We start from the raw sequence: 72,089 nt of genomic DNA, 5'->3' as shown, positions 1-72,089 counted from the left end.
TCTCTGACTCCTCCCTCTCTCTCTTTCCACTCCCTCTCTCCCCCTTTCTCCCCCCTCCCTCTCTCTCTCCCCTCCCCTCTTCTCCTCCCTCTCTCCCCCTCCTCTCTCCCCTCCCCCTCTCCTCTCCCCCCTCTTTCTCCCCTCCCTCTCCTCTCTCTCCCTCCCTCTCTCTCTCACCTCCCCCTCTTTCTCCTCCCTCTCTCCCTCCCCTCCCCCTCTCTCTCCCCCTCCTTTCCTCCTCCTCCCTCTCTCCCCTCCCCCTCTCTCCCCTCCCCTCTCTCTCTCCCTCCTTTCTCCTCCCTCCCTCTCTCCCTCCCTCTCTCTCTCCCCTCCCCTCTCTCTCTCCCTCCTCTCTCCCTCCCCCCCTCTCTCTCTCTTTCAGGAGGACATGCGGCTACTGATAATCAGCAGGTGCAGCATCAGGAGAAAGAGAGAGAAAAGGAACGAGAGAGAGAGAGAGAGAGGAAGGCGGGGCTGCAGAGAAGCCGGTCCATGAGAGTCAGAGGAGAGAGAGGGAAGGGAGGATTCTTCTCTTTCTCTTTAAAGGGGAGGAATAGAAAGATGGAAGGATAGAGAAATGGGGGAGAGAGGGAAAGAGAGGACAGGTGTTTGATGTAAATATTGAAATATAGATCACATGGTTAAACATGAACATATTTAGTTTATACTGTAATGTTTTACACATTCGAAAGTCTCTCAGCCCAGCAGATGAGTTGCTGTATGTGAGGATGCTGGGGTATGCTGAGGGAGAGGTTTTGGTGAGGCGGGTCTGTGCTGGGGTGCACTGTCTGTGTTCATCCAAATAAATTACAACTTGATTATTTTATGGGAAATCAGTGTCCTAGACTGTTTATTTTGTTTTTTGTTAGATTTTTTTTTTATATATATTTTTATATAAACTCCCCTTTATTACTTTCAACCCCGCCATCCTTTCCCTACTTGGAGTAAATTAGTGAACAACAATGCCCAGGCCTCTACTTCCGGTCTATACTTACTATCTACACCTTATGGACAGAGTTAATTTTACAATAATTCTATTATATATTTTTTTATTTTTTTATTTTTTGCTCCTGAACTACTTCTACTCTCAACCTCTCCGATCATTTTCATGGTGTCCATCCGGTTTGCTTCTATATGCCATATCTTTCTAACTGTGCTCCTTCCCAAAAGCTCCCAACATACAACCTATATACTTATTATGGACACAGTATGCCTACATTATTAGTTATCTTGTTATTATTTGTTGTTATTTGTTATTAGTCCCATCCTTCAACTCCATTCAACACCTCCCATCTATCTCTTAACACCATCCATATAGGATTTCTATTTGCCATATATTTTTGAACTGTACTGTGATGTTTTACAAAAGTTCTGAACCTTTCTATTCTCATTGCTTCTACAGATTGTGAATTAAAAATAAACATTTTTGCTAAAAGTATTATTATATTATTGATTGATTGACTATGACTTTGCAGATCACCCAGTAATGCTATCTGCAAGGTTAGCTCCAGGTAAATATTGCAATCCTTTAGCCATTCCTGGACCTGGGTCCAAAAACAAGCTACAAATGGACAGAACCAAAACAAATGATCTAATGATTCTGTCTCTTCACAGCAAAACCTGCAGAGCTGGGAAGATTGTATCCCCCATATAAATAACATTCTATTGGTAGCAAGAATCTTATATAATAATTTAAATTGATTGATTCTAATTTTTGAATCCGGTGTCGTTTTGCATGTCAGTTCATAAACACTATGCCATGGGATCGGTACGTCAAAGATCTCTTCCCAACTATTTTGCAATCTATATGGGACGGCTGTCAATCCTTTGGTCCTTAAGTGAAACTGATATACTTTTTTATTTATCACAGTTTTCCTTAACCAATTATGTTCTTTAATGCAAGGCCGACAGACAAGTTCCTTACTTTCTCCCCCTTCCACTTTCCGCTTCCACTTTTGCGGTAAGGCTGCAATTATTTGGTTGTAATTTTGGGTAGAGCAGACATTTCCATATGTTTTTGTTAGCTGCATGTGCGACATAACTCCACCAGTCCTACCGATGATATCATTTACGAAGATTATACCTTTTTTAAACATTCTGTCAAAAAATAAAGGTTTTTTGTCAATTAGTATATTTGAATTTGACCACAATATTTGTTGCATTATTTGTTCTGTCGTTTCTGGAGGATTAAATTGAAATTGCAACCAACTTTCTATGGCTTGTTTTAGAAATAGTGATATTTGGGAGATGATTTCCTTTTCAAATAACTGCAAATTAGTTGTTGTAATCTGAATAAAGGGAAAAAGGCCTTTCTTGAACATTGGGTGAGACAATCTTACTAATTTGCTTGAGAACCAGTTCGGATTGAAGTATAACTTTTGTATGACTGAAGCTTTTAGTGAATGCTTTAATATTTAATAATTTCTGTCCTCTGAATTCATATTCATTATATAAATATGCCCTTTTAATTTTGTCTGGCTTGCCGTTCCAAATAAAATTGAATATTTTTTTCTCATATAATTTAAAAAACTGTTCGCTAGGCGTAGGCAAGACCATAAGCAAATAGGTAAACTGGGATAATACTAAAGAGTTAATCAGGGTGATTTTTCCACAAATTGACAGGTATTTTCCTTTCCATGGTAGCAAGATCTTATCTATTTTTGCTAACTTTCTATTAAAATGTATTGAAGTGAGATCATTTATTTCCTTTGGGATATGTATTCCGAGTATATCCACATCACCATCAGACCATTTTATTGGTAAACTACATGGTAATGTAAAATTTATATTTTTTAGTGATCCAATACGTAATATAGTACATTTGTCATAATTTGGTTGTAATCCAGAGAGGTTAGAAAATGTATCTAGATCCTCTATGAGGCTGTGGAGGGATTCTAGTTGTGTATTTAAAAGAAAACATGAATCATACATTTTACATTTTACATTTTAGTCATTTAGCAGACACTCTTATCCAGAGCGACTTACATTATTATTTTTATTTTATATACTGCCCCCCCCCCCCCCCCGTGGGAATCGAACCCACAACCCTGGCGTTGCAAACGCCATGCTCTACATCCCTGCCGGCCATCATCAGCGTACAATGACACCTTTGTTTTTAAGCCCTGGATTTCTAATCCTCTGATATTATTATTGGATCTGATTTTAATAGCTAACATCTCGATGACCACAATAAATAGATATGCCGATAGTGGACAACCTTGTTTCACTCCTCTTGACAGTTTAAAACTTTCTGAGAAATAGCCATTATTTACTATTTTACACCTAGGGTTACTATATATGATTTTGACCTATTTTATAAGAGATTCTCCAAAATTGAAATGCTCCAGGCATTTACATATAAACCCCAGTCGAACTTTATCAAATGCCTTTTTGAAGTCTGCTATGAATAGCAGACCTGGTTTCCCATATTTTCCATAGTGTTCTATTGTTTCCAGTACTTGCCTTATATTATCTCCAATGTATCTTCCATGTAAAAAACCTGTCTGATTAGAATGAATAATATCCGACAATACCTTTTTAATTCTATGCGCTATACATTTTGCTAGGATTTTTGCATCACAACATTGAAGTGTAAGGGGCCTCCAATTTTTAAATGGACTGGATCTTTATATTTTCCACTTGTATGCTGTTTCAGTAATAATGAGATCAGACCTTCTTCTTGAGTGTCTGATAATCTACCACTTACATAGGAGTGGTTAAAACATGCTAATAACGGTCCTCTGAGTATATCAAAAAAGGTTTGGTATACCTCGACTGGTATGCCATCCAACCCTGGAGTTTTCCCGGACTTAAAGTCTTTAATTGCATCCAGAAGTTCCTCCTCTGTAATTTCACCTTCACATGAGTCTTTCTGTGTGGCTGTTAATTTGACATTATCAATAGAAAAAAAATCTCTACAATTAGCTTCAGTTAGAGGAGATGGAGGCGACTGAAAAGAAAACATATGCTTAAAGTACTTTGTTTCCTCCTTCAAAATATCATTTGGTGAATTATGGGTGACTCCGTCAATTGTAACCAGTTTCATTAAGTTCTTTTTGGTAACATTCCTATGTTGAAGATTTAAAAAATAAAAAAAAGACGCTAGTCAACAAACTACGTGCGCGTTTTGGTGGCCTTACAGGCTCGTTACAATACTATACCGCTCCCTGGTAATGTTCTACTTTGTATATTTATAATGTTCTACTTTGTATATTTATAATGTTCTACTGTTTATATACAGTGCCTTGCAAAAGTATTCAGACCTATTGGATTTCTTCACATATTATTGTTACAAAGTGGGATTAAAATAGATTTAATTGGAATTTTTTTGTCAACAATCTACACAAAATACTCTGAAGTGTCAAATTGGAAGATGTAATAATTAAAATATAGTCGTTGCATAAGTATTCAGCTCCCTGAGTCATTACATGTTAGATCACCTTTAGCAGCGATTACAGCTGTGAGTCTTTCTGGGTAAATCTCTACACCTGGATTACAGCTGTGAGTCTTTCTGGGTAAATCTCTACACCTGGATTACAGCTGTGAGTCTTTCTGGGTAAATCTCTACACCTGGATTACAGCTGTGAGTCTTTCTGGGTAAGTCTCTAAGAGATTTGCACACCTGGATTGCGCAATATTTATTATTTTCAAAATGCTTCAAGCTCTGTAAAGATGTTGTGGATCATGGCTACACAGCAATTATCAAAACTTGCCATACATTTTAAGCAGATTTAAGTCAAAACTGTAACTTGAACATTCACTATCTTTTTGGTAAGCAACTCCAGTGTATATTTGGCCTTGTGTTGCAGGTTATTGTCCTGCTGAAAGGTGAATTCCTCTCCCAGTGTCTGGTGGAAAGCAGACTGAAGCAGGCTTTCCTCTAAGGTCTTGCCTGTACTTAGCTCAATCACATTTCTTTTTATCCTGAAACAACTCCCCAGTATTTGCCGATACCAAAGCATACCCATACCATGATGCAGCCACCACCATGCTTGAAAATACTTTTTTTGCAGTATTCATTTAGCGCCTTGTTCAATACAAAATGCATGTTTTGGAATAATTGTATTCTGAATATTTGTATTCTTCCTTTCACTATTATTGTGAAGTCACTACAATGTTGTTGATCCATTCTCAGTTTTCGGCCGTCACAGCCATTGTACTCTGTCGCTGTTTTTAAATCACCATGGTGACATCCCTGAGCAGTTTCATTCCTCTCCTGCAGCTCAGTTCAGAAGGACGACTGTATCTTTGACGTGTCTGGCTGGTTTAATACAACATCCACAGGATAATTATTAACTTGACCATGCTTAAAGAGATATTCAATGTCTGATTTGTTATTGTTAACCAGCTACCAATAACTGCCCTTCTTTATGAGGCTTTCGAAAAGCTCCCTGGTCTTTGTAGTTGAATCTGTGCTTGAAATTCAATACTTGACTGAGGGACCTAACAGATGTTGTATGTATGGGGGACAGAGAAAGGTGTAGTCATTCAAAAATCATTTCAACCCCTATAATTTCACACAGAGTGAGTCCATGTAACTCCATGTACATTTTACTGCAGGACAGGAATGATTGGTGCCGGAGAAGATGGCTGCCGTTTTACAGCCCTCTAACCAATTGTACTATTATGTGTGTTTTTTCGTGTTATTTGTAATTGATTCTGTACATAATGTTTCTGCCACCATCTCTTATGACCAAAAAGAGCTTCTGGATATCAGGACAGTGATTATTCACCTCGTATTGGACTAAGATTTTTTCTTCAACGAGTCGGGCACAAAGGATATTCTACAGACACCCGACAAGGCCCAAATCCCCGTCATTCACATAAGAAAGAGAGATATCGTGGACGTAGGTCAGGGTGCCTTGTAAGGATCCGATGTCGAGCGAGTAAACTGCCTCTTCCATCAATCCTATTAGCCAATGTTCAATCATTTGAAAATAAATTGGATGACCTAAGATTAAGGTTTGTGTCTCAGGTGAAGAGGGTGGATCTGATCTCCATCACCTAGGACTTGACATAGATTAATCAAATCTCACATTGTTGTCAATTTATGCTCAATCTTGCATACTTTCTCAAAGAGCTGAACTGTATATGCATTCGTAAATCAGGTCCTTTCTTGAGTTGGGCTCTGGGATGTAACAACCGTTGAGCATCTGATCTTATTGTTGATTGTGGAGGAAAGGAGTTGAGTGTGTTAGAGTATGTGTGTGTGTGTTTATCCCACATCTGTTTTAAGGGGGTAAGGATGTTAGGGAGAATATAGGATGAACCACAATAATTGTTTGCTAAAATAATAATTGCTTGTCAAAAATGTAATGTAATAGAATGGCAATCCGGGTTATAGGTAACAATCCTACGCATGAACTGCCAACATTAGTATGCATATTAATTGATAATTATGGAAAATAAGATATGTAAGATATTTGAATAGATATATATTTTTAAATAACTGTATATATATATTGAGGTGAGAGCATTGGAAATGCTTTTGGCGGTTGACCTGCTTCTGTTTTGTGGGTGGCACTGTGTGCTGTTTTCGATGGACGGGTCCTGGCCTCTCAGGGGCCTAGGGATCCGGGGGGACGGGGGTGGTCCGATTACTGGGATGACGGCCCAACTTGGGATGGGGAGGGGCTTTAGCGGGGGGATTAGTGGAGAACAATTGGAGGGTTACTTAGTAGCAATGCAAATATCATGGTACAGCTATATGGACACTCAATCTCTAAGGTATTTTTTATTGGTAAATTTGCAAACATTTATAATGATAAATAGATTTGAAACTTGTATCTCATTATGGTGTGTGGTGAAATAAGTATAGCCAGTTATAATTGTAATGGCTTAGCTGATAATAACAAAAGAAGAACAATATTTACATGGCTCAAAGAGAAGGAATACATTACAGTGGGGAAAAAAAGTATTTAGTCAGCCACCAATTGTGCAAGTTCTCCCACTTAAAAAGATGAGAGAGGCCTGTAATTTTCATCATAGGTACACGTCAACTATGACAGACAAATTGAGAAAATAAAATCCAGAAAATCACATTGTAGGATTTTTTATGAATTTATTTGCAAATGATGGTGGAAAATAAGTATTTGGTCACCTACAAACAAGCAAGATTTCTGGCTCTCACAGACCTGTAACTTCTTCTTTAAGAGGCTCCTCTGTCCTCCACTCGTTACCTGTATTAATGGCAACTGTTTGAACTTGTTATCAGTATAAAAGACACCTGTCCACAACCTCAAACAGTCACACTCAAAACTCCACTAGGGCCAAGACCAAAGACCTGTCATAGGACACCAGAAACAAAATTGTAGACCTGCACCAGGCTGGGAAGACTGAATCTGCAATAGGTAAGCAGCTTGGTTTGAAGAAATCAACTGTGGGAGCAATTATTAGGAAATGGAAAACATACAAGACCACTGATAATCTCCCTCGATCTGGGGCTCCACGCAAGATCTCACCCCGTGGGGTCAAAATGATCACAAGAACGGTGAGCAAAAATCCCAGAACCACACGGGGGGACCTAGTGAATGACCTGCAGAGAGCCGGGACCAAAGTAACAAAGCCTACCATCAGTTACACACTACGCCGCCAGGGACTCAAATCCTGCAGTGCAAGACGTGTCCCCCTGCTTAAGCCAGTACATGTCCAGGCCTGTCTGAAGTTTGCTAGAGTGCATTTGGATGATCCAGAAGAGGATTGGGAGAATGTCATATGGTCAGATGAAACCAAAATAGAACCTTTTGGTAAAAACTCAACTTGTCGTGTTTGGAGGACAAAGAATGCTGAGTTGCATCCAAAGAACACCATACCTATTGTGAAGCATGGGGGTGGAAACATCATGCTTTGGGGCTGTTTTTCTGCAAAGGGACCAGGACGACTGATCCGTGTAAAGGAAAGAATGAATGGGGCCATGTATCGTGAGATTTTGAGTGAAAACCTCCTTCCATCAGCAAGGGCATTGAAGATGAAACGTGGCTGGGTCTTTCAGCATGACAATGATCCCAAACACACCGCCCGGGCAACGAAGGAGTGGCTTCGTAAGAAGCATTTCAAGGTCCTGGAGTGGCCTAGCCAGTCTCCAGATCTCAACCCCATAGAAAATCTTTGGAGGGAGTTGAAAGTCCGTGTTGCCCAGCGACAGCCCCAAAACATCACTGCTCTAGAGGAGATCTGCATGGAGGAATGGGTCAAAATACCAGCAACAGTCACGGATTCTGCCGAGGCTGCACCTCCTCCTTGCTCGGGCAGGCTTCGGCGTTCGTCGTCCCCGGAGTACTAGCTGCTGCCGATCGATGTTTTCGGTGTCTGTCTAGTTTTGTCTGTATTGTTTACACCTGTTCCCCATTATGTTTGATTGTTGCCCTATAATTACCCCTGTCTCTCATCGGGATCTTGTGTGTGATTGTTTCCCTTCACGTATGTCATTTGTGAGCGGGTATTTCCCTCCCTGTGTGGAGTTATTCTGTGTTCGTATCCGATTAAAGTATGTTTCCGAGAGTACTGTGTCCTGCGCCTGACTTCTTCAACCGCATCTCACTGACAGTCGTGACAGAATCACACACCATCAACATGGAGTCAGCAGGAACCGACCGGATCACTGGAGGAGCGCGTTTTACAACAGGCAGCTATGCTTCAGGATCTTGGTGCCGCCATGGAAGGGGTGATGAACACCTTGAGACGATGGGAGAGAGGAGGTTTGCCCACACCTCCTCCAACGATACCACCACCATCGGCCACTCCTATCGTTTCACATCTGGAGTCCAGTGGGATTCGGCTCTCGCTCCCGAGGGCTTATGATGGCACCACAGCCGGGTGCCAGGGTTTCCTGCTCCAAGTGGAACTTTACCTGGCAACCATCCACCCGGCACCCTCGGGATACGAGAGTGTGTCCGCCCTCATCTCCTGTCTGTCCGGCAAGGCGCTGGAGTGGGCCAACGCCGAGTGGGGAGGAATAGACGCCGCTACTGTGAACTATGCGGAGTTCACCCGCCGCTTCAGGGCGGTGTTCGATCATCCCCCGGAGGGGAAGCGGCGGGTGAGCGTCTATTCCACCTCAGACAGGGGAAGAGGAGCGCGCAGGAATTCGCACTGGACTTCCGGACTCTGGCTGCCAATTCGGGAGGGAATGAGAGGGCCCTCATCGATCACTACAGGTTCAGCTTAAGAGAGGACGTTCGTCGAGAGTTTGCCTGCAGGGACACCAACCTAAGCTTCGATCAGCTGGTGGACATGTCGATTCGCCTGGATACCCTGTTGGCTACCCGCGGACGTCCGGAGTTGGGGCCGTCCATTCCATCCCCCAGCACTTCCGAGCCGAGCCCTATGGAGCTCGGGGGTGCTGGTAGTAGGGAGGCCAGGAGAGGGGCTGTCCCCTGCACCAACTGTGGCCGCCGAGGACACACGGCGGTTCGGTGCTGGGGAGGGTCTCCTCGGAATCGAGGCAGCAGGCAACGCACTGATGAGTCATTTCAGGTGAGTAAGGCCCCAACTCACCCAGAGCTCTCTGTTGTTCATATGTGTATTCAAGTTGTGTTTCCAGAGGTTTCTTCTTACACCCAGCATAAGGCGCTAGTCGATTCAGGCGCAGCTGGGAATTTTATCGATCGCCATTTCTCTTATAAGTTAGGAATCCCAATATTACCAGTCGATGTGCCCTTCCCTATCCATGCCCTAGATAGCCGGCCTTTTGGGTCGGGATTGATTAGGGAGGTCACAGCGCCACTGAAGATGAAGACGCAGAAGGGTCATGAGGAGACTATACAATTGTATTTAATTGACTCTCCTGCGTTTCCTGTGGTGTTGGGGCTTCCCTGGTTAATATCTCATGACCCCAACATTTCATGGCAACAGAGGGCTCTCAAGGGATGGTCTGATCAGTGTGTGGGGGGGTGTGTAGGTGTTTCCGTAGGGGCAACGACGGTGGAAAGTCCGAACCAAATGCCCACAATGCACATTCCTCCTGAGTATGCCGATTTGGCACGCGCCTTCTGTAAGAAGAAGGCGACTCAATTACCACCTCATCGACAGGGGGATTGTGCGATAGACCTCCAGGTTGGCGGTGCGCTCCCTCGTAGCCATGTGTATCCTCTGTCTCAGGAGGAGACGGCTGCTATGGAGACATACGTCACCGAATCCTTGAGACAGGGATACATACAGCCGTCCACTTCCCCTGCGTCCTCGAGTTTCTTTTTTGTGATGGGGGTTTACGCCCGTGTATTGATTACCGTGGTCTCAATCAGATTACTATTAAATACAGCTATCCTCTCCCTCTGATTGCTAGTATGACGGAGTCATTACACGGGGCGCGATTCTTCACAAAATTGGATCTCAGGAGCGCTTACAACCTGGTGCGCATTCGGGAAGGAGATGAGTGGAAGACAGCATTCAGTACCACCTCGGTTCACTATGAGTACCTCGTCATGCCATACGGTTTAATGAATGCTCCTTCAGTCTTCCAATCATTTGTGGACAAGATTTGCATGGACCGGGTAGTGGTGTATATTGATGACATTCTAATATACTCCGCTACACGTACCGAGCATGTGTCCCTGGTACGTCGGGTGCTGGGTAGACTGTTGGAGCATGACCTGTATGTGAAGGCGGAGAAATGTCTGTTTTTCCAGGAGTCCATCTCCTTCCTGGGACACCGGTTGTCTGCGTCAGGGGTGGAGATGGAGATTGACCGCGTTTCAGCCGTGCGTAATTGGCAGACTCCCACTATGGTTAAGGAGGTGCAGCGTTTTTTGGGTTTTGCCAATTACTACCGGAGGTTTATCCGGGGTTTTGGACAGGTAGCAGCTCCCATCACCTCCTTGCTAAAGGGGGGCCGGTGCGTTTGCAGTGGTCGGCTGAGGCGGACAGGGCGTTTAGTCAGTTGAAGGACCTGTTCACCTCGGCTCCGGTGCTGGCACATCCGGATCCCTCTTTGGCGTTCCAAGTTGAGGTGGATGCGTCCGAGGCCGGGATCGGTGCTATACTGTCTCAGCGCTCAGGCACGTCTCCAAAACTTCGCCCCTGTGCTTTCTATTCCAAGAAGCTCAGTCCGGGCAGCGAAGAGACTGAACCCTCGTCAGGCTAGGTGGGCCATGTTTCTTGCCCGGTTTGTATTTAAGATCACTTATATCCCAGGGTCACAGAACGTTAAGGCAGATGCCCTGTCCCGACGATATGACACAGAGGAGAGGTCCATTGAGCCCACTCCCATACTTCCGGAGTCTTGTCTAGTGGCACTGGTGGTGTGGGAGGTCGACGCGGAAATCGAGCGGCCGTTACGTACCGACCCTACTCCACCAGAATGTCCAGAGGGGCGGAGGTACGTGCTGCTCGAGGTCCGTGACCGACTGATATATTGGGCTCACACGTCACCCTCCTCTGGTCATCCTGGTATTGGTCGGACGGTGCACTCTCTTAGCGGGAAGTACTGGTGGCCCACCTTAGCCAGGGACGTGAGGGTTTACGTTTCTTCCTGCTCGGTGTGCGCCCAGTGTAAGTCGCCTAGACACCTGCCCAGAGGGAAGTTACAACCTCTACCCGTTCCACAACGGCTGTGGTCTCACCTGTCGGTGGACTTTGTCACGGACCTTCCCCCCTCCCAGGGGAATACCACGATCTTGGTCGTTGTGGATCAGTTATCTAAGGCCTGCCGTCTCATTCCTATGCCAGGTCTTCCTACAGCCCTACAAACTGCTGATGCCCTGTTTACTCACGTTTTCCGGCACTACGGGGTGCCTGAGGATATAGTGTCTGATCGGGGTCCCCAGTTCACCTCTAGAGTTTGGAGGGCGTTTATGGAACGTTTGGGGGTCTCGATCAGCCTTACCTCGGGTTTTCACCCTGAGAGTAATGGGCAGGTGGAGAGAGTAAACCAGGATGTGGGTAGGTTTCTGAGGTCCTATTGCCAGGACCGGCAGGAGGAGTGGTCGGGGTATATCCCCTGGGCATAGATAGCCCAAAACTCACTCTGCCACTCCTCCACTAATCTTACGCCTTTCCAGTGTGTGTTGGGTTATCAGCCGGTTCTGGCACCCTGGCATCAGAGCCAGATCGAGGCTCCTGCGGTGGATGAGTGGTTTCGGCGCTCGGAGGAGACATGGAACGCTGTGCATGTCCATCTGCAGCGGGCCATCAGACGGCAAAAGGCGAGCGCCGATCGCCACTGCAGTGAGGGTCCGGTTTATGCACCTGGAGATCGGGTCTGGCTCTCGACCCGAAACCTGCCCCTTCGCCTGCCCTGCCGGAAGCTGGGTCGGCGGTTTGTGGGGCCATTTAAAGTCCTGAGGAGATTGAACGAGGTATGTTGTAGGTTAAAACTGCCCATTAATTTCCGCATTAACCCCTCATTCCATGTGGCTCTCCTCAGGCCGTTGGTAGCTGGTCCACTCCAGGAGAATGAGATACGAGAGGCTCCTCCGCCCCCACTAGACATCGAAGGGGCTCCGGCGTACTCAGTCCGTTCCATCGTGGATTCGAGGCGTCGGATGGGGGGTCTGCAGTATCTCGTGGAGTGGGAGGGGTACGGTCCGGAGGAGCGGTGCTGGGTCCAATACGTAATATAGTACATTTGTCATAATTTGGTTGTAATCCAGGGAGGTTAGAAAATGTATCTAGATCCTCTATGAGACTGTGGAGGGATTCTAGTTGTGGATTTAAAAGAAAACATGAATCATCAGCGTACAATGACACCTTTGTTTTTAAACCCTGTATTTCTAATCCTCTGATATTATTATTGGATCTGATTTTAATAGCTAACATCTCGATGGCCACAATAAATAGATATGCCGATGGTGGACAACCTTGTTTCACTCCTCTTGACAGTTTAAAACTTTCTGAGAAATAGCCATTATTTACTATTTTACACCTAGGGTTACTATACATGATTTTGACCCATTTTATAAGAGATTCTCCAAAATTGAAATGCTCCAGGCATTTATATATAAACCCCAGTCGAACTTTATCAAATGCCTTTTTGAAGTCTGCTATGAATAGCAGGCCTGGTTTCCCAGATTTTTCATAGTGTTCTATTGTTTCCAGTACTTGCCTTATATTATCTCCAATGTATCGTCCATGTAAAAAACCTGTCTGATTAGAATGAATAATGTCTGACAATACCTTTTTAATTCTATGCGCTATACATTTTGCTAGAATTTTTACATCACAACACTGAAGTGTAAGGGGCCTCCAATTTTTAAATGGACTGGATCTTTATATTTTCCACTTGTATCCTGTTTCAGTAATAATGTAATCAGACCTTCTTCTTGAGTGTCTGATAATCTACCATTCACATAGGAGTGGTTAAAACATGCTAATAACGGTCCTCTGAGTATGTCAAAAAAGGTTTTCTCGGACTTAAAGTCTTTAATTGCATCCAGAAGTTCTTCCTCTGTAATTTCACCTTCACATGAGTCTTTCTGTATGGCTGTTAATTTTACATTATCAATACAAAAACAATCTCTACAATTAGCTTCAGTTAGAGGAGATGGAGGCGACTGAAACGAAAACCTATGCTTAAAGTACTTTGTTTCCTCCTTCAAAAGATAATTTGGTGAATCATGGGTGACTCCGTCATTTGTAACCAGTTTCAGTAAATAATTTTTGGTAACATTCCTATGTTGAAGATTTAAAAAGAATTTGGTTCATTTTTCCACATATTCCATCCGGTTTGATTTATTTTTATAATATATCACACTTGATCTTTCTTGAATAAGTTTCTCCATTTCTTTTTGTTTTTCCTCTAATTTATTCTGAGCCTCTATGTTACAGTTTTTATTGCTATCTATCTGTTCTGTTAGACCTTCTATATCCTTTGTTAGTATGGACTCTTTTGACCTAAATTGCTTTTGTTTTCGAGATGAGTACTGAATTGCATGGCCTCTAAAGGCACATTTAAAAGTGTCCCATACAATACAGTGGGGAAAAAAAAGTATTTGTTGTGCTGAGAGAAAAAAAGATGAGAGAGGCCTGTAATTTTCATCATACAAAAGTATTTGATCCCCTGCTGATTTTGTACATTTGCCCACTGACAAAGACATGATCAGTCTATAATTTTAATGGTAGGTTTATTTGAACAGTGAAAGACAGAATAACAACAAAACAATCCAGAAAAATGCATGTAAAAAAAATTTATAATTTGATTTGCATTTTAATGAGGGAAATAAGTATTTAACCCATCTGCAAAACATGACTTAGTACTTGGTGGCAAAACCCTTGTTGGCAATCACAGAGGTCAGACGTTTCTTGTAGTTGGCCACCAGGTTTGCACACATCTCAGGAGGGATTTTGTCCCACTCCTCTTTGCAGATCTTCTCCAAGTCATTAAGGTTTCGAGGCTGACGTTTGGCAACTCGAACCTTCAGCTCCCTCCACAGATTTTCTATGGGATTAAGGTCTGGAGACTGGCTAGACCACTCCAGGACCTTAATGTGCTTCTTCTTGAGCCACTCCTTTGTTGCCTTGGCCGTGTGTTTTGGGTCATTGTCATGCTGGAATACCCATCCACGGCCCATGTTCAATGCCCTGGCTGAGGGAAGGAGGTTCTCACCCAAAATTTGACGGTACATGGCCCCGTCCATCGTCCCTTTGATGCGGTGAAGTTGTCCTGTCCCCTTAGCAGAAAAACCCCCCCAAAGCATAATGTTTCCACCTCCATGTTTGACGGTGGGGATGGTGTTCTTGGGGTCATAGGCAGCATTCCTCCTCCTCCAAACACGGCGAGTTGAGTTGATGCCAAAGAGCTCCATTTTGGTCTCATCTAACCACAACACTTTCACCCAGTTCTCCTCTGAATCATTCAGATGTTCATTGGCAAACTTCAGACGGGCCTGTATATGTGCTTTCTTGAGCAGGGGGACCTTGCGGGCGCTGCAGGATTTCAGTCCTTCACGGCGTAGTGTGTTACCAATTGTTTTCTTGGTGACTATGGTCCCAGCTGCCTTGAGATCATTGACAAAATCCTCCCGTGTAGTTCTGGGCTGATTCCTCACCGTTCTCATGATCATTGCAACTCCACGAGGTGAGATCTTGTATGGAGCCCCAGGCCAAGGGAGATTGACAGTTCTTTTGTGTTTCTTCCATTTGCGAATAATCGCACCAACTGTTGTCACCTTCTCACCAAGCTGCTTGGCGATGGTCTTGTAGCCCACTCCAGCCTTGTTTAGGTCTACAATCTTGTCCCTGACATCCTTGGAGAGCTCTTTGGTCTTGGCCATGGTGGAGAGTTTGGAATCTGATTGATTGATTGCTTCTGTGGACAGGTGTCTTTTATACAGGTAACAAACTGAGATTAGGAGCACTCCCTTTAAGAGTGTGCTCCTAATCTCAACTCGTTACCTGTATAAAAGACCTGGGAGCAAGAAATCTTTCTGATTGAGAGGGGGTCAAATACTTATTTCCCTCATTAAAATGCAAATCAATTTATAACATTTTTGACATGCGTTTTTCTGGATTTTGATGTTGTTATTCTGTCTCTCACTGTTCAAATAAACCTACCATTAATATTATAGACTGATCATTTCTTTGTCAGTGGGCAAACGTACAAAATGAGCAGGGGATCAAGTACTTTTTTCCCTCACTGTAGGTACACGTCAACTATGACAGACAAATTTAGAAAAAAAAATCCAGAAAATCACATTGTAGGATTTTTAATGAATTGATTTGCAAATGATGGTGGAAAATAAGTATTTGGTCACCTACAAACAAGCAAGATTTCTGGCTCTCACAGACCTGTAACTTCTTCTTTAAGAGGCTCCTCTGTCCTCCACTCGTTACCTGTATTAATGGCACCTGTTTGAACTTGTTATCAGTATAAAAGACACCTGTCCACAACCTCAAACAGTCACACTCCAAACTCCACTATGGCCAAGACCAAAGAGCTGTCAAAGGACACCAGAAACAAAATTGTAGACCTGCACCAGGCTGGGAAGCAGCTTGGTTTGAAGAAATCAACTGTGGGAGCAATTATTAGGAAATGGAAGACATACAAGACCACTGATAATCTCCCTCGATCTGGGGCTCCACGCAAGATCTCACCCCGTGGGGTCAAAATGATCACAAGAACGGTGAGCAAAAATCCCAGAACCACACGGGGTGACCTAGTGAATGACCTGCAGAGAGCTGGGACCAAAGTAACAAAGCCTACCATCAGTAACACACTACGCCGCCAGGGACTCAAATCCTGCAGTGCGAGATGTGTCCCCCTGCTTAAGCCAGTACATGTCCAGGCCCGTCTGAAGTTTGCTAGAGTGCATTTGGATGATCCAGAAGAGGATTGGGAGAATGTCATATGGTCAGATGAAACCAAAATAGAACTTTTTGGTAAAATCTCAACTCGTCGTGTTTGGAGGACAAAGAATGCTGAGTTGCATCCAAAGAACACCATACCTACTGTGAAGCATGGGGGTGGAAACATCATGCTTTGGGGCTGTTTTTCTGCAAAGGGACCAGGACGACTGATCCGTGTAAAGGAAAGAATGAATTGGGCCATGTATCATGAGATTTTGAGTGAAAACCTCCTTCCATCAGCAAGGGCATTGAAGATGAAACGTGGCTGGGTCTTTCAGCATGACAATGATCCCAAACACACCGCCCGGGCAACGAAGGAGTGGCTTCGTAAGAAGCATTTCAAGGTCCTGGAGTGGCCTAGCCAGTCTCCAGATCTCAACCCCATAGAAAATCTTTGGAGGGAGTTGAAAGTCCGTGTTGCCCAGCGACAGCCCCAAAACATCACTGCTCTAGAGGAGATCTGCATGGAGGAATGGGCCAAAATACCAGCAACAGTGTGTGAAAACCGTGTGAAGACTTACAGAAAACGTTTGACCTGTGTCATTGCCAACAAAGGGTATATAACAAAGTATTGACAAACTTTTGTTATTGACCAAATACTTATTTTCCACCATAATTTGCAAATAAATTCATTAAAAATCCTACAATGTGATTTTCTGGATATTTTTTTCTCATTTTGTCTGTCATAGTTGACGTGTACCTATGATGAAAATTACAGGCCTCTCTCATCTTTTTAAGTGGGAGAACTTGCATGTCACGCCCTGGCTCTGGGGACTCTGTTATGTTGAGCCAGGGTGTGTAGAGTCTATGTTTTGTGTTTCTATGTTGGCCGGGGTGGTTCTCAATCAGAGGCAACGAGAATCAGCTGTTGCTTGTTGTCTCTGATTGGGAACCATACTTAGGCAGCCTTGTGTGCATTTGGTATTTTGTGGGATCTTGTTCCGTGTTGGTTTGTTTATGTAACCAAGGACTTCACGTTATCGTTTGTTGTTTTGTTATTTGTTCGTGTGGTGTACTCTAATAAAAAGAGATGTACGCATATCACGCTGCGCATTGGTCTACTCCTTTCGACGATCGTGACAGAAGATCCCACCACAACAGGACCAAGCAGCGTGTTTCGGAGCAAACGCCGGGTAAGGAGATGGAGAGGTTGGCGGTGGGCCAATCGTGGTCCTGGGAGGACATGTTCGAGGGCAAAGGACCATGGGCAAAGGTTAAAGCCTTGGCGAGAGAGGAGGTACGGCGCCAACAGTGTCGTCGTCGGACAGGCGAGAGGCACCCCCAAGAAATGTTTAGGGGGGGGCACATGGCATGGATGACGGGGCTGCTGGAGGCAGATAAAGGGCGAGTTTGTGGACATGGAGAGAAGGCCACCAGGTTACGGGGGCCATTGGTCATTAGAGGGAAGGAAAGTGTAGAGGCACGGCGAGAGGTACTGAAGTGTGTTACCAGTCCGGTCCGGCCCGTTCCTGATCCCCGTATAAGGCCAGTGGTGTGTGTTCCCAGTGCGGTCCGGCCTGTTCCTGTCCCTCGCACCAAGCCTGTGATGCACGTCGCCAGCCCGGCCCGGCCTGTTCCTGCCCCTCGCACCAAGCCAATGGTGCACGTCGCCAGCCCGGTCCGGCTTGTTCCTGCCCCTCGCACCAAGCCAATGGTGCGCGTCGCCAGCCCTGCCCGGCCTGTTCCTGCTCCCCGCACCAAGCCAGGGGTGCGCGTCGTCAGCCCGGTCCGGCCCATTCCTGCTCCCCGCACCAAGCCTGTGGTGCGCGTCGTCAGTCCGGCACAGCCCGTGCCTGTTTCACCGGTGCCTGGTCAGGTACCGGTCAGCTGCTCCACACCGGAGCCTTAGCAATCCGCTCCACCGATGTCCAGTCCAGCTCCAGCCAGCGGGGCCAGACCAGACCAGGGGCACTACGGGGGGGTTATTAGAGGGTGGTGGTCACGCCCAGAGCCGGATCCGCCTCCGAGGAGGAATGCCCACCCGGCCCTCCCCTGTTCGGTTTATGTTTGGCGCGGTCGCTGTCCGCGCCTTTGGGGGGGGGGTACTGTCACGCCCTGGCTCTGGGGACTCTGTTATGTTGAGCCAGGGTGTGTAGAGTCTATGTGTTTTGTTTCTATGTTCAGGATCTAGTTCATTGTGTTTCTATGTTGGCCGGGGTGGTTCTCAATCAGAGGCAACGAGAATCAGCTGTTGCTTGTTGTCTCTGATTGGGAACCATACTTAGGCAGCCTTGTGTGCATTTGGTTGTGGGATCTTGTTCCGTGTTGGTTTGTTTATGTAACCAAGGACTTCACGTTATCGTTTGTTGTTTTGTTATTTGTTCGTGTGGTGTACTCTAATAAAAAGAGATGTACGCATATCACGCTGCGCATTGGTCTACTCCTTTCGACGATCGTGACATTGCACAATTGGTGGCTGACTAAATACTTTTTTACCCCACTCTAAGGGGATTTGCTGTACCTATGTTATGTTGGAAAAAATCAGTTCTAAATTCCTCTGTCCTAGTTAAAAACAAGTTATCATCCAATAGGCTTTGATTAAATTTCCAATATCCTCGCCCACGTGGAAATTCAGTAAGAGTAATGTATATGCCAATTATATGATGGTCCGACCATCAACACTTTTTAATGTTTTGGTGCCAACAAGAATGACATAAGAAAGAAGTCAAGATGACTAGCTTGATTGAGTCTCCGCCATATATGTCTCACTAGATCAGGATATTTAAGCCTCCATATATCTACTAGTTCTAATGTATCCATGACATTCACCATTTCCTTAAGAGCATGAGGGTGATAATTTGTAGTGTGATTTCCTTTACGGTCCATTGAGCTATTTAAAACAGTATTATAATCTCCCACAGTAATAATAGAGTATTGTATTGCTTGCAGGGTTGATAATTTATTATATATATTGTCAAAGAAGTGTGGATCATCATTATTTGGTCCGTAAAGGTTAATGAGCCATATCTGTTTATGGTCCAATAACATATTTAAAATAATCCATCTACCTTGCGTATCTGTTTGGACAATTTGCACATTCGGATCGAAATTACTGTTAATTAATATCATCACCCCTTTTGAATTTCTTTGCCCATGGGAGAAGTATATTTCGCCCCCCCATTCCTTTTCCACGCAACTTCATCTAGAATTGTTGAATGAGTTTCCTGTAAACAATAGATACAGTGGGGAAAAAAAGTATTTAGTCAGCCACCAATTGTGCAAGTTCTCCCACTTAAAAAGATGAGAGAGGCCTGTAATTTTCATCATAGATACACGTCAACTATGACAGACAAAATGAGAAAAAAAATTCCAGAAAATCACATTGTAGGATTGTTAATGAATTTATTTGCAAATTATGGTGGAAAATAAGTATTTGGTCAATAACAAAAGTTTCTCAATACTTTGTTATATACCCTTTGTTGGCAATGACACAGGTCAAAAGTCTTCACAAGGTTTTCACACACTGTTGCTGGTATTTTGACCCATTCCTCCATGCAGATCTCCTCTAGAGCAGTGATGTTTTGGGGCTGTCGCTGGGCAACACGGACTTTCAACTCCCTCCAAAGATTTTCTATGGGGTTGAGATCTGGAGACTGGCTAGGCCACTCCAGGACCTTGAAATGCTTCTTACGAAGCCACTCCTTCGTTGCCCGGGCGGTGTGTTTGGGATCATTGTCATGCTGAAAGACCCAGCCACGTTTCATCTTCAATGCCCTTGCTGATGGAAGGAGGTTTTCACTCAAAATCTCACGATACATGGCCCCATTCATTCTTTCCTTTACACGGATCAGTCGTCCTGGTCCCTTTGCAGAAAAACAGCCCCAAAGCATGATGTTTCCACCCCCATGCTTCACAATAGGTATGGTGTTCTTTGGATGCAACTCAGCATTCTTTGTCCTCCAAACACGACAAGTTGAGTTTTTACCAAAAGGTTCTATTTTGGTTTCATCTGACCATATGACATTCTCCCAATCCTCTTCTGGATCATCCAAATGCACTCTAGCAAACTTCAGACAGGCCTGGACATGTACTGGCTTAAGCAGGGGGACACGTCTTGCACTGCAGGATTTGAGTCCCTGGCGGCGTAGTGTGTAACTGATGGTAGGCTTTGTTACTTTGGTCCCGGCTCTCTGCAGGTCATTCACTAGGTCCCCCCGTGTGGTTCTGGGATTTTTGCTCACCGTTCTTGTGATCATTTTGACCCCACGGGGTGAGATCTTGCGTGGAGCCCCAGATCGAGGGAGATTATCAGTGGTCTTGTATGTTTTCCATTTCCTAATAATTGCTCCCACAGTTGATTTCTTCAAACCAAGCTGCTTACCTATTGCAGATTCAGTCTTCCCAGCCTGGTGCAGGTCTACAATTTTGTTTCTGGTGTCCTATGACAGGTCTTTGGTCTTGGCCCTAGTGGAGTTTTGAGTGTGACTGTTTGAGGTTGTGGACAGGTGTCTTTTATACTGATAACAAGTTCAAACAGTTGCCATTAATACAGGTAACGAGTGGAGGACAGAGGAGCCTCTTAAAGAAGAAGTTACAGGTCTGTGAGAGCCAGAAATCTTGCTTGTTTGTAGGTGACCAAATACTTATTTTCCACCATCATTTGCAAATAAATTCATAAAAAATCCTACAATGTGATTTTCTGGATTTTATTTTCTCAATTTGTCTGTCATAGTTGACGTGTACCTATGATGAAAATTACAGGCCTCTCTCATCTTTTTAAGTGGGAGAACTTGCACAATTGGTGGCTGACTAAATACTTTTTTTCCCCACTGTAATGTATTCCTTCTCTTTGAGCCATGTAAATATTGTTCTTCTTTTGTTATTATCAGCTAAGCCATTACAATTATAACTGGCTATACTTATTTCACCACACACCATAATGAGATACAAGTTTCAAATCTATTTATCATTATAAATGTTTGCAAATTTACCAATAAAAAATACCTTAGAGATTGAGTGTCCATATAGCTGTACCATGATATTTGCATTGCTACTAAGTAACCCTCCAATTGTTCTCCACTAATCCCCCCGCTAAAGCCCCTCCCCATCCCAAGTTGGGCCGTCATCCCAGTAATCGGACCACCCCCGTCCCCCCGGATCCCTAGGCCCCTGAGAGGCCAGGACCCGTCCATCGAAAACAGCACACAGTGCCACCCACAAAACAGAAGCAGGTCAACCGCCAAAAGCATTTCCAATGCTCTCACCTCAATATATATATACAGTTATTTAAAAATATATATCTATTCAAATATCTTACATATCTTATTTTCCATAATTATCAATTAATATGCATACTAATGTTGGCAGTTCATGCGTAGGATTGTTACCTATAACCCGGATTGCCATTCTATTACATTACATTTTTGACAAGCAATTATTATTTTAGCAAACAATTATTGTGGTTCATCCTATATTCTCCCTAACATCCTTACCCCCTTAAAACAGATGTGGGATAAACACACACACACATACTCTAACACACTCAACTCCTTTCCTCCACAATCAACAATAAGATCAGATGCTCAACGGTTGTTACATCCCAGAGCCCAACTCAAGAAAGGACCTGATTTACGAATGCATATACAGTTCAGCTCTTTGAGAAAGTATGCAAGATTGAGCATAAATTGACAACAATGTGAGATTTGATTAATCTATGTCAAGTCCTAGGTGATGGAGATCAGATCCACCCTCTTCACCTGAGACACAAACCTTAATCTTAGGTCATCCAATTTATTTTCAAATGATTGAACATTGGCTAATAGGATTGATGGAAGAGGCAGTTTACTCGCTCGACATCGGATCCTTACAAGGCACCCTGACCTACGTCCACGATATCTCTCTTTCTTATGTGAATGACGGGGATTTGGGCCTTGTCGGGTGTCTGTAGAATATCCTTTGTGCCCGACTCGTTGAAGAAAAAATCTTAGTCCAATACGAGGTGAATAATCACTGTCCTGATATCCAGAAGCTCTTTTTGGTCATAAGAGATGGTGGCAGAAACATTATGTACAGAATCAATTACAAATAACACGAAAAAACACACATAATAGTACAATTGGTTAGAGGGCTGTAAAACGGCAGCCATCTTCTCCGGCACCAATCATTCCTGTCCTGCAGTAAAATGTACATGGAGTTACATGGACTCACTCTGTGTGAAATTATAGGGGTTGAAATGATTTTTGAATGACTACACCTTTCTCTGTCCCCCATACATACAACATCTGTTAGGTCCCTCAGTCAAGTATTGAATTTCAAGCACAGATTCAACTACAAAGACCAGGGAGCTTTTCGAAAGCCTCATAAAGAAGGGCAGTTATTGGTAGCTGGTTAACAATAACAAATCAGACATTGAATATCTCTTTAAGCATGGTCAAGTTAATAATTATCCTGTGGATGTTGTATTAAACCAGCCAGACACGTCAAAGATACAGTCGTCCTTCTGAACTGAGCTGCAGGAGAGGAATGAAACTGCTCAGGGATGTCACCATGGTGATTTAAAAACAGCGACAGAGTACAATGGCTGTGACGGCCGAAAACTGAGAATGGATCAACAACATTGTAGTGACTTCACAATAATAGTGAAAGGAAGAATACAAATATTCAGAATACAATTATTCCAAAACATGCATTTTGTATTGAACAAGGCGCTAAATGAATACTGCAAAAAAAGTATTTTCAAGCATGGTGGTGGCTGCATCATGGTATGGGTATGCTTTGGTATCGGCAAATACTGGGGAGTTGTTTCAGGATAAAAAGAAATGTGATTGAGCTAAGTACAGGCAAGACCTTAGAGGAAAGCCTGCTTCAGTCTGCTTTCCACCAGACACTGGGAGAGGAATTCACCTTTCAGCAGGACAATAACCTGCAACACAAGGCCAAATATACACTGGAGTTGCTTACCAAAAAGATAGTGAATGTTCAAGTTACAGTTTTGACTTAAATCTGCTTAAAATGTATGGCAAGTTTTGATAATTGCTGTGTAGCCATGATCCACAACATCTTTACAGAGCTTGAAGCATTTTGAAAATAATAAATATTGCGCAATCCAGGTGTGCAAATCTCTTAGAGACTTACCCAGAAAGACTCACAGCTGTAATCCAGGTGTAGAGATTTACCCAGAAAGACTCACAGCTGTAATCCAGGTGTAGAGATTTACCCAGAAAGACTCACAGCTGTAATCGCTGCTAAAGGTGATCTAACATGTAATGACTCAGGGAGCTGAATACTTATGCAACGACTATATTTTAATTATTACATCTTCCAATTTGACACTTCAGAGTATTTTGTGTAGATTGTTGACAAAAAAATTCCAATTAAATCTATTTTAATCCCACTTTGTAACAATAATATGTGAAGAAATCCAATAGGTCTGAATACTTTTGCAAGGCACTGTATATAAACAGTAGAACATTATAAATATACAAAGTAGAACATTATAAATATACAAAGTAGAACATTACCAGGGAGCGGTATAGTATTGTAACGAGCCTGTAAGGCCACCAAAACGCGCACGTAGTTTGTTGACTAGCGTCTTTTTTTTATTTTTTAAATCTTCAACATAGGAATGTTACCAAAAAGAACTTAATGAAACTGGTTACAATTGACGGAGTCACCCATAATTCACCAAATGATATTTTGAAGGAGGAAACAAAGTACTTTAAGCATATGTTTTCTTTTCAGTCGCCTCCATCTCCTCTAACTGAAGCTAATTGTAGAGATTTTTTTTCTATTGATAATGTCAAATTAACAGCCACACAGAAAGACTCATGTGAAGGTGAAATTACAGAGGAGGAACTTCTGGATGCAATTAAAGACTTTAAGTCCGGGAAAACTCCAGGGTTGGATGGCATACCAGTCGAGGTTTACCAAACCTTTTTTGATATACTAAGAGGACCGTTATTAGCATGTTTTAACCACTCCTATGTAAATGGTAGATTATCAGACACTCAAGAAGAAGGTCTGATTACATTATTACTGAAACAGGATACAAGTGGAAAATATAAAGATCCAGTCCATTTACAAAATTGGAGGCCCCTTACACTTCAATGTTGTGATGCAAAAATCCTAGCAAAATGTATAGCGCATAGAATTAAAAAGGTATTGTCGGATATTATTCATTCTAATCAGACAGGTTTTTTAAATAATACTTTTTTTAATATGCCATTTAGCAGACGCTTTTATCCAAAGCGACTTACAGTCATGCGTGCATAAATTTTTTTGTGTATGGGTGGTCCCGGGGATCGAACCCACTACCTTGGCGTTACAAGCGCCGTGCTCTACCAGCTGAGCTACAGAGGACCACGACACTTTTACATGGAAGATACATTGGAGATAATATAAGGCAAGTACTGGAAACAATAGAACACTATGGAAAATATGGGAAACCAGGTCTGCTATTCATAGCAGACTTCAAAAAGGCATTTGATAAAGTTCGACTGGGGTTTATATGTAAATGCCTGGAGCATTTCAATTTTGGAGAATCTCTTATAAAATAGGTCAAAATCATATATAGTAACCCTAGGTGTAAAATAGTAAATAATGGCTATTTCTCAGAAAGTTTTAAACTGTCAAGAGGAGTGAAACAAGGTTGTCCACTATCGGCATATCTATTTATTGTGGTCATCGAGATGTTAGCTATTAAAATCAGATCCAATAATAATATCAGAGGATTAGAAATCCAGGGCTTAAAAACAAAGGTGTCATTGTACGCTGATGATGGCCGGCAGGGATGTAGAGCATGGCGTTTGCAACGCCAGGGTTGTGGGTTCGATTCCCACGGGGGGGGGGGGGGCAGTATATAAAATAAAAATAATAATGTAAGTCGCTCTGGATAAGAGTGTCTGCTAAATGACTAAAATGTAAAATGTAAAATGTATGATTCATGTTTTCTTTTAAATACACAACTAGAATCCCTCCACAGCCTCATAGAGGATCTAGATACATTTTCTAACCTCTCTGGATTACAACCAAATTATGACAAATGTACTATATTACGTATTGGATCACTAAAAAATATAAATTTTACATTACCATGTAGTTTACCAATAAAATGGTCTGATGGTGATGTGGATATACTCGGAATACATATCCCAAAGGAAATAAATGATCTCACTTCAATACATTTTAATAGAAAGTTAGCAAAAATAGATAAGATCTTGCTACCATGGAAAGGAAAATACCTGTCAATTTGTGGAAAAATCACCCTGATTAACTCTTTAGTATTATCCCAGTTTACCTATTTGCTTATGGTCTTGCCTACGCCTAGCGAACAGTTTTTTAAATTATATGAGAAAAAAAAATTCAATTTTATTTGGAACGGCAAGCCAGACAAAATTAAAAGGGCATATTTATATAATGAATATGAATTCAGAGGACAGAAATTATTAAATATTAAAGCATTCACTAAAAGCTTCAGTCATACAAAAGTTATACTTCAATCCGAACTGGTTCTCAAGCAAATTAGTAAGATTGTCTCACCCAATGTTCAAGAAAGGCCTTTTTCCCTTTATTCAGATTACAACAACTAATTTGCAGTTATTTGAAAAGGAAATCATCTCCCAAATATCACTATTTCTAAAACAAGCCATAGAAAGTTGGTTGCAATTTCAATTTAATCCTCCAGAAACGACAGAACAAATAATGCAACAAATATTGTGGTCAAATTCAAATATACTAATTGACAAAAAACCTTTATTTTTTGAAAGAATGTTTAAAAAAGGTATAATCTTCGTAAATGATATCATCGGTAGGACTGGTGGAGTTATGTCGCACATGCAGCTAACAAAAACATATGGAAATGTCTGCTCTACCCAAAATTACAACCAAATAATTGCAGCCTTACCGCAAAAGTGGAAGCGGAAAGTGGAAGGGGGAGAAAGTAAGGAACTTGTCTGTCGGCCTTGCATTAAAGAACATAATTGGTTAAGGAAAACTGTGATAAATAAAAAAGTATATCAGTTTCACTTAAGGACCAAAGGATTGACAGCCGTCCCACATAGATTGCAAAATAGTTGGGAAGAGATCTTTGACGTACCGATCCCATGGCATAGTGTTTATGAACTGACACGCAAAACGACACCGGATTCAAAAATTAGAATCAATCAATTTAAATTATTATATAAGATTCTTGCTACCAATAGAATGTTATTTATATGGGGGATACAATCTTCCCAGCTCTGCAGGTTTTGCTGTGAAGAGACAGAATCATTAGATCATTTGTTTTGGTTCTGTCCATTTGTAGCTTGTTTTTGGACCCAGGTCCAGGAATGGCTAAAGGATTGCAATATTTACCTGGAGCTAACCTTGCAGATAGCATTACTGGGTGATCTGCAAAGTCATAGTCAATCAATCAATAATATAATAATACTTTTAGCAAAAATGTTTATTTTTAATTCACAATCTGTAGAAGCAATGAGAATAGAAAGGTTCAGAACTTTTGTAAAACATCACAGTACAGTTCAAAAATATATGGCAAATAGAAATCCTATATGGATGGTGTTAAGAGATAGATGGGAGGTGTTGAATGGAGTTGAAGGATGGGACTAATAACAAATAACAACAAATAATAACAAGATAACTAATAATGTAGGCATACTGTGTCCATAATAAGTATATAGGTTGTATGTTGGGAGCTTTTGGGAAGGAGCACAGTTAGAAAGATATGGCATATAGAAGCAAACTGGATGGACATCATGAAAATGATCGGAGAGGTTGAGAGTAGAGGAAGTTTCAGGAGTAAAAACAAACAAAATAGAATCATTGTAAAATTGACTGTGTCCATAAAATGTATATAGTATGTATAAGCTGGAAGTAGAGGCCTAAGCATTGTTGTTAATTAGTTTACTCCAATTAGGGAAGGAGTGGTGGGGTTGGAAGGTAATAAAGGGGAATATATTTTTTTAAAGGATATGTATATGTGTATGTATATGTGTATGTATATGTATTTATATGTATGTATATATATATATATATATATATATATATATATATTTGCGAGAGAAAAAAAACATATGGGGGATTGGAAGTGATGCAGACAATTACATTGATGGAAGTTTCAGAAATATAAATAAAAAATAAATAAAAATAATACCCCCTAAAAAAAAAAAAGAAGAAGAAAAAATATAAAAATTTAAATAAAATAAATTAGACGACCTAAAATCAAGGTTATCCTACCAACGGGACATTAAAAATTGTAATATCTTATGTTTCACCGAGTCGTGGCTGAACGACGACATGGACAACATAGAGCTAGCGGGCTATACGCTACATCGGCAGGATAGAACGGCTGACTCTGGTAAGACAAGGGGTGGCGGTCTGTGTATATTTGTAAACAACAGCTGATGCATTAAATCTAATACTAAGAAAGTCTTGAGGTTTTGCTCGCTTGAGGTAGAGTATCTCATGATAAGCTGTAGACCACACTATTTACCAAGAGAGTTTTCATCTATATTTTTCGTAGCTGTCTATTTACCACCACAAACCGATGCTGGCACTAAGACCGCACTCAACGGGCTGGATAAGGCCATAAGTAAACAGGAAAACGCTCATCCAGAGGCAGCGCTCCTAGTGACCGGGGACTTTAATGCAGGGAAACTTAAATCCATTTTACCTAATTTCTACCAGCATGTTAAATGTGCAACCAGAGGAAAAAAAACTCTAGACCACCTTTACTCCACACACAGAGACGCGTACAAAGCTCTCCCTCACCCTCAATTTGGCAAATCTGACCATAACTCTATCCTCCTGAGTCCTGCTTATAAGCAAAAACTAAAGCAGGAAGCACCAGTGACTCGGTTAATAAGGAAGTGGTCAGACGACGCAGATGCTCAGCTACAGGACTGTTTTGCTAGCACAGACTGGAATATGTTCCGGGATTCTTCAGATAGCATTGAGGAGTACACCACATTAGTCACTGGTTTCATCAATAAGTGCATCGATGACGTCGTCCCCACAGTGACCGTACGTACATACCCCAACCAGAAGCCATGGATTACAGGCAACATCCGCACTGAGCTTAAGTGTAGAGCTGCCGCTTTCAAGGAGCAGGACTCTAACCCGGACGCTTATAAGAAATCCCGCTATGCCCTCTGACGAACCATCAAACAGGCAAAGAGTCAATACAGGACTAAGATTGAATCGTACTACACCGGCTCCGACACTCATCGAATGTGGCAGGGCTTGAAAACGATTACAGACAACAAAGGGAAGCACAGCCGCAAGCTGACCAGTGACACAAGCCTACCAGACGAGCTAAATCACTTCTATGCTCGCTTCGAGGCAAGCAACACTGAAGCATGCATGAGAGCATCAGCTGTTCCGGATGACTACGTGATCACGCTCTCCGTAGCCGATGTGAGTAAGACTTTGTAGCAGGTCAACACTCAGATCACCAGGACGTGTACTCCGAGCATATGCTGACCAACTGGCAAGTGTCTTCACTGACATTTTCAACATGTCCCTGACTGAGTCTGTAATACCAACATGTTTCAAGCAGACCACCATAGTCCCTGTGCCCAAGAGCACTAAGATAACCTGCCTAAATGACTACCGACCCGTAGCACTCATGTCTGTAGCCATGAAGTGCTTTGAAATGCTGGTCATCGCTCACATCAACACCATTATCCCAGAAACCCTAGACCCACAAAATTTGCATACCGCCCCAACAGATCCACAGATGATGCAATCTCTATTGCACTCCACACTGCCCTTTCCCACCTGGACAAGAGGAACACCTACGTGAGAATGCTATTCATTGACTACAGCTCAGCGTTCAACACCATAGTGCCCTCAAAGCTCATCACTAAGCTAAGGATCCTGGGACTAAACACCTCCCTCTGCAAATGGATCCTGGACTTCCTGACGGGCCGCCCCCAGGTGGTAAGGGTAGGTAACAACACATCTGCCACGCTGATCCTCAACACGGGGGCTCCTCAGGGGTGCGTGCTCAGTCTCCTCCTGTACTCCCTGTTCACTCATGACTGCATGGCCAGGCACGACTCCAACACCATCATTAAGTTTGCCGACGACACAACAGTGGTAGGCCTGATCACTGACAACGATGAGACATCCTATAAGGAGGAGGTCAGAGACCTGGCCGTCTGGTGCCAGGATAACAACCTATCCCTCAACGTGATCAAGAAAAAGGAGATGATTGTGGACTATTCTCATCGACGGGGCTGTAGTGGAACAGGTTGAGAGCTTCAAGTTCCTTGGTGTCCACATCACCAACAAACTATCATGGTCCAAACAGACCAAGACAGTCGTGAAGAGGGCACAACAAAGCCTATTCCCCCTCAGGAGACTGAAAAGATTTGGCATGGGTCCTCAGATCCTCAAAAGGTTCTACAGCTGCACCTATACAACATCTACAACATTACCTCCTCGACCCCCCCTGAGGTTCGGGTGTGTTCACCCCTGAGGGTGAAGTGCGTCCTCAGTCCCCCCCTGAGGGGTCAACACGTCTGACCAGTGACAGGGGTTACCGTGCTCATTCCAAAGTAAAAGTTCTGAAAAAGCCTAGAAAATATTAATCAAACATAAAGGTAAGAGTTCGGCTCCAACACCAATTGGTCCTTGGTGGGAAAGACAGGCAGAACTAAAAACAATAAACTCAAAATAAACAGGTAAATACTATAACAATGAATATATGCAGCAGAAACACAAGTAGCCATCCTTACCCCTGGTTAGAGGTCAGGGCGAGGTTCATATTCACTGAAGGAGCAGAGACTGGCTCCAGGAGAATGCACCTCTAAACCCAACCCCTGACCTGTAACCTTTAACCACAACCCCTGACCTGTAACCTCTAAACCCAACCCCTGACCTGTAACCTCTAAACCCAACCCCTGACCTGTAACCTTTAACCACAACCCCTGACCCCTGACCTCTATCTCAGGAGAATACAGCTTACAGTCAGATTGTCTATCCGGAGACTGCTGGGACCTGCTGTCCCATCTGTCTGTAGTTATGTCCATAGTTATGTCTGTAGTTCTGTCCATAGTTCTGTCTGTAGTTCTGTCCATAGTTCTGTCTGTAGTTATGTCAGTAGTTATGTTAGTAGTTATGTTAGTAGTTATGTCCATAGTTCTGTCTGTAGTTCTGTTAGTAGTTCTGTCTGTAGTTATGTCAGTAGTTATGTCCATAGTTCTGTCTGTAGTTCTGTCAGTAGTTATGTCCATAGTTCTGTCAGTAGTTATGTCCATAGTTATGTCTGTAGTTATGTTAGTAGTTCTGTCTGTGTGTGTCCCTGTGTCGCTCTGGCTGGATACACTGTCCCAGGCCAGACTATAGTCAGAGCGGGGGGGAGAGGAGGGAGAGGAGGGAGAGGAGGGAGACAGGGTCAGTAGGGTGACTGTTCGAGGGGTTCCTATATCTGAATGTGGTAGGAGGGTATCTGTCTCCAGGCGGTCGTCAAGGTGAAATGTAACGACGGCTCTCAGCAGGTAATCCTGGTAACCAGAGGGGGCAGTCCCACAGCTCTCTGGCTCTACCCACATCACTGGGACACACCCCACCTTCTCCGGAGTCATCACGCACCCTGCGGAACGCACACACAAACCCTGCACACACACAAACACACACATACAAACACACCGAGACAGAGTTAACACACAAACATGCATGCACACACCAGGGAGATCACTAAATGTGGACTTCAATATTAGACGTTTGTCCAGGTCCCCCAAACATTGAAAACTGACCGCTGATTTTGCGCTCACCCAAAAAATGAAGCAAGACTGATTAGCACTGGAATCAAACCCACAAACCTCAGAGCCATAGGCAGCAGCTTACTCCATTAAGCCATCACCATTGACAACTCGAGGCCACTAGACTACTTGATGTAAACATGTGTATATATACAGTGAGGGAAAAAAGTATTTGATCCCCTGCTGATTTTGTACGTTTGCCCACTGACATAATTTTAATGGTAGGTTTATTGGAACAGTGAGAGACAGAATAACAACATCAAAATCCAGAAAAACGCATGTCAAAAATGTTATAAATTGATTTGCATTTTAATGAGGGAAATAAGTATTTGACCCCCTCTCAATCAGAAAGATTTCTGTCTCCCAGGTGTCTTTTATACAGGTAACGAGCTGAGATTAGGAGCACACTCTTAAAGGGAGTGCTCCTAATCTCAGCTTGTTACCTGTATAAAAGACACCTGTCGACAGAAGCAATCAATCAATCAGATTCCAAACTCTCCACCATGGCCAAGACCAAAGAGCTCTCCAAGGATGTCAGGGACAAGATTGTAGACCTAAACAAGGCTGGAATGGGCTACAAGACCATCGCCAAGCAGCTTGGTGAGAAGGTGACAACAGTTGGTGCAATTATTCGCAAATGGAAGAAACACAAAAGAACTGTCAATCTCCCTCGGCCTGGGGCTCCATGCAAGATCTCACCTCGTGGAGTTGCAATGATCATGAGAACGGTGAGGAATCAGCCCAGAACTACACGGGAGGATCTTGTCAATGATCTCAAGGCAGCTGGGACCATAGTCACCAAGAAAACAATTGGTAACACACTACGCCGTGAAGGACTGAAATCCTGCAGCGCCCGCAAGGTCCCCCTGCTCAAGAAAGCACATATACTGCCCGTCTGAAGTTTGCCAATGAATATCTGAATGATTCAGAGGAGAACTGGGTGAAAGTGTTGTGGTCAGATGAGACCAAAATCGAGCTCTTTGGCATCAACTCAACTCGCCGTGTTTGGAGGAGGAGGAATGCTGCCTATGACCCCAAGAACACCATCCCCACTGTCAAACATGGAGGTGGAAACATTATGCTTTGGGGGTGTTTTTCTGCTAAGGGGACAGGACAACATCACCGCATCAAAGGGACGATGGACGGGGCCATGTACCGTCAAATCTTGAGAACCTCCTTCCCTCAGCCAGGGCATTGAAAATGGGTCGTGGATGGATATTCCAGCATGACAGTGACCCAAAACACACGGCCAAGGCAACAAAGGAGTGGCTCAAGAAGAAGAACATTAAGGTCCTGGAGTGGCCTAGCCAGTCTCCAGACCTTAATCCCATAGAAAATCTGTGGAGGGAGCTGAAGGTTCGAGTTGCCAAACGTCAGGCTCGAAACGTTAATGACTTGGAGAAGATCTGCAAAGAGGAGTGGGACAAAATCCCTCCTGAGATGAGTGCAAACCTGGTGGCCAACTACAAGAAACGTCTGAGCTCTGTGATTGCCAACAAGGGTTTTGCCACCATGTACTAAGTCATGTTTTGCAGAGGGGTCAAATACTTATTTCCCTCATTAAAATGCAAATCAAATTATAACATTTTTTGACATGCGTTTTTCTGGATTTTTTTGTTGTTATTCTGTCTCTAACTGTTCAAATAAACCTACTATTAAAAATATAGACTGATAATGTCTTTGTCAGTCGGCAAACGTAAAAAATCAGCAGGGAATCAAATACTTTTTTCCCTAAATGTATATATATTTTTTAACACTATCTCAAACCTTAGCCCTAATCTTAACCAGTTGGCATGAATACCTAAACTGTTAACTGTCGAACCCTCAAAACCTGCAGTCCTAAGAAATGGACGTCAAATTTCGATGTGAAACAATGAGATCTTGTTGCATACAGACACAGATGTTATATTATTAAGGTTTAGCAGGTAGGTACCAGAGCTGTGGGAGGGGGGTCTGTGCTCCTCAGGAAGTAGCGTCTCACAGCGATCAGACAAATCAGAACAGCCAGCAGCAGGAGCAGAACGCCCACAGTCACGCCCACAGTCACGGCCACCAGGCTTGGCTGACCTGAACACACACACACACACACACACACGCGCGCGCGCACGCACAGAAGGAAGGAAACAGTTTAATCTAATGAAGCTCTTTTCAGTCTTAAACAGTTTGATCAATCTGAAACTACCCTCCCTAAATCGTGGCATTGAAAGGTTCAGTAGACTTTTAGCTTCCATAACAGGCTACGAGAATATTGCAGCTCTGTGGGTGTAACATTTATTGACAATTTTGATTCCTTCTGGAAACAAAACTCATTTTATAAGGAGGATGGGATCCACCCAAATAATTTGGGTTCCTGGATCCTTTCACAGCATTATATGGCTGCTTTGAGACAATGACTTATCAATGACCCAAGCCCAGCTCAGTTAATCCCTACCATTGTGTCGCTGTGTTGTTATAATGCTTCAGCAAATGTAGATTATCCCAGGGGCGTTGGCAGACACAATGTCAGTAACCTAATTTATGTCCCTCTTACTGCCAGGAATGCCTCTGCTGATCCTACAGCTATTGTATGCAGTAATCATATGCCTATGAACCAGAGTTATACTGTTAGCACTGAAGTGGTGTGCCCTAGCAGGAAGTCCACTGTGTGCAGCTCACCGTGCACTAACATAAATAACCTGAGTATGTCTACCTCTGCTAAGCTTCCCAGTAAAGCAAGAAAAACAATCAAGCATCACAGAAAAGTGTTACAAATAGCCCACTTTAACATATGTAGCTTAAGAAACAATGTTCATGAAATCAATAATTTGCTAGTAACAGATTACATTCATATTCTGAAGATCTCTGAAACTCACTTAAATAATTCCTTTGATGATACAGTGGTAGCAATACAAGGTTATAACATCTACAGAAAATACAGAAATGCCAAAGGTGGAGGTGTGGCTGTTTATATTCAGAACCACATTCCTGTAAAGCTTAGAGAGGATCTCATGTTAAATACTGTTGAAGTAATATAGCTACAGGTTCATCTGTAGAAAACCAGCTGTCGTTGGTTGTCTCTGATTGGGAGCCATATTTATACTGTCTATTTTCCCTTTGTGTTTGTGGGTTCTTGTTCCGTGTTCGGTCATTGTTACCGTGGACTTCACGAGTCGTTTCTTGTTTTTGTATCGTGTTTACACTTTAACTAATTAAAGTATGTTCGTTCATCACGCTGCGCCTTGGTCTGTTCAATATGACGATCGTGACAATCAGTCAACCTACCAGGGCAGTTACAAACAGCATAGCAATGAAATCATCAACATGTATTGATCACATCTTTACTAATGCTACAGAAATTTGCTTTAGAGCAGTATCCAAATCCATCAGATGTAGTGATTACAATATAATAATAATATGCCATTTAGCAGACGCTTTTATCCAAAGCGACTTAGTCATGCGTGCATACATATATATTTTTTGTGTATGGGTGGTCCCGGAGATCGAACCCACTACCCTGGCGTTACAAGCGCCGTGCTCTACCAGCTGAGCTACAGAGGACCAACATGATTCATACGTTGTTGATGTAAAGAATATTAGTTGGTCTGTGGTGTGTAATGAGGAGCAACCAGACGCTGCACTTTACACATTTATGAAATTGCTTATTCCAATTACTAATAAGCATGCACCCATTAAGAAAATGACTGTAAAAACTGTTAAATCCCCATGGATTGATGAGGAATTGAAAAGTGGTTTGGTTGAGAGGGATGAGGCAAAAGGAATGGCAAACAAGTCTGGCTGCACAACCGACTGGCAAACGTACTGCAAATTGAGAAATCATGTGACTAAACTGAATTACAATGAGATTTACAATGAATTAACTAACTGTAAGTCGCTCTGGATAAGAGCGTCTGCTAAATGACTAAAATGTAAATGTAAATGAATTACAATGAGAACTGAACTGTGTGTGTGTGTGTGTGTAGAGGTGGGCTGTGTGTGTGTGTGTGTGTGTGTAGAGGTGGGCTGTGTGTGAGTGTGTACCTGGCAGTTTGACACACCTCTCACCAGTCATGTGACGGCGTAGGCTGTAGTGATTGGCTGAGGCCAAGATGCAGTAGGTGTGGTCTGGAGGGAGGAGGGAGAACTCTCTCTTTGAGCCCGACTCAACGTCTGATAGAACCTACACACACATCAACAAGGACCCTGTTGAAAACACTTCATTTTGCATGATTTTGGGGTGTGTGTGTGTGTGTGTGTGTGTGTGTGTGTGTGTGTTGTGGTCTCACCGTGGTATTGTGATGCTGTGTGATGTTGTGGTCTCACCGTGGTATTGTGATGTTGTGCGATCTGCAGCAGTGTGATGTTGTGGTCTCACCGTGGTATTGTGTTGCTGTGCGATCTGCAGCAGTGCGATGTTGTGGTCTCACCGTGGTATTGTGATGTTGTGGTCTCACCGTGGTATTGTGTTGCTGTGTGACGTTGTGGTCTCACCGTGGTATTGTGTTGCTGTGCGATGTTGTGGTCTCACCGTGGTATTGTGATGTTGTGGTCTCACCGTGGTATTGTGATGTTGTGGTCTCACCGTGGTATTGTGTTGCTGTGCGATGTTGTGGTCTCACCGTGGTATTGTGTTGCTGTGCGATGTTGTGGTCTCACCGTGGTATTGTGTTGCTGTGTGATGTTGTGGTCTCACCGTGGTATTGTGTTGCTGTGTGATGTTGTGGTCTCACCGTGGTATTGTGTTGATGTGTGATGTTGTGGTCTCACCGTGGTATTGTGTTGCTGTGTGATGTTGTGGTCTCACCGTGGTATTGTGTTGCTGTGCGATGTTGTGGTCTCACCGTGGTATTGTGATGTTGTGTGATCTGCAGCAGTGTGATGTTGTGGTCTCACCGTGGTATTGTGATGTTGTGTGATCTGCAGCAGTGTGATGTTGTGGTCTCACCGTGGTATTGTGTTGCTGTGCGACGTTGTGGTCTCACCGTGGTATTGTGTTGCTGTGCGATGTTGTGGTCTCACCGTGGTATTGTGATGTTGTGTGATCTGCAGCAGTGTGATGTTGTGGTCTCACCGTGGTATTGTGTTGCTGTGTGATGTTGTGGTCTCACCGTGGTATTGTGTTGCTGTGTGATCTGCAGCAGTGTGATGTTGTGGTCTCACCGTGGTATTGTGATGTTGTGGTCTCACCGTGGTATTGTGTTGCTGTGCGACGTTGTGGTCTCACCGTGGTATTGTGATGTTGTGGTCTCACCGTGGTATTGTGTTGCTGTGTGATGTTGTGGTCTCACCGTGGTATTGTGTTGCTGTGTGATGTTGTGGTCTCACCGTGGTATTGTGTTGATGTGTGATGTTGTGGTCTCACCGTGGTATTGTGTTGCTGTGTGATGTTGTGGTCTCACTGTGGTATTGTGTTGCTGTGTGATGTTGTGGTCTCACCGTGGTATTGTGATGTTGTGGTCTCACCGTGGTATTGTGTTGCTGTGTGATGTTGTGGTCTCACCGTGGTATTGTGATGTTGTGGTCTCACCGTGGTATTGTGTTGCTGTGCGATGTTGTGGTCTCACCGTGGTATTGTGTTGCTGTGTGATCTGCAGCAGTGTGATGTTGTGGTCTCACCGTGGTATTGTGTTGCTGTGTGATGTTGTGGTCTCACCGTGGTATTGTGATGTTGTGGTCTCACCGTGGTATTGTGTTGCTGTGCGATGTTGTGGTCTCACCGTGGTATTGTGTTGCTGTGTGATCTGCAGCAGTGTGATGTTGTGGTCTCACCGTGGTATTGTGATGTTGTGGTCTCACCGTGGTATTGTGTTGCTGTGTGATGTTGTGGTCTCACCGTGGTATTGTGTTGCTGTGCGATGTTGTGGTCTCACCGTGGTATTGTGTTGCTGTGTGATGTTGTGGTCTCACTGTGGTATTGTGTTGCTGTGTGATGTTGTGGTCTCACCGTGGTATTGTGTTGCTGTGCGACGTTGTGGTCTCACCGTGGTATTGTGATGTTGTGGTCTCACCGTGGTATTGTGTTGCTGTGTGATGTTGTGGTCTCACCGTGGTATTGTGATGTTGTGGTCTCACCGTGGTATTGTGATGTTGTGGTCTCACCGTGGTATTGTGTTGCTGTGTGATGTTGTGGTCTCACCGTGGTATTGTGTTGCTGTGCGACGTTGTGGTCTCACCGTGGTATTGTGTTGCTGTGTGATGTTGTGGTCTCACCGTGGTATTGTGATGTTGTGGTCTCACCGTGGTATTGTGATGTTGTGGTCTCACCGTGGTATTGTGTTGCTGTGTGATGTTGTGGTCTCACCGTGGTATTGTGTTGCTGTGCGATGTTGTGGTCTCACCGTGGTATTGTGTTGCTGTGTGTGTTGTGGTCTCACCGTGGTATTGTGATGTTGTGGTCTCACCGTGGTATTGTGATGTTGTGGTCTCACCGTGGTATTGTGTTGCTGTGTGATGTTGTGGTCTCACCGTGGTATTGTGATGTTGTGGTCTCACCGTGGTATTGTGTTGCTGTGCGACGTTGTGGTTTCACCGTGGTATTGTGTTGCTGTGTGTGTTGTGGTCTCACCGTGGTATTGTGATGTTGTGGTCTCACCGTGGTATTGTGATGTTGTGGTCTCACCGTGGTATTGTGTTGCTGTGTGATGTTGTGGTCTCACCGTGGTATTGTGATGTTGTGGTCTCACAGTGGTATTGTGTTGCTGTGTGATGTTGTGGTCTCACCGTGGTATTGTGTTGCTGTGTGTGTTGTGGTCTCACCGTGGTATTGTGTTGCTGTGTGATGTTGTGGTCTCACCGTGGTATTGTGTTGCTGTGTGATGTTGTGGTCTCACCGTGGTATTGTGATGTTGTGGTCTCACCGTGGTATTGTGTTGCTGTGTGATGTTGTGGTCTCACTGTGGTATTGTGTTGCTGTGCGACGTTGTGGTCTCACCGTGGTATTGTGATGTTGTGGTCTCACCGTGGTATTGTGTTGCTGTGCGATGTTGTGGTCTCACCGTGGTATTGTGATGTTGTGGTCTCACCGTGGTATTGTGTTGCTGTGCGACGTTGTGGTCTCACCGTGGTATTGTGTTGCTGTGTGATGTTGTGGTCTCACCGTGGTATTGTGATGTTGTGGTCTCACCGTGGTATTGTGATGTTGTGGTCTCACCGTGGTATTGTGTTGCTGTGTGATGTTGTGGTCTCACCGTGGTATTGTGTTGCTGTGCGATGTTGTGGTCTCACCGTGGTATTGTGATGTTGTGGTCTCACCGTGGTATTGTGTTGCTGTGCGACGTTGTGGTCTCACCGTGGTATTGTGTTGCTGTGCGATGTTGTGGTCTCACCGTGGTATTGTGTTGCTGTGTGATGTTGTGGTCTCACCGGGGTATTGTGTTGCTGTGTGATGTTGTGGTCTCACCGTGGTATTGTGTTGCTGTGCGACGTTGTGGTCTCACCGTGGTATTGTGTTGCTGTGTGATGTTGTGGTCTCACCGTGGTATTGTGTTGCTGTGTGATGTTGTGGTCTCACCGTGGTATTGTGATGTTGTGGTCTCACCGTGGTATTGTGTTGCTGTGCGATGTTGTGGTCTCACCGTCGTATTGTGATGTTGTGGTCTCACCGTGGTATTGTGTTGCTGTGCGACGTTGTGGTCTCACCGTGGTATTGTGTTGCTGTGCGATCTGCAGCAGTGTGATGTTGTGGTCTCACCGTGGTATTGTGATGTTGTGGTCTCACCGTGGTATTGTGTTGCTGTGTGATGTTGTGGTCTCACCGTGGTATTGTGTTGCTGTGCGATGTTGTGGTCTCACCGTGGTATTGTGTTGCTGTGCGATGTTGTGGTCTCACCGTGGTATTGTGTTGCTGTGCGATGTTGTGGTCTCACCGTGGTATTGTGATGTTGTGGTCTCACCGTGGTATTGTGTTGCTGTGCGATGTTGTGGTCTCACCGTGGTATTGTGTTGCTGTGTGATGTTGTGGTCTCACCGTGGTATTGTGTTGCTGTGCGATGTTGTGGTCTCACCGTGGTATTGTGATGTTGTGGTCTCACCGTGGTATTATGTTGCTGTGTGATCTGCAGCAGTGTGATGTTGTGGTCTCACCGTGGTATTGTGATGTTGTGTGATCTGCAGCAGTGTGATGTTGTGGTCTCACTGTGGTATTGTGTTGCTGTGCGATGTTGTGGTCTCACCGTGGTATTGTGATGTTGTGGTCTCACCGTGGTATTGTGTTGCTGTGTGATCTGCAGCAGTGTGATGTTGTGGTCTCACCGTGGTATTGTGATGTTGTGTGATCTGCAGCAGTGTGATGTTGTGGTCTCACCGTGGTATTGTGTTGCTGTGCGATCTGCAGCAGTGTGATGTTGTGGTCTCACCGTGGTATTGTGATGTTGTGCGATCTGCAGCAGTGTGATGTTGTGGTCTCACTGTGGTATTGTGTTGCTGTGCGATGTTGTGGTCTCACCGTGGTATTGTGTTGCTGTGCGATCTGCAGCAGTGTGATGTTGTGGTCTCACCGTGGTATTGTGATGTTGTGTGATCTGCAGCAGTGTGATGTTGTGGTCTCACCGTGGTATTGTGTTGCTGTGTGATCTGCAGCAGTGTGATGTTGTGGTCTCACCGTGGTATTGTGTTGCTGTGTGATGTTGTGGTCTCACCGTGGTATTGTGATGTTGTGGTCTCACCGTGGTATTGTGTTGCTGTGTGATCTGCAGCAGTGTGATGTTGTGGTCTCACCGTGGTATTGTGTTGCTGTGCGATGTTGTGGTCTCACCGTGGTATTGTGTTGCTGTGTGATGTTGTGGTCTCACCGTGGTATTGTGATGTTGTGGTCTCACCGTGGTATTGTGATGTTGTGGTCTCACCGTGGTATTGTGTTGCTGTGTGATGTTGTGGTCTCACCGTGGTATTGTGTTGCTGTGTGACGTTGTGGTCTCACCGTGGTATTGTGTTGCTGTGCGATGTTGTGGTCTCACCGTGGTATTGTGTTGCTGTGCGATGTTGTGGTCTCACCGTGGTATTGTGTTGCTGTGCGATGTTGTGGTCTCACCGTGGTATTGTGTTGCTGTGTGACGTTGTGGTCTCACCGTGGTATTGTGTTGCTGTGTGATGTTGTGGTCTCACCGTGGTATTGTGATGTTGTGGTCTCACCGTGGTATTGTGTTGCTGTGTGATGTTGTGGTCTCACCGTGGTATTGTGTTGCTGTGTGATGTTGTGGTCTCACCGTGGTATTGTGATGTTGTGGTCTCACCGTGGTATTGTGTTGCTGTGCGATGTTGTGGTCTCACCGTGGTATTGTGTTGCTGTGTGATCTGCAGCAGTGTGATGTTGTGGTCTCACCGTGGTATTGTGATGTTGTGTGATCTGCAGCAGTGTGATGTTGTGGTCTCACCGTGGTATTGTGTTGCTGTGCGATCTGCAGCAGTGTGATGTTGTGGTCTCACCGTGGTATTGTGTTGCTGTGCGATCTGCAGCAGTGTGATGTTGTGGTCTCACCGTGGTATTGTGATGTTGTGCGATCTGCAGCAGTGTGATGTTGTGGTCTCACTGTGGTATTGTGTTGCTGTGCGATGTTGTGGTCTCACCGTGGTATTGTGTTGCTGTGCGATCTGCAGCAGTGTGATGTTGTGGTCTCACCGTGGTATTGTGATGTTGTGTGATCTGCAGCAGTGTGATGTTGTGGTCTCACCGTGGTATTGTGTTGCTGTGTGATCTGCAGCAGTGTGATGTTGTGGTCTCACCGTGGTATTGTGTTGCTGTGCGATGTTGTGGTCTCACCGTGGTATTGTGTTGCTGTGCGATCTGCAGCAGTGTGATGTTGTGGTCTCACCGTGGTATTGTGTTGCTGTGTGATGTTGTGGTCTCACCGTGGTATTGTGTTGCTGTGCGATGTTGTGGTCTCACCGTGGTATTGTGTTGCTGTGCGATGTTTTGGTCTCACCGTGGTATTGTGTTGCTGTGCGATGTTGTGGTCTCACCGTGGTATTGTGTTGCTGTGCGATGTTGTGGTCTCACCGTGGTATTGTGATGTTGTGGTCTCACCGTGGTATTGTGTTGCTGTGTGATGTTGTGGTCTCACCGTGGTATTGTGATGTTGTGGTCTCACCGTGGTATTGTGTTGCTGTGTGATGTTGTGGTCTCACCGTGGTATTGTGTTGCTGTGTGATGTTGTGGTCTCACCGTGGTATTGTGATGTTGTGGTCTCACCGTGGTATTGTGTTGCTGTGTGATGTTGTGGTCTCACCGTGGTATTGTGTTGCTGTGTGATCTGCAGCAGTGTGATGTTGTGGTCTCACCGTGGTATTGTGATGTTGTGGTCTCACCGTGGTATTGTGTTGCTGTGTGATGTTGTGGTCTCACCGTGGTATTGTGTTGCTGTGTGACGTTGTGGTCTCACCGTGGTATTGTGTTGCTGTGCGATGTTGTGGTCTCACCGTGGTATTGTGTTGCTGTGCGATGTTGTGGTCTCACCGTGGTATTGTGTTGCTGTGCGATGTTGTGGTCTCACCGTGGTATTGTGTTGCTGTGTGACGTTGTGGTCTCACCGTGGTATTGTGTTGCTGTGTGATGTTGTGGTCTCACCGTGGTATTGTGATGTTGTGGTCTCACCGTGGTATTGTGTTGCTGTGTGATGTTGTGGTCTCACCGTGGTATTGTGTTGCTGTGTGATGTTGTGGTCTCACCGTGGTATTGTGATGTTGTGGTCTCACCGTGGTATTGTGTTGCTGTGCGATGTTGTGGTCTCACCGTGGTATTGTGTTGCTGTGTGATCTGCAGCAGTGTGATGTTGTGGTCTCACCGTGGTATTGTGATGTTGTGTGATCTGCAGCAGTGTGATGTTGTGGTCTCACCGTGGTATTGTGTTGCTGTGCGATCTGCAGCAGTGTGATGTTGTGGTCTCACCGTGGTATTGTGTTGCTGTGCGATCTGCAGCAGTGTGATGTTGTGGTCTCACCGTGGTATTGTGATGTTGTGCGATCTGCAGCAGTGTGATGTTGTGGTCTCACTGTGGTATTGTGTTGCTGTGCGATGTTGTGGTCTCACCGTGGTATTGTGTTGCTGTGTGACGTTGTGGTCTCACCGTGGTATTGTGTTGCTGTGTGATGTTGTGGTCTCACCGTGGTATTGTGATGTTGTGGTCTCACCGTGGTATTGTGTTGCTGTGTGATGTTGTGGTCTCACCGTGGTATTGTGTTGCTGTGTGATGTTGTGGTCTCACCGTGGTATTGTGATGTTGTGGTCTCACCGTGGTATTGTGTTGCTGTGCGATGTTGTGGTCTCACCGTGGTATTGTGTTGCTGTGTGATCTGCAGCAGTGTGATGTTGTGGTCTCACCGTGGTATTGTGATGTTGTGTGATCTGCAGCAGTGTGATGTTGTGGTCTCACCGTGGTATTGTGTTGCTGTGCGATCTGCAGCAGTGTGATGTTGTGGTCTCACCGTGGTATTGTGTTGCTGTGCGATCTGCAGCAGTGTGATGTTGTGGTCTCACCGTGGTATTGTGATGTTGTGCGATCTGCAGCAGTGTGATGTTGTGGTCTCACTGTGGTATTGTGTTGCTGTGCGATGTTGTGGTCTCACCGTGGTATTGTGTTGCTGTGAAATCTGCAGCAGTGTGATGTTGTGGTCTCACCGTGGTATTGTGATGTTGTGTGATCTGCAGCAGTGTGATGTTGTGGTCTCACCGTGGTATTGTGTTGCTGTGTGATCTGCAGCAGTGTGATGTTGTGGTCTCACCGTGGTATTGTGTTGCTGTGCGATGTTGTGGTCTCACCGTGGTATTGTGTTGCTGTGCGATCTGCAGCAGTGTGATGTTGTGGTCTCACCGTGGTATTGTGTTGCTGTGTGATGTTGTGGTCTCACCGTGGTATTGTGTTGCTGTGCGATGTTGTGGTCTCACCGTGGTATTGTGTTGCTGTGCGATGTTTTGGTCTCACCGTGGTATTGTGTTGCTGTGCGATGTTGTGGTCTCACCGTGGTATTGTGTTGCTGTGCGATGTTGTGGTCTCACCGTGGTATTGTGATGTTGTGGTCTCACCGTGGTATTGTGTTGCTGTGTGATGTTGTGGTCTCACCGTGGTATTGTGATGTTGTGGTCTCACCGTGGTATTGTGTTGCTGTGTGATGTTGTGGTCTCACCGTGGTATTGTGTTGCTGTGTGATGTTGTGGTCTCACCGTGGTATTGTGATGTTGTGGTCTCACCGTGGTATTGTGTTGCTGTGCGATGTTGTGGTCTCACCGTGGTATTGTGTTGCTGTGTGATCTGCAGCAGTGTGATGTTGTGGTCTCACCGTGGTATTGTGATGTTGTGGTCTCACCGTGGTATTGTGTTGCTGTGCGATGTTGTGGTCTCACCGTGGTATTGTGTTGCTGTGTGATGTTGTGGTCTCACCGTGGTATTGTGATGTTGTGGTCTCACCGTGGTATTGTGATGTTGTGTGATCTGCAGCAGTGTGATGTTGTGGTCTCACCGTGGTATTGTGTTGCTGTGTGATGTTGTGGTCTCACCGTGGTATTGTGTTGCTGTGTGATGTTGTGGTCTCACCGGGGTATTGTGTTGCTGTGTGATGTTGTGGTCTCACCGTGGTATTGTGTTGCTGTGCGACGTTGTGGTCTCACCGTGGTATTGTGTTGCTGTGTGATGTTGTGGTCTCACCGTGGTATTGTGTTGCTGTGTGATGTTGTGGTCTCACCGTGGTATTGTGATGTTGTGGTCTCACCGTGGTATTGTGTTGCTGTGCGATGTTGTGGTCTCACCGTCGTATTGTGATGTTGTGGTCTCACCGTGGTATTGTGTTGCTGTGCGACGTTGTGGTCTCACCGTGGTATTGTGTTGCTGTGCGATCTGCAGCAGTGTGATGTTGTGGTCTCACCGTGGTATTGTGATGTTGTGGTCTCACCGTGGTATTGTGTTGCTGTGTGATGTTGTGGTCTCACCGTGGTATTGTGTTGCTGTGCGATGTTGTGGTCTCACCGTGGTATTGTGTTGCTGTGCGATGTTGTGGTCTCACCGTGGTATTGTGTTGCTGTGCGATGTTGTGGTCTCACCGTGGTATTGTGATGTTGTGGTCTCACCGTGGTATTGTGTTGCTGTGCGATGTTGTGGTCTCACCGTGGTATTGTGTTGCTGTGTGATGTTGTGGTCTCACCGTGGTATTGTGTTGCTGTGCGATGTTGTGGTCTCACCGTGGTATTGTGATGTTGTGGTCTCACCGTGGTATTATGTTGCTGTGTGATCTGCAGCAGTGTGATGTTGTGGTCTCACCGTGGTATTGTGATGTTGTGTGATCTGCAGCAGTGTGATGTTGTGGTCTCACTGTGGTATTGTGTTGCTGTGCGATGTTGTGGTCTCACCGTGGTATTGTGATGTTGTGGTCTCACCGTGGTATTGTGTTGCTGTGTGATCTGCAGCAGTGTGATGTTGTGGTCTCACCGTGGTATTGTGATGTTGTGTGATCTGCAGCAGTGTGATGTTGTGGTCTCACCGTGGTATTGTGTTGCTGTGCGATCTGCAGCAGTGTGATGTTGTGGTCTCACCGTGGTATTGTGATGTTGTGCGATCTGCAGCAGTGTGATGTTGTGGTCTCACTGTGGTATTGTGTTGCTGTGCGATGTTGTGGTCTCACCGTGGTATTGTGTTGCTGTGCGATCTGCAGCAGTGTGATGTTGTGGTCTCACCGTGGTATTGTGATGTTGTGTGATCTGCAGCAGTGTGATGTTGTGGTCTCACCGTGGTATTGTGTTGCTGTGTGATCTGCAGCAGTGTGATGTTGTGGTCTCACCGTGGTATTGTGTTGCTGTGTGATGTTGTGGTCTCACCGTGGTATTGTGATGTTGTGGTCTCACCGTGGTATTGTGTTGCTGTGTGATCTGCAGCAGTGTGATGTTGTGGTCTCACCGTGGTATTGTGTTGCTGTGCGATGTTGTGGTCTCACCGTGGTATTGTGTTGCTGTGTGATGTTGTGGTCTCACCGTGGTATTGTGATGTTGTGGTCTCACCGTGGTATTGTGATGTTGTGGTCTCACCGTGGTATTGTGTTGCTGTGTGATGTTGTGGTCTCACCGTGGTATTGTGTTGCTGTGTGACGTTGTGGTCTCACCGTGGTATTGTGTTGCTGTGCGATGTTGTGGTCTCACCGTGGTATTGTGTTGCTGTGCGATGTTGTGGTCTCACCGTGGTATTGTGTTGCTGTGCGATGTTGTGGTCTCACCGTGGTATTGTGTTGCTGTGTGACGTTGTGGTCTCACCGTGGTATTGTGTTGCTGTGTGATGTTGTGGTCTCACCGTGGTATTGTGATGTTGTGGTCTCACCGTGGTATTGTGTTGCTGTGTGATGTTGTGGTCTCACCGTGGTATTGTGTTGCTGTGTGATGTTGTGGTCTCACCGTGGTATTGTGATGTTGTGGTCTCACCGTGGTATTGTGTTGCTGTGCGATGTTGTGGTCTCACCGTGGTATTGTGTTGCTGTGTGATCTGCAGCAGTGTGATGTTGTGGTCTCACCGTGGTATTGTGATGTTGTGTGATCTGCAGCAGTGTGATGTTGTGGTCTCACCGTGGTATTGTGTTGCTGTGCGATCTGCAGCAGTGTGATGTTGTGGTCTCACCGTGGTATTGTGTTGCTGTGCGATCTGCAGCAGTGTGATGTTGTGGTCTCACCGTGGTATTGTGATGTTGTGCGATCTGCAGCAGTGTGATGTTGTGGTCTCACTGTGGTATTGTGTTGCTGTGCGATGTTGTGGTCTCACCGTGGTATTGTGTTGCTGTGCGATCTGCAGCAGTGTGATGTTGTGGTCTCACCGTGGTATTGTGATGTTGTGTGATCTGCAGCAGTGTGATGTTGTGGTCTCACCGTGGTATTGTGTTGCTGTGTGATCTGCAGCAGTGTGATGTTGTGGTCTCACCGTGGTATTGTGTTGCTGTGCGATGTTGTGGTCTCACCGTGGTATTGTGTTGCTGTGCGATCTGCAGCAGTGTGATGTTGTGGTCTCACCGTGGTATTGTGTTGCTGTGTGATGTTGTGGTCTCACCGTGGTATTGTGTTGCTGTGCGATGTTGTGGTCTCACCGTGGTATTGTGTTGCTGTGCGATGTTTTGGTCTCACCGTGGTATTGTGTTGCTGTGCGATGTTGTGGTCTCACCGTGGTATTGTGTTGCTGTGCGATGTTGTGGTCTCACCGTGGTATTGTGATGTTGTGGTCTCACCGTGGTATTGTGTTGCTGTGTGATGTTGTGGTCTCACCGTGGTATTGTGATGTTGTGGTCTCACCGTGGTATTGTGTTGCTGTGTGATGTTGTGGTCTCACCGTGGTATTGTGTTGCTGTGTGATGTTGTGGTCTCACCGTGGTATTGTGATGTTGTGGTCTCACCGTGGTATTGTGTTGCTGTGTGATGTTGTGGTCTCACCGTGGTATTGTGTTGCTGTGTGATCTGCAGCAGTGTGATGTTGTGGTCTCACCGTGGTATTGTGATGTTGTGGTCTCACCGTGGTATTGTGTTGCTGTGTGATGTTGTGGTCTCACCGTGGTATTGTGTTGCTGTGTGACGTTGTGGTCTCACCGTGGTATTGTGTTGCTGTGCGATGTTGTGGTCTCACCGTGGTATTGTGTTGCTGTGCGATGTTGTGGTCTCACCGTGGTATTGTGTTGCTGTGCGATGTTGTGGTCTCACCGTGGTATTGTGTTGCTGTGTGACGTTGTGGTCTCACCGTGGTATTGTGTTGCTGTGTGATGTTGTGGTCTCACCGTGGTATTGTGATGTTGTGGTCTCACCGTGGTATTGTGTTGCTGTGTGATGTTGTGGTCTCACCGTGGTATTGTGTTGCTGTGTGATGTTGTGGTCTCACCGTGGTATTGTGATGTTGTGGTCTCACCGTGGTATTGTGTTGCTGTGCGATGTTGTGGTCTCACCGTGGTATTGTGTTGCTGTGTGATCTGCAGCAGTGTGATGTTGTGGTCTCACCGTGGTATTGTGATGTTGTGTGATCTGCAGCAGTGTGATGTTGTGGTCTCACCGTGGTATTGTGTTGCTGTGCGATCTGCAGCAGTGTGATGTTGTGGTCTCACCGTGGTATTGTGTTGCTGTGCGATCTGCAGCAGTGTGATGTTGTGGTCTCACCGTGGTATTGTGATGTTGTGCGATCTGCAGCAGTGTGATGTTGTGGTCTCACTGTGGTATTGTGTTGCTGTGCGATGTTGTGGTCTCACCGTGGTATTGTGTTGCTGTGTGACGTTGTGGTCTCACCGTGGTATTGTGTTGCTGTGTGATGTTGTGGTCTCACCGTGGTATTGTGATGTTGTGGTCTCACCGTGGTATTGTGTTGCTGTGTGATGTTGTGGTCTCACCGTGGTATTGTGTTGCTGTGTGATGTTGTGGTCTCACCGTGGTATTGTGATGTTGTGGTCTCACCGTGGTATTGTGTTGCTGTGCGATGTTGTGGTCTCACCGTGGTATTGTGTTGCTGTGTGATCTGCAGCAGTGTGATGTTGTGGTCTCACCGTGGTATTGTGATGTTGTGTGATCTGCAGCAGTGTGATGTTGTGGTCTCACCGTGGTATTGTGTTGCTGTGCGATCTGCAGCAGTGTGATGTTGTGGTCTCACCGTGGTATTGTGTTGCTGTGCGATCTGCAGCAGTGTGATGTTGTGGTCTCACCGTGGTATTGTGATGTTGTGCGATCTGCAGCAGTGTGATGTTGTGGTCTCACTGTGGTATTGTGTTGCTGTGCGATGTTGTGGTCTCACCGTGGTATTGTGTTGCTGTGAAATCTGCAGCAGTGTGATGTTGTGGTCTCACCGTGGTATTGTGATGTTGTGTGATCTGCAGCAGTGTGATGTTGTGGTCTCACCGTGGTATTGTGTTGCTGTGTGATCTGCAGCAGTGTGATGTTGTGGTCTCACCGTGGTATTGTGTTGCTGTGCGATGTTGTGGTCTCACCGTGGTATTGTGTTGCTGTGCGATCTGCAGCAGTGTGATGTTGTGGTCTCACCGTGGTATTGTGTTGCTGTGTGATGTTGTGGTCTCACCGTGGTATTGTGTTGCTGTGCGATGTTGTGGTCTCACCGTGGTATTGTGTTGCTGTGCGATGTTTTGGTCTCACCGTGGTATTGTGTTGCTGTGCGATGTTGTGGTCTCACCGTGGTATTGTGTTGCTGTGCGATGTTGTGGTCTCACCGTGGTATTGTGATGTTGTGGTCTCACCGTGGTATTGTGTTGCTGTGTGATGTTGTGGTCTCACCGTGGTATTGTGATGTTGTGGTCTCACCGTGGTATTGTGTTGCTGTGTGATGTTGTGGTCTCACCGTGGTATTGTGTTGCTGTGTGATGTTGTGGTCTCACCGTGGTATTGTGATGTTGTGGTCTCACCGTGGTATTGTGTTGCTGTGTGATGTTGTGGTCTCACCGTGGTATTGTGTTGCTGTGTGATCTGCAGCAGTGTGATGTTGTGGTCTCACCGTGGTATTGTGATGTTGTGGTCTCACCGTGGTATTGTGTTGCTGTGCGATGTTGTGGTCTCACCGTGGTATTGTGTTGCTGTGTGATGTTGTGGTCTCACCGTGGTATTGTGATGTTGTGGTCTCACCGTGGTATTGTGATGTTGTGTGATCTGCAGCAGTGTGATGTTGTGGTCTCACCGTGGTATTGTGTTGCTGTGTGATGTTGTGGTCTCACCGTGGTATTGTGTTGCTGTGTGATGTTGTGGTCTCACCGTGGTATTGTGTTGCTGTGCGATCTGCAGCAGTGTGATGTTGTGGTCTCACCGTGGTATTGTGATGTTGTGCGATCTGCAGCAGTGTGATGTTGTGGTCTCACCGTGGTATTGTGTTGCTGTGTGATCTGCAGCAGTGTGATGTTGTGGTCTCACCGTGGTATTGTGTTGCTGTGCGATCTGCAGCAGTGTGATGTTGTGGTCTCACCGTGGTATTGTGTTGCTGTGCGATCTGCAGCAGTGTGATGTTGTGGTCTCACCGTGGTATTGTGATGTTGTGCGATCTGCAGCAGTGTGATGTTGTGGTCTCACTGTGGTATTGTGTTGCTGTGCGATGTTGTGGTCTCACCGTGGTATTGTGTTGCTGTGCGATGTTGTGGTCTCACCGTGGTATTGTGTTGCTGTGTGACGTTGTGGTCTCACCGTGGTATTGTGTTGCTGTGTGATGTTGTGGTCTCACCGTGGTATTGTGATGTTGTGGTCTCACCGTGGTATTGTGTTGCTGTGTGATGTTGTGGTCTCACCGTGGTATTGTGTTGCTGTGTGATGTTGTGGTCTCACCGTGGTATTGTGATGTTGTGGTCTCACCGTGGTATTGTGTTGCTGTGCGATGTTGTGGTCTCACCGTGGTATTGTGTTGCTGTGTGATCTGCAGCAGTGTGATGTTGTGGTCTCACCGTGGTATTGTGATGTTGTGTGATCTGCAGCAGTGTGATGTTGTGGTCTCACCGTGGTATTGTGTTGCTGTGCGATCTGCAGCAGTGTGATGTTGTGGTCTCACCGTGGTATTGTGTTGCTGTGCGATCTGCAGCAGTGTGATGTTGTGGTCTCACCGTGGTATTGTGATGTTGTGCGATCTGCAGCAGTGTGATGTTGTGGTCTCACTGTGGTATTGTGTTGCTGTGCGATGTTGTGGTCTCACCGTGGTATTGTGTTGCTGTGCGATCTGCAGCAGTGTGATGTTGTGGTCTCACCGTGGTATTGTGATGTTGTGTGATCTGCAGCAGTGTGATGTTGTGGTCTCACCGTGGTATTGTGTTGCTGTGTGATCTGCAGCAGTGTGATGTTGTGGTCTCACCGTGGTATTGTGTTGCTGTGCGATGTTGTGGTCTCACCGTGGTATTGTGTTGCTGTGCGATCTGCAGCAGTGTGATGTTGTGGTCTCACCGTGGTATTGTGTTGCTGTGTGATGTTGTGGTCTCACCGTGGTATTGTGTTGCTGTGCGATGTTGTGGTCTCACCGTGGTATTGTGTTGCTGTGCGATGTTTTGGTCTCACCGTGGTATTGTGTTGCTGTGCAATGTTGTGGTCTCACCGTGGTATTGTGTTGCTGTGCGATGTTGTGGTCTCACCGTGGTATTGTGATGTTGTGGTCTCACCGTGGTATTGTGTTGCTGTGTGATGTTGTGGTCTCACCGTGGTATTGTGATGTTGTGGTCTCACCGTGGTATTGTGTTGCTGTGTGATGTTGTGGTCTCACCGTGGTATTGTGTTGCTGTGTGATGTTGTGGTCTCACCGTGGTATTGTGATGTTGTGGTCTCACCGTGGTATTGTGTTGCTGTGTGATGTTGTGGTCTCACCGTGGTATTGTGTTGCTGTGTGATCTGCAGCAGTGTGATGTTGTGGTCTCACCGTGGTATTGTGATGTTGTGGTCTCACCGTGGTATTGTGTTGCTGTGCGATGTTGTGGTCTCACCGTGGTATTGTGTTGCTGTGTGATGTTGTGGTCTCACCGTGGTATTGTGATGTTGTGGTCTCACCGTGGTATTGTGATGTTGTGTGATCTGCAGCAGTGTGATGTTGTGGTCTCACCGTGGTATTGTGTTGCTGTGTGATGTTGTGGTCTCACCGTGGTATTGTGTTGCTGTGTGATGTTGTGGTCTCACCGTGGTATTGTGTTGCTGTGCGATCTGCAGCAGTGTGATGTTGTGGTCTCACCGTGGTATTGTGATGTTGTGCGATCTGCAGCAGTGTGATGTTGTGGTCTCACCGTGGTATTGTGTTGCTGTGTGATCTGCAGCAGTGTGATGTTGTGGTCTCACCGTGGTATTGTGATGTTGTGGTCTCACCGTGGTATTGTTATGTTGTGGTCTCACCGTGGTATTGTGTTGCTGTGTGATGTTGTGGTCTCACCGTGGTATTGTGATGTTGTGGTCTCACCGTGGTATTGTGTTGCTGTGTGATGTTGTGGTCTCACCGTGGTATTGTGTTGCTGTGTGATGTTGTGGTCTCACCGTGGTATTGTGTTGCTGTGCGATCTGCAGCAGTGTGATGTTGTGGTCTCACCGTGGTATTGTGTTGCTGTGTGATGTTGTGGTCTCACCGTGGTATTGTGTTGCTGTGCGATCTGCAGCAGTGTGATGTTGTGGTCTCACCGTGGTATTGGGATGTTGTGGTCTCACCGTGGTATTGTGTTGCTGTGCGATCTGCAGCAGTGTGATGTTGTGGTCTCACCGTGGTATTGTGATGTTGTGGTCTCACCGTGGTATTGTGATGTTGTGGTCTCACCGTGGTATTGTGTTGCTGTGTGATGTTGTGGTCTCACCGTGGTATTGTGTTGCTGTGTGATGTTGTGGTCTCACCGTGGTATTGTGTTGCTGTGTGATGTTGTGGTCTCACCGTGGTATTGTGATGTTGTGGTCTCACCGTGGTATTGTGTTGCTGTGTGATCTGCAGCAGTGTGATGTTGTGGTCTCACCGTGGTATTGTGATGCTGTGTGATGTTGTGGTCTCACCGTGGTATTGTGATGCTGTGTGATGTTGTGGTCTCACCGTGGTATTGTGATGTTGTGGTCTCACCGTGGTATTGTGATGCTGTGTGATGTTGTGGTCTCACCGTGGTATTGTGATGCTGTGTGATGTTGTGGTCTCACCGTGGTATTGTGATGTTGTGGTCTCACCGTGGTATTGTGTTGCTGTGTGATGTTGTGGTCTCACCGTGGTATTGTGTTGCTGTGCGATCTGCAGCAGTGTGATGTTGTGGTCTCACCGTGGTATTGTGTTGCTGTGCGATCTGCAGCAGTGTGATGTTGTGGTCTCACCGTGGTATTGTGTTGCTGTGTGATCTGCAGCAGTGTGATGTTGTGGTCTCACCGTGGTATTGTGATGTTGTGTGATCTGCAGCAGTGTGATGTTGTGGTCTCACCGTGGTATTGTGATGTTGTGGTCTCACCGTGGTATTGTGTTGCTGTGTGATCTGCAGCAGTGTGATGTTGTGGTCTCACCGTGGTATTGTGTTGCTGTGTGATGTTGTGGTCTCACCGTGGTATTGTGTTGCTGTGTGATGTTGTGGTCTCACCGTGGTATTGTGTTGCTGTGTGATGTTGTGGTCTCACCGTGGTATTGTGATGTGGTCTCACCGTGGTATTGTGATGTTGTGGTCTCACCGTGGTATTGTGATGTTGTGGTCTCACCGTGGTATTGTGATGTTGTGCGATCTGCAGCAGTGTGATGTTGTAGAGTTTGAAGATGTTCTGAGAAGGATGGCGCAGCGACACAAATACACTCTGGTTCTCCACCTTCAACTTCAGACCTGGGGCACTCAACACTGCTGCACACACACACACACACACACACACACACACACACACACACACACACACACACACACACACACACACACACACACACACACACACACAGTTAGCATTTAGGTTAATCTCTTACTGTCTGCCCAGGGCTGTACTGTGTGTCTTACTGTCTGCCCAGGGCTGTACTGTGTCTTACTGTCTGCCCAGGGCTGTACTGTGTGTCTTACTGTCTGCCCAGGGCTGTACTGTGTCTTACTGTCTGCCCAGGGCTGTACCGTGTGTCTTACTGTCTGCCCAGGGCTGTACTGTGTGTCTTACTGTCTGCCCAGGGCTGTACTGTGTCTTACTGTCTGCCCAGGGCTGTACTGTGTCTTACTGTCTGCCCAGGGCTGTACTGTGTGTCTTACTGTCTGCCCAGGGCTGTACTGTGTCTTACTGTCTGCCCAGGGCTGTACCGTGTGTCTTACTGTCTGCCCAGGGCTGTACTGTGTGTCTTACTGTCTGCCCAGGGCTGTACTGTGTCTTACTGTCTGCCCAGGGCTGTACTGTGTCTTACTGTCTGCCCAGGGCTGTACTGTGTCTTACTGTCTGCCCAGGGCTGTACTGTGTGTCTTACTGTCTGCCCAGGGCTGTACTGTGTGTCTTACTGTCTGCCCAGGGCTGTACTGTGTCTTACTGTCTGCCCAGGGCTGTACTGTGTCTTACTGTCTGCCCAGGGCTGTACTGTGTGTCTTACTGTCTGCCCAGGGCTGTACTGTGTGTCTTACTGTCTGCCCAGGGCTGTACTGTGTGTCTTACTGTCTGCCCAGGGCTGTACTGTGTGTCTTACTGTCTGCCCAGGGCTGTACTGTGTCTTACTGTCTGCCCAGGGCTGTACTGTGTCTTACTGTCTGCCCAGGGCTGTACTGTGTCTTACTGTCTGCCCAGGGCTGTACTGTGTCTTACTGTCTGCCCAGGGCTGTACTGTGTCTTACTGTCTGCCCAGGGCTGTACCGTGTGTCTTACTGTCTGCCCAGGGCTGTACTGTGTCTTACTGTCTGCCCAGGGCTGTACTGTGTGTCTTACTGTCTGCCCAGGGCTGTACTGTGTCTTACTGTCTGCCCAGGGCTGTACTGTGTGTCTTACTGTCTGCCCAGGGCTGTACTGTGTGTCTTACTGTCTGCCCAGGGCTGTACTGTGTCTTACTGTCTGCCCAGGGCTGTACTGTGTCTTACTGTCTGCCCAGGGCTGTACTGTGTGTCTTACTGTCTGCCCAGGGCTGTACTGTGTCTTACTGTCTGCCCAGGGCTGTACTGTGTGTCTTACTGTCTGCCCAGGGCTGTACTGTGTCTTACTGTCTGCCCAGGGCTGTACCGTGTGTCTTACTGTCTGCCCAGGGCTGTACTGTGTGTCTTACTGTCTGCCCAGGGCTGTACTGTGTCTTACTGTCTGCCCAGGGCTGTACTGTGTGTCTTACTGTCTGCCCAGGGCTGTACTGTGTCTTACTGTCTGCCCAGGGCTGTACTGTGTGTCTTACTGTCTGCCCAGGGCTGTACTGTGTGTCTTACTGTCTGCCCAGGGCTGTACTGTGTCTTACTGTCTGCCCAGGGCTGTACTGTGTCTTACTGTCTGCCCAGGGCTGTACTGTGTCTTACTGTCTGCCCAGGGCTGTACTGTGTGTCTTACTGTCTGCCCAGGGCTGTACTGTGTCTTACTGTCTGCCCAGGGCTGTACTGTGTGTCTTACTGTCTGCCCAGGGCTGTACTGTGTCTTACTGTCTGCCCAGGGCTGTACTGTGTGTCTTACTGTCTGCCCAGGGCTGTACCGTGTGTCTTACTGTCTGCCCAGGGCTGTACTGTGTCTTACTGTCTGCCCAGGGCTGTACTGTGTCTTACTGTCTGCCCAGGGCTGTACTGTGTCTTACTGTCTGCCCAGGGCTGTACTGTGTCTTACTGTCTGCCCAGGGCTGTACTGTGTGTCTTACTGTCTGCCCAGGGCTGTACTGTGTGTCTTACTGTCTGCCCAGGGCTGTACTGTGTCTTACTGTCTGCCCAGGGCTGTACTGTGTCTTACTGTCTGCCCAGGGCTGTACTGTGTCTTACTGTCTGCCCAGGGCTGTACTGTGTCTTACTGTCTGCCCAGGGCTGTACTGTGTGTCTTACTGTCTGCCCAGGGCTGTACTGTGGCTTCCAGGTATTTCCAGGCTGACGTCTGCTCTCCTAGCTCCGCCCTCACTCTGACGTTGTAATTCTTTAAAAGGCAGGTCAGTGGAATGTCCAGGGGGCACGCCATGGCAACGGGGTTGCTGCAGTTACCGGGTTGCCACCATGACTCACTACATCACAAGAGGACACATCATCACTCCTCCTCCTTCACTCTCCTTCACTCTCTCTCTCTTTCTCTCTTTCATCCAACCAGCCATCCAACAATCCAACCATCCAGCCATCCAACCACACGCAGGCAGACAGGCACAGAGGCAGGCAGACAGGCAGACAGGCACAGAGGCAGGCAGACAGGCACAGAGGCAGGCAGGCAGGCAGACAGGCACAGAGGCAGGCAGACAGGCAGACAGGCACAGAGGCAGGCAGGCAGACAGACAGGCACAGAGGCAGGCAGGCAGGCAGGCAGGCAGGCAGGCAGGCAGGCAGGCTGGCAGGCAGACAGGCACAGAGGCAGGCAGGCAGGCAGGCAGGCAGGCAGGCACAGAGGCAGGCAGGCAGACAGGCACAGAGGCAGGCAGGCAGACAGGCACAGAGGCAGGCAGGCAGGCAGGCAGGCAGGCAGGCAGGCAGGCAGGCAGACAGACAGACAGACACAGACACAGACACACACACACACACTGAAACCCTGCCACTGACCTGAGTGCTTGTATCTCTACAGAGTAGTGGGCATGGTTGGTGTTTTCAGCTCCGGCCAGCCAGTGGACTGTCCCGTGGAAGTCCAGAAACTCTACAGACACATTCTGAGGAGGGGAGAGACACCCTGACACATACATACACACACACACACATACACACATACACACATACACACAAACAGACACACAAACACAGACGCAAACAAACACGCGCACACACACAATTAGTGAGAGTGTAAATTAGCCTGAGTGAATCTGTCTTAATCAGAGTTCGATTAGTGTGTGTGTAGTCAGGTCTTACCTGCTGAAGGCCAGAGGAAGAACCAGAGACAGATGGAACACTGAAGCCATATCACCATGGAGACACCTCCCTCACAACCACTAGTTGCCCTGACGACCATGACAGATGACACCAATCTCACCTGATTGGTCAATCTGTACAGCATGGACACTGCAGCCCTGTGGTGGCGTAAACCCAGGATTAGGTTAAAATTGGCCAACAGATAAACCCAGGGTTAGGTTAGGGTTGGCCAACAGATAAACCCAGGGTTAGGTTAGGGTTGGCCAACAGATAAACCCAGGTTTAGGCTAGGGTTGGCCAACCGATAACTCCAGGGTTAGGTTAGGGTTGGCCAACAGATTAACCCAGGATTAGGTTAGGGTTGGCCAACAGATAAACCCAGGATTAGGTTAGGGTTGGCCAACAGATTAACCCAGGGTTAGGTTAGGGTTGACCAACAGATTAACCCAGGATTAGGTTAGGGTTGGCCAACAGATAAACCCAGGGTTAGGCTAGGGTTGGCCAACCGATAACCCCAGGGTTAGGTTAGCGTTGGCCAACAGATTAACCCAGGGTTAGGCTTTGCATGATGTATTGTTGTCTCTACCTTAACCCGTACCTTAACCCTAACCTTAACCCTAACCTTAACCCGTACCTTAACCCTAACCTTAACCCTAACCCTAACCTTAACCCTAACCTTAACCCGTACCTTAACCCTAACCCGTACCTTAACCCTAACCTTAACCCTAACCTTAACCCTAACCTTAACCCTAACCCGTACCTTAACCCTAACCTTAACCCGTACCTTAACCCGTACCTTAACCTTAACCCTAACCTTAACCCGTACCTTAACCCTAACCTTAACCCTAACCTTAACCTTAACCCGTACCTTAACCCGTACCTTAACCCTAACCCTGACCCTAAACCTAACCTTAACCCTAACCCTAACCCGTAGCTTAACCCTAACCCTGACCCTAAACCTAACCCTAACCCTAACCCTAACCCTAACCTTAACCTCAGTGGCACCGATGCCTAAAAAAACATAAAAAAACATAAAAAATAAAAACCTTCCCTTCCCGTTTTTGGGATCCTACTAATTTTTTTCATTAAAACATAAAGGAGGATATATATAGCCCCTGTGCACACTTAACACCCACTTGGGGTTAAGAATTTGTCCCCTACCTAACCCTGACCCTAACCTTAACCCTTACCTTAACCCGTACCTTAACCCTAACCCGTACCTTAACCCTAACCCGTACCTTAACCCTAACCCGTACCTTAACCCTAACCCGTACCTTAACCCGTACCTTAACCCGTACCCTAACCCGTACCTTAACCCTAACCTTAACCCGTACCCTAACCCGTACCTTAACCCTAACCTTAACCCGTACCCTAACCCGTACCTTAACCCATACCTTAACCCGTACCTTAACCCGTACCTTAACCCGTACCCTAACCCGTACCTTAACCCTAACCTTAACCCGTACCCTAACCCGTACCTTAACCCTAACCCGTACCTTAACCCTAACCCGTACCTTAACCCTAACCTGTACCTTAACCCTAACCCGTACCTTAACCCGTACCCTAACCCGTACCTTAACCCTAATCTTAACCCGTACCTTAACCCGTACCCTAACCCGTACCTTAACCCTAACCCGTACCTTAACCCGTACCTTAACCCGTACCTTAACCCGTACCCTAACCCGTACCCTAACCCGTACCCTAACCCGTACCTTAACCCGTACCTTAACCCTAACCTGTACCTTAACCCGTACCCTAACCCGTACCTTAACCCGTACCTTAACCCTAACCCGTACCTTAACCCTAACCCGTACCTTAACCCTAACCCGTACCTTAACCCGTACCCTAACCCGTACCTTAACCCTAACCTTAACCCGTACCTTAACCCGTACCCTAACCCGTACCTTAACCCTAACCCGTACCTTAACCCTAACCCGTACCTTAACCCGTACCCTAACCCGTACCTTAACCCTAACCTTAACCCGTACCTTAACCCGTACCCTAACCCGTACCTTAACCCTAACCCGTACCTTAACCCTAACCCGTACCTTAACCCTAACCTGTACCTTAACCCTAACCCGTACCTTAACCCGTACCTTAACCCGTACCTTAACCCTAACCTTAACCCGTACCTTAACCCGTACCCTAACCCGTACCTTAACCCGTACCTTAACCCGTACCCTAACCCGTACCTTAACCCTAACCTTAACCCGTACCTTAACCCGTACCCTAACCCTAACCTTAACCCGTACCTTAACCCGTACCCTAACCCGTACCTTAACCCTAACCCTAACCTTAACCCGTACCTTAATCCGTACCTTCATCCTAACCTTAACACGTATATCAGGACCGACTGTGGAAAGGAAAGGGGGATCCCTAGTCAGTATCCTCTGTCTGTTATACTGTAGGGAATATCAGGACCGACTGGGGAAAGGAAAGGGGGATCCCTAGTCAGTATCCTCTGTCTGTTACACTGAATAGCCAGCACAGCACAGACCACCCCATCCCAGCTTCAGACCCACCCAGACGAGGCCTACCACCCCCTCTCCCCCACCGCAGACCCACACCTGGAGGAGCCACAGCCCGGCAGACAGAGCTACGCACAAGCTGTGAGAGGAGCAACTGGCCCAGCCCCCACCAACAAAATGAGTGACATCAAACAAATGCTTAATCTACTATGCTCAAATGTGATAGGCCGAGGGTCATGGCAAGATGAGCACAAGAACTCCACCATCCTCATACTACATCCACCCAAGTGGTATGACACAAATGCCATCTTAAATTATAAACAAATAACATTTGCATAATAAGAGTTTACGTTAATTGAAAAATCCTATTTTAATAGTTCTTGTTGGATTGTGAGTGTTTATCTCATTTTGAAGGTAAAGAAAAAACAGTTATGAAATCTTTTTACGTTGCATGTTGGAATTTACAAGGATTGAAGTCCTCTGCTTTTGAGCTAAAGAGCAGAAACCCAGACTTCCTAAAATAAATTGATGGTGTTGATATTGTAGTACTACAGGAAACATGGTGCAGAGGTGATGTTTCCACTGGCTGTCCACTAGGTTATAGCGAGATAATCCTACCATCCACCAAATTAAAAGGAATCACACAGGGCAGAGACTCAGGGGGAATGCTAATATGGTATAAATCTGAACTAACTAATTCAATCGAATTGATCAAAACAGGAAAATTCTTTATCTGGTTAAAAATCAACAAGGAGGCTATCTTAACAGATAGAAACGTCTTCCTCTGCGCCACATACATTCCCCCATCAGAGTCACCCTACTTCAATGAAGAGTTTCTCTATTCTAGAGGGGGAGATTAGTCACTTTCAGGCCCAAGGCAATGTGCTGGTCTGTGGAGACCTGAATGCTAGAACAGCAGAAGAACTAGACACTATTAACAGTCATGGGGACAAACACCTACCGGGAAGCAACAACTTTTCCCACCCCACATACCACCCCAGAAACGACTATGACAAAGTGAAAAACAAAAATGGAGCACAGCTCCTGAAGCTCTGTCGAACACTGGGTCTGTACATAGTCAATGGTAGGCTAAGAGGGGACTCTTTTGGTAGGTACACCTACAGCTCATCCCTTGGCAGCAGTACTGTAGACTACTTTGTCACCGACCTCAACCCAGAGACTCTCAGAGCCTTCACAGTCAGCCCACTAACACCTCTCTCAGACCACAGTAAAATCAAAGTCTATCTGCACTCAGGCTATCCGGAAGGCCAAAGTTAGTTACTTTAAGGAGCAGTTCTCTCTCTGTGGGTCGAACCCCAAGAAGTTCTGGAAAACGGTGAAAGACCTGGAGAATAAACCCTCCTCCTCACAGCTGCCCATGTCCCTTAATGTTGATGATGTGGTTGTTACTGACAAGGAGCACATGGCTGAGCTCTTTAATCACCACTTCATTAAGTCAGGATTCCTATTGGACTCATTCATGCCTCCTTGCCCGTCCAACATTTCCTAATCTCCCAGCCCTTCTAATTATTTATTTTTTTAACCTTTATTTAACCAGGTAAGCCAGTTGAGAACAAGTGCAACTAGCCCCGACACTCCTCCCTCTTTTTCCCCTGCCCCACAACAAAGTTTCTCTCTGCAGGCGGTCACTGAGTCTGAGGTGCTAAAGGAGCTCCTTAAACTTGACCCCAAAAAAACATCTGGGTCAGATGGTTTAGACCCTTTCTTCTTTAAGGTTGCAGCCCCTATCATCGCCAAGCCTGTCTCTGACCTTTAACCTGTCTCTCCTCTCTGGGGAAGTTCCCATTGCTTGGAAGGCAGCCATGGTGCGTCCTTTATTTAAAGGGGGAGATCAAGCTGATCCTAGCTGTTATAGGCCAATTTCTATTTTGCCCTGTTTATCAAAAGTGTTGGAAAAACTTGTCAATAATGAACTGACTGGCTTTCTTGATGTCTATAGTATTCTCTCTGGTATGCAATCTGGTTTCCTCTCAGGTTATGGATGTGTCACTGCAACCTTAAAGGTCCTAAATGATGTCACCATTGCCCTTGATTCTAAGCAATGTTGTGCTGCTATTTTTATTGACTTGGCCAAAGCTTTTGTTACGGTAGACCATTCCATTCTTGTGGGCCGGCTAAGGAGTATTGGTGTCTCTGAGGGGTCTTTAGTCTGATTTGCTAACTACCTCTCTCAAAGAGTGCAGTGTATAAAGTCAGAACATCTGCTGTCTCAGCCACTGCCTGTCACCAAGGGAGTACCCCAAGGCTCCATCCTAGGCCCCACGTTCTTCTCAATTTACATCACAACATAGCTCAGGCAGTAGGAAGCTCTCTCATCCATTTATATGCAGATGATACAGTCTTATACTCAGCTGGCCCCTCCCCGGATATTGTGTTAAACGCTCTACAACAAAGCTTTCTTAGTGGCCAACAAGCTTTCTCTGCCCTTAACCTTGTTCTGAACACCTCCAAAACAAAGGTCATGTGGTTTGGTAAGAAGAATGCCCCTCTCCCCACCGGTGTGATTACTACCTCTGAGGGTTTAGAGCTTGAGGTAGTCACCTCATCCAAGTACTTGGGAGTATGGCTAGACGGTACACTGTCCTTCTCTCAGCACATATCAAAGCTGCAGGCTAAGGTTCAATCTAGACTTCCTCTATCGTAATCGCTCCTGTTTCACCCCAGCTGCCAAACTAACCCTGATTCAGATGACCATCCTACCCATGCTAGATTACAGAGACGTAATTTATAGATCGGCAGGTAAGGGTGCTCTCGAGCGGCTAGATGTTCTTTACCATTCGGCCATCAGATTTGCCACCAATGCTCCTTATAGGACACATCACAGCACTCTATACTCCTCTGTAAACTGGTCATCTCTGTATACCCGTCACAAGACCCACTGGTTGATGCTTATTTATAAAACCATCTTAGGCCTCACTCCCCCCTATCTGAGATACCTACTGCAGCCCTCATCCTCCACATACAACACCCGTTCTGACAGTCACATTATTAAAGGTCCCCAAAGCACACACATCCATGGGTCGCTCCTCTTTTCAGTTCGCTGCAGCTAGCGACTGGAACGAGCTGCAAAAAACACTCCAACTGGACAGTTTTATCTCCATGTCTTCATTCAAAGACTCAATCATGGACACTCTTACTGACAGTTGTGCTTCGTGTGATGTATTGTTGTCTTTACCTTTTTGCCCTTTGTGCTGTTGTCTGTGTGGTAGCAGAGAGAACAGTCTATGACCAGGGTGGCTGGAGTCTTTGAACATTTTTAGGGCTTTCCTCTGACACCGCCTGGTACAGAGGTCCTGGATGACAGGAAGCTTGGCCCCAGTGATGTACTGGGCCGTACGCACTACCCTCTGTAGTGCCTTGCGGTCGGAGGCCGAACAGTTGCCATACCAGGCAGTGATGCAACCAGTCAGGATGCTCTCGATGGTACAGCTGTAGAACCTTTTGAGGATCTGAGGACCCATGCCAAATCTTTTCAGTCTCCTGGGGGGGGAATAGGCTTTGTCGTGCCCTCTTAACGACTGTCTTGGTGTGTTTGAACCATGATAGTTTGTTGGTGATGTGGACACCAAGGTACTTGAAGCTCTCAACCTGTTCCACTACAGCCCCGTCGATGAGAATGGGGGCGTGCTCAGTCCTCTTTTTTTTCCTGTAGTCCACAATCATCTCCTTTGTCTTGATCACGTTGAGGGAGAGGTTATTATCCTGGCATCACACGGCCAGGTCTCTGACCTCCTCCCTATAGGCTGTCTCATCGTTATCGGTGATCAGGCCTACCACTGTTGTGTCGTTGGCAAACTTAATGATGGTGTTGGAGTCGTGCCTGGCCATAAAGTCATGGGTGAACATAGCTACAGATGTTAGTGCTACGGGTCGGTAGTCATTTAGGCAGGTTATCTTAGTGTTCTTGGGCACATGGACTATGGTGGTCTGCTTGAAACATGTTGGTATTACAGACTCAGTCAGGGACATGTTGAAAATTATAGTGAAGACACTTGCCAGTTGGTCATCGCATGCTCGAAGTAAACGTCCTGGTAATCCGTCTGGCCCTGCGCCTTGTGAATGTTGACCTTCTTAAAAGTCTTACTCACATCGGCTATGGAGAGCGTGATCATTTAGTCATCCGGAACAGCTGATGCTCTCATGCATGCTTCAGTGTTGCTTACCTCGAACCGAGCATAGAAGTGATTTAGCTCGTCTGGTAGGCTTGTGTCTCTGGGCAGCTCGTGGCTGTGCTTCCCTTTGTAGTCTGTAATAGTTTTCAAGCCCTGCCACATCCGACGAGCATCGGAGCCGGTGTAGTACGATTCAATCTTAGTCCTGTATTGACTCTTTGTCTGTTTGATGGTTCGTCGGAGGGCATAGCGGGATTTCTTATAAGCGTCCGGCTTAGAGTCCCGCTCCTTGAAAGCGGCAGCTCTACCCTTTAGCTCAGTGCGGATGTTGCCTGTAATCCATGGCTTCTGGTTGGGGTATGTACGTACGGTCACTGTGGGGACGACGTCATCGATGCACTGATGCACACATTGATGAAGCCAGTGACTGATGTGGTGTACTCCTCAATGCCATCGGAAGAGTCACTGGTGCTTCCTGCTTTAGTTTTTGCTCATAAGCAGGAATCAGGAGGATATAATTATGGTCAGATTTGCCAAATGGAGTGCGAGGGAGAGTTTTGTACGCGTCTCTGTGTGTGGAGTAAAGGTGGTCTAGAGTTTGTTTTCCTCTGGTTGCACATTTAACATGCTGGTAGAAATTAGGTAGAACGGATTTAAGTTTCCCTGCATTAAAGTCCCCGGCCACTAGAAGCGCTGCCTCTGGATGAGCGTTTTCCTGTTTGCTTATGGCCTTATACAACTCATTGAGTGCAGTCTTAGTGCCAGCATCGGTTTGTGGTGGTAAATAGATGGCTATGAAAAATATAGAAGAAAACTCACTTGGTAAATTGTGTGGTCTTCAGCTTATCATGAGATACTCTACCTCAAGCGAGAAAAACCTTGAGACTTCCTTAATATTAGATTTCGTGCACCAGCTGTTGTTTACAAATATACACAGACCGCCACCCCTTGTCTTACCGGAATCAGCCATTCTATCAGCATATATTCAGCCAGCTGTATGTTATCCATGTTGTCGTTCAGCCACGACTCAGTGAAACATAAGATATTACAGTTTTTAATGTCCCGTTGGTAGGATATCCTTGATCTTAGGTCGTCCATTTTGTTTTCCAATGATTGTATGTTGGCTAATAGGACTGATGGTAGAGGCAGATTACCCACTCGCCGTCGGATCCTTACAAGGCACCCCAACCTACGTCCACATACAACACCCGTTCTGCCAGTCATGTTCTGTTAAAGGTCCCCAAAACACACACATCCCTGGGTCGCTCCTCTTTTCAGTTCACTGCAGCTAGCGACTGGAACGAGCTGCAAAAAACACTCCAACTGGACAGTTTTATCTCCATGTCTTCATTCAAAGACTCAATCATGGACTCTCTTACTGACAGTTGTGGCTGCTTCGTGTGATGTGTTGTTGTCTCTACCTTCTTGCCATTTGTACTGTTATCTGTGGCCAATAATGTTTGTACCATGTTTTGTGCTGCTACCATGTTGTGCTGCTGCCATGTTGTGTTGCTACCATGTTGTTGTCATGTGGTGTTGCTACCGTGCTGTGTTGTCATGTGTTGCTGCCATGCTATGTTGTTGTCTTAGGTCTCTCTTTATGTAGTGTCTTTCTTGTCATGCTTATGGCCTATTTATTGCCTTACCTCCATAACTTGCTACATTTGCACACACTGTATATATATTTTCTGTTGTATTTTTGACTTTATGTTTTGTTTACCCCATATGTAACTCTGTGTTGTTGTTTTTATCGCACTGTGTCACGCCCTGGCTCTGGGGACACTGTTATGTTGAGCCAGGGTGTGTAGATCTATGTAGTTTATTTCTATGTTGGCCTGAGTGACTCCCAATCAGAGGCAACAAGTGTCAGCTGGGGCTGGTTGTCTCTGATTGGGAGCCATATTTAAACTGTCTGTTTTCCCGTTGTGTTTGTGGGTTCTTGTTTCTAGTTGGTTTTTGTTAGACCGTGAACTGTCACGTTATCGTTTTGTTCGTGTCTCTAAATAAAGAGTATGTTTGCCTGCAACGCTGCGCCTTGGTCCTCCTCTGTATACGACGATCGTGACACCCTGCTTTGCTTTATCTTGGCCAGGTCGCAGTTGTAAATGAGAACTTGTTCTCAACTGGCTTACCTGGTTAAATAAAGGTGAAATAAAATAAAATAAATAAATGCTTACCACCCCAATAGATCCACAGACGATGCAATCATCATCACACTGCACACTGCCCTATCCCATCTGGACAAGAGGAATACCTATGTAAGAATGCTGTTCATTGACTATAGCTCAGCATTCAACACCATAGTACCCTCCAAGCTCATCATTAAGCTCAGGGCCCTGGGTCTGAACCCCGCCCTGTGCAACTGGGTCCTGGACTTCCTGACTTCCTGATGGGCCGCCCCAAGGTGGTGAAGGTAGGAAACAAGATCTCCACTTCGCTGATCCTCAACACTGGGGCCCCACAAGGGTGCGTGCTCAGCCCCCTCCTGTACTCCCTGTTCACCCATGACTGCGTGGCCAAGCACGCCTCCAACTCAATCATCAAGTTTGCAGACGACACAACAGCAAAGATGAGACCGCCTACAGGGAGGAGGTGAGGGCTCTGGGAGTGTGGTGCCAGAAAAAATAACCTCTCACTCAACGTCAACAAAACAAAGGAGATGATCGAGGAAACAGCAGAGGGTGCACCCCCCTATCCACATCGACGGGATCGCAGTGGAGAAGGTGGAAAGCTTCAAGTTCCTTGGCGTACACATCACCGACAAACTGAAATGGTCCACCCACGCAGACAGTGTGGTGAAGAAGGCGCAACAGAGCCTCTTCAACCTCAGGAGGCTGAAGAAATTCGGCTTGGCACCTAAAACCCTCACAAACTTTTACAGATGCACAATTGAGAGCATCCTATTGAAATCACTGGCCACTTTAAGAAATGGGCCACTAGTCACTTTAATAATGTTTACAGTCACTTTAATAATGTGTTACATATCTTGCACTACTCATCTCATATGCATTCTATTATAAAATATTATACTGTATCTTAGTCCATGCCACTCTGTCATTGCTTGTCCATATACAGGTATGTATATTTTCTTTGTTGTGAAATTGTTAGAGATTACTTATTAGATATTACTGCACTGTCGGAGCTAGAAGCACAAGCATTTCGCTACACCCGCTATAACATCTGCTAAACACGTGTATGTGACAAATACAATTCAATTTGATTTGATTTGAAGACTACCAGAACCCACTGGATTCTCCAATTACATTGAATTAACTACAGGACAAAATACAAAACCTCCAACTCAAAAAGGCCTGTGGTGTTGATGGTATCCTCAATGAAATGATAAAATATACAGACCACAAATTCCAATTGGCTATACTTAAACATCATCCTTAGCACTGGCATCTTCCCCAATCCACAAAAGTGGAGACAAATTTGACCCCAATAACTACCGTGTATCTGTAGAGACACCTTCATTAGGAATGCTACGTGTCACGGTACTGCTGCTCATTCCGTTCACCAGCTCCGGAGGTCTACGTCACCGGCCTTCTAGGCGTCACTGATCTGTTTCATTACCACCAACCCCGGACTGTCTTGTCTCCTTACGCACACCTGGTTCCCATTCCCCGTGATTGGTATGTGTATATATGGCCCTCTGTTCCCCATTCCCCGTGATTGGTATGTGTATATATGGCCCTCTGTTCCCCATTCCCCGTGATTGGTATGTGTATATATGTGCCCTCTGTTCCCCATTGTCCTTGTCCAATATTGTCCGTTGGTCTCCTGAGTACATTGTATTACAGTTTACATGCCGAGTAATTCTGCACTTGTTATTACGGGTCTATTCCACCTCAGACAGGGGAAGAGGAGCGCACAGGAATTCGCACTGGACTTTCGGACTCTGGCTGCCAACGCAGGATGGAATGAGAGGGCCCTCATCGACCACTACCGATGTAGCTTGAGGGAGGACGTTCGTCGGGAATTGGCCTGCAGGGACACCAACCTAAGCCTGGACCAACTGGTGGACATGTCGATTCGACTGGATAACCTGTTGGCTACCCGCGGACGTCCGGATCCAGGGCCGTCCATTCCATCCCCCAGCACCTCCGACCCTACCTCTATGGAGCTCGGAGGTGCTGCTATGAGGGAGACCAGTAGAGGGGCCGTCCCCTGCACCAACTGTGGCCTCAGAGGACACACTGCTGGTCGGTGCTGGGGAGGGCCTCCTAGGAGTCGAGGCAGTAGGCAGCGCACTGATGAGTCATTCCAGGTGAGTAGGCACCCAACTCACCCAGAGCTCCCTGTTGCGCATATGTGTATGAATGTTGTGTTTCCCGAGTTTTCTCCTCAGTCCCAGCATAAGGCGCTAGTAGATTCAGGCGCAGCTGGGAACTTTATTGATCATCAGTTTACCTATAAGTTAGGGATTCCTATTGTGCCTGTCGATGTGCCCTTCCCCATCCATGCCCTAGATAGCCGCCCTTTGGGGTCAGGCTTGATTAGGGAGGTCACAGCGCCTCTCAGGATGAAAACGCAGGAGAGCCATGAGGAAATGATTAGTCTATATCTGATTGATTCTTCTGCATTTCCCGTGGTGTTGGGGCTTCCCTGGTTAACATCTCATGACCCCACTATTTCATGGCAACAGAGGGCTCTAAAGGGATGGTCTGATCAGTGCTTGGGGAGGTGTGTAGGTGTTTCCGTAGGGGCAACTACGGTGGAAAGTCCGAACCAGGTTCCCACCATGCACATTCCGCCTGAATATGCCGATTTGGCTCTCGCCTTCTGTAAAAAGAAGACGACTCAATTACAACCCCATCGACAGGGGGATTGTGCGATAAACCTCCAGGTAGGCGCTGCGCTTCCCCAGAGTCACGTGTATCCCCTGTCACAGGAGGAGATGGCGGCTATGGAAACATATGTCACTGAATCTCTGAGACAGGGATACATTCGGCCGTCCACTTCCCCTGCGTCATCGAGTTTCTTTTTTGTGAAGAAGAAGGATGGAGGTTTACGCCCGTGCATTGACTACCATGGTCTAAATCAGATCACAATAAAATATAGCTATCCACTACCTCTGATTGCTAGTATGACGGAGTCATTGCACGGGGTGCGCTTCTTCACTAAATTGGATCTCAGGAGCGCGTACAACCTGGTGCGTATTCGGGAGGGAGATGAGTGGAAGACAGCATTTAGGACCACCTCGGGGCACTATGAGTACCTCGTCATGCCATACAGTCTGATGAATGCTCCTTCAGTCTTCCAATCGTTTGTTGATGAGATTTTCCGGGACCTGCATGGACAGGGTGTAGTGGTGTATATCGATGACATTCTAGTATACTCCGCTACACGAGCCGAGCATGTGTCCCTGGTTCGTCGGGTGCTTGGTAGACTGTTGGAGCATGACCTGTATGTGAAGGCGGAGAAATGTCTGTTCTTCCAGGAGTCCATCTCCTTCCTGGGACACCGCTTGTCCGCGTCAGGTGTGGAGATTGACCGCATTTCGGCCGTGCGTAATTGGCAGACTCCAACCACGGTGAAGGAGGTGCAGCGGTTCTTGGGTTTTGCCAATTACTACCGGAGGTTTATCCGGGGCTTTGGGCAGGTAGCGGCTCCCATTACCTCCTCGCTAAAGGGAGGGCCGGTGCGTCTGCAGTGGTCGGCTGAGGCGGTCAGGGCTTTTAAGCATCTGAAGGACCTGTTTACTTCGGCTCCGGTGCTGGCTCATCCGGATCCTTCCTTGGCATTCCAGGTTGAGGTGGATGCGTCCGAGTCTGGGATCGGTGCTGTACTGTCTCAGCGCTCGGGTACGCCACCAAAACTCCGCCCCTGTACTTTCTTTTCTAAGAAGCTCAGTCCGGCGGAGCGCAATTATGATGTGGGGGACCGGGAGCTGTTAGCTGTGGTTCAAGCCCTGAAGGTGTGGAGGCATTGGCTTGAGGGGGCTAAACACCCTTTTCTCATTTTGACTGACCATCGTATCCTGGAGTACATCCGGGCGGCGAGGAGGTTGAACCCTCGTCAGGCAAAATGGGCTATGTTTTTCACTCGATTTGTGTTTACTCTCACTTACAGACCAGGTCCCCAGAACGCTAAGGTAGACGCCCTGTCCCGACTGTATGACACAGAGGAGAGGTCCATTGAGCCCACTCCCATACTCCCGGCGTCGTGTCTGGTGGCACCGGTGGTGTGGGAGGTTGATGTGGACATCGAGCGGGCGTTACGTACCGAGCCTACTCCCCCCCAGTGTCCGGAGGGTCGGATGTACGTGCCGCTCGAGGTTCGTGATCGATTGATTTATTGGGCTCACACGTCACCCTCCTCTGGTCATCCTGGTATCGGTCGGACAGTGCACTGTCTTAGTGGGAAATACTGGTGGCCCCCTTTAGCCAAGGACGTGAGAGTCTATGTTTCCTCCTGCTCGGTGTGCGCCCAGTGTAAGGCACCTAGACACCTGCCCAGAGGGAAGTTACAACCCCTACCCGTTTCACAACGGCCGTGGTCCCATCTATTAGAACCCCTACCCGTTCCACAACGGCCGTGGTCTCACCTATCGGTGGACTTTGTCACGGACCTTCCCCCCTCACAGGGGAACACCACGATCTTGGTCGTTGTGGATCGGTTTTCGAAGGCCTGCCGTCTCATTCCTATGCCAGGTCTCCCTACAGCCCTACAAACTGCTGACGCCCTGTTTACACACGTCTTCCGGCACTACGGGGTGCCTGAGGATATAGTGTCTGATCGGGGTCCCCAGTTCACCTCTAGAGTCTGGAGGGCGTTTATGGAACGTCTGGGGGTCTCGATTAGCCTTACCTCGGGTTTTCACCCCGAGAGTAATGGGCTGGTGGAGAGAGTAAACCAGGATGTGGGTAGGTTTCTGCGGTCCTATTGCCAGGACCGGCAGGGGGAGTGGTCAGGTTATATCCCCTGGGCAGAGATAGCCCAAAACTCACTCCCCCACTCCTCTACTAACCTCACGCCTTTCCAGTGTGTGTTGGGTTATCAGCCGGTCCTGGCACCCTGGCGTCAGAGCCAGATCGAAGCTCCTGCGGTGGACGAGTGGTTTCGGCGCTCGGAAGAGACCTGGAACGCTGCTCATGTACACCTGCAGCGGGCTATCAGGCGACAAAAGGCGAGCGCCGACCGCCACCGCAGTGAGGCTCCGGTGTATGCACCGGGGGATCGGGTCTGGCTCTTGACCCGAAACCTGCCCCTTCGCCTGCCCTGCCGGAAGCTGGGTCGGCGGTTTGTGGGGCCATTTAAAGTCCTGAGGAGATTGAACGAGGTTTGTTATAGGTTACAACTTCCTATTAATTACCGTATTAACCCCTCGTTCCATGTGTCTCTCCTCAGGCCGGTAGTAGCTGGTCCACTCCAGGAGTCTGAGGTACGGGAGGTTCCTCCGCCCCCACTGGACATCGAGGGGGCTCCGGCGTACTCGGTCCGTTCCATCTTGGATTCGAGGCGTCGGGTGGGGGGCCTGCAGTATCTCGTGGAGTGGGGGGGGTACGGTCCGGAGGAACGGTGCTGGGTCCCTAGGAGGGACATCCTCGATCCCTCCATGTTGAGGGATTTCCACCAGAGTCATCCGACCCGCCCTGCTCCGCGTCCTCCTGGCCATCCCCGAGGCCGGGGTCGGCGCACGGCTGGAGCCGCGCGTCAAGGGGGGGGTACTGTCACGGATTCAGCCGAGGCTGCCCCTCCTCCTTGCTTCGGTGTGCGTCGTCACCGGAGTACTAGCTGCTACCGATCCATGTTTCCATGTTCGACTTGTTATGTCTTTAATGTGTACACCTGTTTCCCATTATGTAGTATTGTCTTCCCTATTTAACCCTCTGTCTTGCACTGTGTGTTGTGCGTGATTGTTATCGTTATCGGTAGTCGTTAGTGTGCAGGTTATTTCCTCCCTGTGTGGAGATGGTGTATTCTCAGATTACTTTCTAGTAAAGTACGTTTTCTGATCAGCTCTGTGTCCTGCGTTTGACTTCGCCCACCGCATTTCACTGACGCCTTTTGACAGAAGAATCTCATATATAAAATATATTTTTATTTGTTTAACACGTTTTTGGTTACTATATGATTCCATATGTGTTATTTCATAGTTTTGATGTCTTCACTATTATTCTACAATGTAGAAAATAGTAAAAGAAAAGAAAAACCCTTGAATGAGTAGGTGTTCTAAAACTTTTGACCAGTGGTATACCTCGGCCTAAACATCAGCACCAAGGTTATTCTGAGAAATGAAGGTTATTCTATGCGAGAAATTGCCAAGCAACTGAAGATCTCGTACAACGCTGTGTACTACAGAGTTGCAAAGAAAAAGCCATATCTTAGACTGGCCAATATAAAGAAAAGGTTAAGATGGGCAATCTGAGATATGGCTTTTTCTTTGCCACTCTGCCTAGAAGGTCAGCATCCCGGAGTCGCCTCTTCACTGTTGACGTTGAGACTGGTGTTTTGCGGGTACTATTTAATGAAGCTGCCAGTTGAGGACATGTGAGGCGTCTGTTTCTCAAACTAGACACTCTAATGTATTTGTCCTCTTGCTCAGTTGTGCACCGGGGCCTCCCACTCCTGCTGATAATGGGCCTCTGTACGCCTATGTAGATATTCCATTAAAAATCAGCCGTTTCCAGCTACAATAGCCATTTACAACATGAACAATGTCTACACTGTATTTCTGGTCAATTAGATGTTATTTTTATGGACAAACGAGAGAGAGAGAGAGAGCGAGAGAGAGAGAGAGAGGAAATTGGAATACAAACCCACAAAGAATTTGAAAACAAATCAAATTTTGACAAACTCCCATATCTATTGGGTGAAATACCACAGTGTGTCATCACAGCAGCAAGATTTGAGACATGTTGCCACAAGAAAAGGGCAACCAGTGAAGAACAAACACCATTGTAAATACAAACTATATTTATGTTGATTTATTTTCCCTTTTGTACTTTAACTATTTGTACATCATTCCAACACTGTATATATACATAATATGACATTATAATGTCTTTATTCTTTTGGAACATTTGTGAGTGTAATGTTTACTGTTAATATTTATTGTTTATTTCACTTTTGTTTACTATCTACTTCACTTGCTTTGGCAATGTTAACACACGTTTCCCATGACAATAAAGCCCTTAAATTGAAATTGAATTGAGAGACAGAGAGAGGAAGAGACATATAGAGACAGAGAAAAAAGAGCGAACGAGAGAGAGAGAGAGATAGAGAGAGGGGGGAGAGGGGGAGAGAGAGAGAGGGGGGGGGGAGAGGGGGAGAGAGAGAGTGAGGGGGGAGAGAGAGTGAGGGGGGAGAGAGGGGGGAGAAGGGGGAGAGAGAGAGAGAGAGAGAGAGAGGGGGAGAGAGAGAGAGAGAGAGAGAGAGAGGGGGGGGGGGGGGGGGGGGGGGGAGAGAGAGAGTGAGGGGGGGAGAGAGAGGACCTGCAGTAGGGGAGTTTTTTTTCTCTCCTGGTTTGTGAGGTGTTGACTAAGCTTTTTCTACCCATGTTCAGTAATATTTACTGGAATTCTGATGCCTTTTTTGACATTTCTGCTGATTTTACACTGCTGAAAAGCCATTAATCTGAATTACCAGCGTTATAACTAAACCCACGATGGTAGAAAGATAAGTAATATCTCATTACTTAATCATTACACTATCAATGAAGAAACTGGTAATTTTACTTATTTTTGGCAAGTTTAACTGATTTCTTCTATTCATTGACACAATTCAAGGTTTGGAAGGCGAATGTGACCCTTGAGACCTAAACTATCACCCTATTTTCACTTGCCTGTCAAAAAAAGCACAACCGTGGTCTCAATGAGACTCCCCTGCCTAAATTTAAGGTTAAATGTTTATTTTTAATCTGATTTTATTCTGCCCTGTTATGTGTTCAAAGTTATGAAATAAAATATTATTTTGTGCTACACTAATCGCAATCTTTTTTCTGCCTATGTTGAATTACTGTATCAAATGAATGACTGTAAGTCGCTTTGGATAAAAGCGTCTGCTAAATGGCTTATTATTATTATTATTATAGAGGGGGGAGAGAGAGAGAGAGAGAGGGGGGAGAGAGAGAGAGAGAGAGAGAGAGAGAGAGAGAGAGAGAGAGAGAGAGAGAGAGAGAGAGAGAGAGAGAGAGAGAGAGAGAGAGAGAGGTCTGAGGTGCTATCTTCAGT

General features: G+C 46.2%; 2 protein-coding genes across 2 annotated transcripts; both read right to left on the bottom strand.

Annotated features, from left to right (window-relative positions):
- Nucleotides 1-29,960: 29,960 nt before the first annotated feature.
- Nucleotides 29,961-30,803, bottom strand: LOC311124596 (uncharacterized protein; the record flags this gene model as incomplete). The annotated part of the gene is made up of 2 exons (XM_084198711.1): nt 29,961-30,043; nt 30,152-30,803. The coding sequence occupies 2 exons, from the start codon at nt 30,801-30,803 to the stop codon at nt 29,961-29,963; spliced, it is 735 nt and encodes a 244-aa protein (XP_084054837.1).
- Nucleotides 30,804-32,898: 2,095 nt separating this feature from the next.
- Nucleotides 32,899-55,368, bottom strand: LOC311124595 (interferon alpha/beta receptor 1-like; the record flags this gene model as incomplete). The annotated part of the gene is made up of 6 exons (XM_084198710.1): nt 32,899-33,047; nt 34,998-35,136; nt 52,057-52,193; nt 54,315-54,487; nt 55,011-55,134; nt 55,311-55,368. 6 exons carry the CDS (start codon nt 55,366-55,368, stop codon nt 32,899-32,901), a joined length of 780 nt encoding a protein of 259 aa, XP_084054836.1.
- Between the last annotated feature and the right edge of the window lie 16,721 nt (nt 55,369-72,089).

The sequence above is a fragment of the Coregonus lavaretus genome, assembly GCF_964263955.1.
Source record: "Coregonus lavaretus genome assembly, contig: HAP1_SCAFFOLD_203, whole genome shotgun sequence".
Classification (NCBI taxonomy): domain Eukaryota; kingdom Metazoa; phylum Chordata; class Actinopteri; order Salmoniformes; family Salmonidae; genus Coregonus; species Coregonus lavaretus.
Note: the sequence above shows the minus strand (reverse complement) of the source record. Positions and strands in the feature narration are given on the sequence as shown.